General features: G+C 41.7%; 1 protein-coding gene, 1 long non-coding RNA gene and 1 pseudogene across 2 annotated transcripts; 1 reads left to right on the top strand and 2 right to left on the bottom strand.

Moving 5' to 3' along the window:
- The first annotated feature begins 3,276 nt into the window (after positions 1–3,276).
- Positions 3,277–4,224, top strand: LOC110289607 (taste receptor type 2 member 134). Its single transcript, XM_021155891.1, has one exon. The coding sequence runs from the start codon at positions 3,310–3,312 to the stop codon at positions 4,222–4,224; it is 915 nt and encodes a 304-aa protein (XP_021011550.1). The 5' UTR covers positions 3,277–3,309.
- Positions 4,225–7,390: 3,166 nt separating this feature from the next.
- Positions 7,391–8,983, bottom strand: LOC110289606 (peptidyl-prolyl cis-trans isomerase D-like; annotated as a pseudogene).
- An 11,715-nt stretch (positions 8,984–20,698) lies between these two features.
- LOC147005923 (uncharacterized) lies at positions 20,699–69,573 on the bottom strand. The gene is made up of 4 exons (XR_015045326.1): positions 69,426–69,573; positions 47,368–47,464; positions 46,539–46,637; positions 20,699–20,785 (listed from the first exon to the last, which is right to left on the bottom strand). It is a non-coding gene; the product is annotated as an uncharacterized LOC147005923 (long non-coding RNA).
- Positions 69,574–72,089: the final 2,516 nt, after the last annotated feature.

The raw sequence follows: 72,089 nt of genomic DNA, 5'->3' as shown, positions 1-72,089 counted from the left end.
TAATTATTTGTAAAGTATCTACTCATACAGGGAAACAGAGACACTGAGGCACTGAAAGCATGCCTGACCAGGACTCAGCGATACAGAAAAAAAATCTCCTCAGCCCAATCTCTTCTTGGCTCATAGACAACCTATTCCTATAATGGACTTTCATGTTTGGCTTTACATTGGTTGTTTGTCTTAAAGACTAAAGTCTAGTTATGCATGTTCGTGTGTATGTGCAGTTTAGTTGATAGTGCTAAAATGTTTTAAAATACAGCTGTACTGATTTCCTTTGCCACTGCCAACAGGATGAATCTGTTCAGTACTACATACTTTCACACACACACAAACACAAACACAGAGAGAGAGAGAAAGAGAAAGAGAGTTAATTTTGCTATTCTGTGGTTGTGACATGATGTCCACTGTAGTAATAATTCCCTCATGTTGTGTCATCAATAATATTAGTATATATTTAATATGCTTTTGAATTTTCCACTTTCCTTCCTGGATATATTTATCATGCATGATTTTGCCTGTTTTTAATCCAGACTCTCTGTTCTATTCTCAGGAGTGTTCTGCACAAATCTCCCTGTATTCTTACCTGCCAGCTCTGTGTGCTTTGTCTACTGCATGTCTTATGCTTTGTGTGTCATAACATCTTTGGGCAAACTATTCTGGTAACACACTTATTTCCTTTATGGTTAATACTTTCTTTTAAATTTTTCACTGAGTCTTGAGAAATATTTTCATATTTTGAAACTGTAAATACATGCCCCATCTTGCTCTTCAGAAGACTCTGTGCCTTTCATCTACAAATATAATATTATAATCGACTTTGGAGAATAAAGTCTATTAGGTCCTAATATAGATGCTAAAAGTACTAATACATTGTGATAAAAGTGCCATTTCTTCCCCATGGCTTTCAGCACTATTTTCCTTAAGTTTAAAGTCCATGCACCTTGGGATTTGCTTTTGATCCAGTTAACCTACTTGATTGTTCTCTTTGGGATGCTTCAAGACCATCATAGTCTGTTCATAGCTTTGCAGATTGATCATTGGTAAAATTCACTTCACATTAATTGAAATGTTTTAGCTGCAAAACACATGAAACTCAAGAAGAATGAAGACCAAAGTGTGGACACTTTGCCCCTTCTTAGAATTGGGAACAAAATACCCATGGAAGGAGTTACAGAGACAAAGTTTGGAGCTGAGACAAAAGGATGGACCATCTACAGACTGCCATATCCAGGGATCCATCCCATAATCAGCCTCCAAACACTGACACCATTGCATACACTAGCAAGATTTTGCTGATAGGACCCTGATATAGCTGTCTCTAGTGAGACTACGCCGGGGCCTAGCAAACACATAAGTGGATGCTCACAGTCAGCTATTGGATGGATCACAGGGCCCCCAATGGAGGAGCTAGAGAAAATACCCAAGGAGCTAAAGGGATCTGCAACCCTATAGGTGGAACAAAATTATGAACTAACCAGTACCCCGGAGCTCTTGACTCTAGCTGCATATGTATCAAAAGATGGCCTAGTCAGCCATCACTGGAAAGAGAGGCCCATTGGACTTGCAAACTTTATATGCCCCAGTTCAGTGGAAAGTCAGGGCCAAAAAGGGGGAGTGGGTAGGTAGGGGAGTCGGCGGGGAGGGTATGGGGGACTTTTGGGATAGCATTGGAAATGTAAATGAGGAAAATACCTAATAAAAAAAAAGAAATGTTTTAGCTGGCTTAGCCACTATGACCCCAAAAGGAAACTCAATTCTCAATAGGAGAACTAAGCATGTGACAAGTGTGACCATCCTAGTGATGCCAGACAATTCTCAGACACTCTGAGTGTTTACTCACAGGGAGCATCACAAAGTTGGAAGAAAATGAGGAAGATGGATCTACAGTCTTTGCCAACTGTTCATGTTCACCCGGATCACTTGTGCCTACCTTAGTATAGGGACTTGCATACAAAAGAAATAATTAAGAATTGTGGGATTTTCAACATATATGGGAGTAAAATATGTCAGTCCACAAAAATTAGAAAAGGAAAATTTTTATGTTTCCTATACCGTATGTTAACACAGAGCCATTTGAAGTGTGTCTGCAGTAAGGTAAAGCTCAGAGTGGCCACTGAAAGGAAATGAAAGTGCATTTAGTTATGCAATAGTGAGAATTAGATGTCAATCAACACATCATGGAAATGCCTCACCCGGCCCATAATGGCTACGAGGAGAAAACAAACAACTATAAAAAGCTAGACTGGATATCTGAATATAGGATACAAGGAGACCTAGTACACTGTTGGGGAATTGCAAATTAGTCTAATTACTATGAACATCAGTCCAGTAGCATCTGTAAAAACAAAACATAGGACTAACACAGTATCAACCTATTCCACTCTTAGATTATAATCAAGAAAGATGATGCCAACATAGGTAACAGATCCTTTCATATTCATTTACATATGATTTACAATAGCTGAACTTCAGAATCTGCCTCAATGTTCATCTGTAGATAGACAGATACAGAAAACAATATAGACATATAAAGAGATGACAGAGTAGGGAGATTGATAAGTAGGTAGAGAGAGAGAGAGAGAGAGAGAGAGAGAGAGAGAGAGAGAGAGAGAGATTTAAAGACACCACACACACACACACACACACACACACTGGACTATAATAGCAAAATAAAGTGCTGTTATTTGTGTAAAAAATAGGATAAATTATAGGTCTTATAACGTAATCAAGATACAGAAAGCCAAAAGTAACATGTTATCTCTCAACCATTTAAGCTAAAATAAAGGCAGACTACGTTGGAACTGGTTGATGGGTTACAAGAGAAGAGTAAGGTAACCTAGAGTTAGCCTAGAAGGGCTGATGTGGTCAAAGCATCATATATGCATACAGGGAAATGTTACGGCAAAACCCATTTAATATGCATAATAAATATACCCTGTTCGTTACTATGCTAAAAATGGGAAAGGTAGCAATGTACAGGGTATCAGTGTATTGGCTCTCCCTTGGGTCCTGTTCACATTTCCCTGCACCTCACTCTGATGAAGAGCAGGCAAATGTAGCGTCTGCAAGGAGACACACCAGTGTCACTGAACTGAGAATGATTTCCATGCCGGAGGGGACAGCAGATATCCCCATCCCTGGTATCCATGAGCCTCACTGGTGCCTGGGCTTTTGCATGTATCCAGGAAGAGGATTCGGCAAGGTAATTGGCTAAATAAATATGCTGTGCGCTCTCTTTCTCTCTGTGGATGCGTCCCAGGACTTAGGGATAGGAGTCGAGTCAGTCTAAAAATATTCTCCCCAAAGAAGATGCCTTTTTCACGTACACTCATCTTCATCATCATCTTTTGTATGCAGTCTCTAGCTGCTTTACTGCAAAATGGCTTTATGGTCACTGTGCTGAGCAGGGAATGGGTACGAAGCCAGGGACTCCCTGCAGGTGACATGATTATGGCTTGCCTAGCTGCCTCCAGGTTCTGTCTGCATGGAATAGCCTTCCTAAACAATTTCCTGGCCTCTGCTATGCTTTGGACCATAAAGAATTATTTTTCTATCCTCTGGGACTTCATCAACACTGTCAATTTCTGGTTTACCGCCTGGCTATCTATCTTCTACTGTGTGAAGATCTCTTCGTTTTCCCACCCCATCTTCTTCTGGATAAAATGGAGAATTTCTCGGTCAGTGCCCAGGTTACTGCTTGGATCCCTGATCATTGGTGGACTGTCAGCCATCTCCTCAGCCACTGGAAACATAATTGCCCTTCAGATGGCGGCCTGTGAAAACTACACAGTTTCTTATAAAACGATGGCATTCTATGTGTATTATTTTCGCTGTCATGCGATGCTGATGTGGGTCATTCCATTCTTCCTTTTTCTGCTGTCCATCATCTTGCTCATGTTCTCACTGTATCGGCATCTGGAACAGATGAGGTACCACAGACCCAGGTCTCATGACTACAGCACCCATGCTCACACTATGGCTCTGAAGTCCCTTACCTTCTTCCTCATCTTCTATACATCGTATGCCCTGCTCATTACGGCATCTGTTGCACACGTTGTAAATGTCCACAGTTCCTGGCACTGGGCCTGGGAAGTGATAACCTACATGGGCATCTCACTACATTCCACCATTCTGATACTAAGCAACACCAAGATGAGAAAGGCCCTCAAGATAAAGTTCCTAGACCTTTGTATTGCCAGATCATATGACAATGGCCGTGGTTAAAGCATGGCTCTACTCTCAAGGTATCAGTATCAACAGCCTGTTCTCTAATGAATAGTGCCTCCCATGGGAGGAACCCATAAGGTTTGATGGCTCTCTCTCTCTGCTTGGTCTTCTCACTCATCCCATGCCTTACTGTTTAATTTTCCACACTTCAGCTTCTCCCTTTCTTGATCCGTCTGATACTGTTACTTCTCTGGTCTGGGTCCCAAGTCATATTGGCCTCACCTGAACGGTTGTATTTCCTCTCTCAAAGAGATGCTCATAGTCTTTAAATAATATTCTCCACGCATTCAAAGCATTGGCTTGTCTTTCCTTATGAATACCTAGAGCCACTGTCAGCTGACTCTCTGAGCAATCTGAAGTTTGGTTTTAGTGGAATAGATTCCCCAACACTGCCCTTCTCGGATACACCAGCCAAGCTCCTCACTCCAGCTGTGGTCTCAGTTCAGTCTCTCTATGGTACAGATTCTGGCTATTGTCTGTAAGTCCTTCCCTTCCATCCCATGTGCTTTTGACACCAAATAATAGGCACTTTCCAGATTCCCCCCCCCCATGTCTTCCTACTTTGTTTTCTCTGTCAGTCTTGGCCATTCTCCTGTTGTAGAGCATTGCTTAAGAAGAATTCCACCATGGAGTCTTATCAGTTTCATCTCACACAAAGCTGAAGACATGTGTGAATTTTGTTCTGTTTCAGGTCCTAACGACGACTTTTCGTGCTTGTTTGAAATAAAAGGAGTTGTATGTTATGGAAATGTTAAGTTTGGTCCAATAGAAAGCAGATGAAAACAAAGGATATCTTCAATGAAATTTCATTTTAATTAGCCTGTACTTCTTGTTTGTCTACCTGAAAGAAACACTTAGAATGCTGCTGCCTAGGCTTATGCTTCTCCAAATGGAACATGTGTACGATGGTCCCCTGGAAGTAGGAAAAAATTTGGGAACTTCCATTCTTATATATCTTTATCTTATCCTGTAAATTCCTAGTTTTCTGTGTATTCGGTTTATGTATTAAAATGAGATGTGTGTATAATTAATAATAAAGATGAATATGATAATGCCCTGGATATCCAAGCTGCTATACAAGAAGGAACAGTATTGGAGTTTTCATGTTCTCATTAAACTATTTATCAAAACAGGGAACACTACGAAAGAAAGTGTGTTTTCTTTTATAATGATGTAGGAATCAATTTGTCAAAGGATGGGAATAATAGAAACACACACACACACAAACACAAACACACACACACACATAGAGTTACAGTTAGCCCTTGACACTCTTTCCTGAAGAACTGCTTTTATAAGTAGACAACGAATCAGTAATGACACAGAGAGGTTGAATAATTCTGTCAGCCAACCTAACTTAACTCCTTCCTATGAATAGTTTCCCCAACACCAGAATGCACCCACTAGTTAATGTATACACGGAAGACTTATGAAAATGGATCATCTTCTGGCTTCAAAATAAGCCTCAATACGCTTAAAAGAGTGTGTTTTCTGGTCATAACAGCATGAAAGTAGGAATCCATAACAGAAAAATGTCTAGAAAATCGTCAGAGGCTTAGAATTTAAATCACAGGTGTATGAATAACCCTCTGATCAGAGGAGTCAAAATGGAGTTTAGAAAGTGTAAGCTGAATGCTAAGGAAAAGGACACATTTTCAAATCTGTGAGATGCTACTAATGTAGCGATGATATGGGAATTAACAGTGCTAAGTGTGTATGCTCAAAGAAATGACTTAAATCAGGTACCACCTCAGGAAAGTAGAAAGAGGGGAGCAAGAAGAAGGCAAAAAAATCAGAAGAAATGCGATTAACAAAAGCTAGAGCGAAACCAGTGAAGCAGAAGGCTGAAAAGCAGAGCACAAGTGACCCAAAGTCTGGTTCTTTGAACTCAGATCAATTATTCTTTAGATGCGTTGATGGGGGGGGGGGGGGACAAACCGCCAACTACAAGGACCGGAGGAGTATATCACTCTGTCTCTGGTCTGTGAACTAGGAGCAGGGGAATGTTTGAACAACTTCATGCAAATGAGTTGACAACTTGGAGAAACACATGGAAGGTAGTACTTTCAAGTTTCCTGAAGGGTGGCTTCTGGAGACTGTAGCCCTCCATTCTAATCAGGACCCAGGGGTGCATGGAGCCCTTACAGGACTGTGGTCTTGCGGTGACCCCAGGACTCAGTTAGCGTCTCTTCTATGCTAAGTCTCGTGTCCCCTGTGTCTCATTATTTAATAATTTTGTTGAGTTTGGTTTTGTTTTCCTTAATCTTCTGTCTTAATACAACCCGTCCCTCCACCTCCAAGTCTTGGTGGCATATGCCTCTTCCACCGAGCCATCTCACGCACTCACACATACTCTTTTAAAACTGTGTATAAGAGTAATTTTCTGAGAAATTATGCATCGGAATGTGTTTTATTTTTCTTTCAAACTTGATTTATAACTTTCCTGAGTAATTCAGTTGGAGTTTTTATTATCTGCTTCCAACCCACCGACAACACACAGAGGGAATTATAAATAACCTGTCTCTGGTTGACTATACATTATCATTCTTACAAGTGTTTTTGATATATCTCCCTAAAGACATTATGGATTCATCATGTCTATCCATATACTTTCATTTTTGTGGGAATTATAAAAGAAGGATAAATAAAGAGGAAATGAAAATATAATCAGCAACCTTTAATTATCACTCAATATATCCTGTTTCTGTCACTATTCCATATTCTGGCAAATAGTTGTGACCCATTTTGGTAAACAGTCAGTTAAATTTGCAATAGCAAATATACCACAAAAATTCCTATGAATATGAAAATTGTTATGTCTTTAATTCTTTTAGGTACTTTAATGTAAGAGGTTAAGAAAAAGCAGGAAAGCCAGGCAGTGGTCATGCACAACTTTAGTGCCAGCACCCAGGAGGCAAAGGCAAGTGAATCTCTGTGAGTTCAAGGCCAGACTGTCTGCAGAGTGAATTCCAGGACAGCCAGAGCTACACAGAGAAACCCTGTGTTTACCAAAAAAAAAAAAAAAAAAAAGTAAGTGCTTTGACTATAGTTTTAAAATTGATACAATTCTTTGTCTTTTTTTTTCCACTGTACTTTTTAACTCTTTATTAAGAAGGAACCATGTCAGCACTGCTATGTAAACAATGAGAAAGATCAAGGGGAACACAACAGGGAGCGTAGACAGTAATATACCCTGTCCTTTATATAATCAATGTATACCAGTTAAAGAGAGTTTAATCATTATTAAGCAAACATTTTTGCATACACGGCCTTCTCTTTATCTTTCTGTGCCTTTATCATTTGTTTGACTTTAAGCAATTCTGCCTGGATAGCTTTATCTCCTGTGCCTATCTCCTGTGCCTTCTTAAGATCAGCCAATGCTTGATGTCTTAGTCAGGGTTTCTATTCCTGCACAAACATCATGACCAAGAAGCAAGTTGGGGAGGAAAGGGTTTATTCGGCTTACACTTCCATACTGCTGTTCATCACCAAGGAAGTCAGGACTGGAACTCAAGCAGGTCAGAAAGCAGGAGCCGATGCAGAGGCCATGGAGGGATGTTCTTTACTGGCTTGCCTCCTCTGGCTTGCTCAGCCTACTCTCTTATAGAACCCAAGACTACCAGCCCAGGGATGATCTCACCCACAAGGGGCCTTTCCCCCTTGATCACTAATTGAGAAAATGCCTTACAGTTGGATCTCATGGAGGCATTTCCTCAACTGAAGCTCCTTTCTCTGTGATAACTCCAGCTGTGTCAAGTTGACACAAAAATAGCCAATACACTTGATCATATTCTTTCAATCCTTGCCATCCTTGCGCTTTTCGGTACAGTGCTTTAGTATTTGAAGGATCCATTTCAAGAGCCTCTAAGCAACTGTCAATTGCCCCCTGCCAATTTGACATCTTCAGCTTACAAGCACCAATATTCAGCACACAACTTAAGGCTATAGGTTGCAGTCTGGATCTATCTGCTTTCTCAATAACAGCCTTTGAACTATCCACATACCTTAAAACCTTCGCATATTTTTTAATAGCCATCTCCCAGTTCTGAGACTTGAAAAAAGTATTTCCAATGTTTTTTAAGTCTTCAGATATTAATAAAATTTTATCTACATCTTTTAAATCTGTATCTGCATCCTCGGGGAAGTCTGGATGACTGTCACCAGAGCCATCTTTGGGGAATATTCCCCAGTCATCCCCTTCTTTCAATTCTCCACATCCTGCAATAACACAGAGTTTGGCAGGTTTTTCACCATTCACTTCTACATTTTCAAGCATCCTTGCCACACCTAGTCCTTTTATGACTTGACCAAATACCACATGTTTCCCATCCAAATGAGGAGTTGGAACTGTTGTGATAAAGAACTGAGAATCATTCGTACTGGGGCCTGCATTTGCCATGCTCAGCAAAAACCCTCCCGATCATGCTTATAATGAAATTTTCATCTTCAAATTTTCACCATAAATACTTTCGCCACCTGTCCCATTCTGATTTGAGAAGTCTCCACCCTGAATCATAAATTTCTTAATAATTCGGTGGAAAGGGCATCCTTTAAAATGGGGAGGCTTCCTGGTCGTGGACCCAGTTCCTTTTTCTCCTGTACACAATGCACGAAAATTTTCTGCAGTTTTGGGAACAATATCTGCAAACAATTCTAAAACAATTCGTCCAACTCTCTCCCCGCCGATGTCCACGTCAAAGAAGACTCGCGGGTTCTTGGAGTTGGAGGGCTTGGCTGCCAGGGATGCATGGGACATCTTCACTGCAGGTGCTGGGAAGCGGGACACGGGCACCTCGTGCGCGAGACCGGAGCAAAGTCTACTGCCCCTCTACGTTATCCAATTCTTTGTCTTTATGAAGGTTATCAGAAATGTCATTTCATACCAGAACAGACCACAAATTGAGGAAACAGCACAACACATACATCACTGTTCAGATTGTGGCTGTAGTGGATTAAACTGTTGTTCTAATCTTCCCGGTGGCAGCAGCAATGTGAGTTCTTTGTTTCCCACCCCAATGCTCTGGATTCTCGAATGAAACACACACACACACACACACACACACACTGTGTTACATTTAATATGCCTTAATTGGCTCAATGGTTGGACCACTACCAAACTTCCAAATTGCTAACACCTCCCCTCTGATCCTCCTGAATTATTACTTACTAAAATCTATATTCCATCTTTGCTACCCTGGTCCCAATGCGGGGAGGAGGTGAGCTATAGGGCTGCCCTTCCCTGGCTCTTACATAATTGTATGCTTTCTCTTCTGCAGCCTCAAGGCTGATCCTTCTGCTTCTTGGCATGGCAGTGCTAAACCTTCTTCTTCTCTTGGTTCCCTTGCACAGGAAATCTAATGTCCCACCTCTGTCTCTCTGCCCAGCCATTGGCCTACAGCAACTATATTTACCAATTATAACCAACTAGAGGCAGGGACCCACAGCATCTTATGTGTGGGATTCCCACATAATTTTTTAAGAACACAATTAACATAATACAAGCAATAAACCAAATCCACAGCAGAGACTTATCTCAGTTTGTGAAAGTTTAATCTCCATCAAAACTGTTTTAGAATACCAATATACACAGTACTAACTTAACCTGCTGTTGAGAACTCACAAGGTGTACACTGCTAGGTATGATATAAAATATTATTTCAATTAATAGGTAATATACAGCATTGGCCATTTGCACCAAATCACTGCCAGTGATCATAAAAGTAGGGCAAAGAAAGAAGGTTTTTTTGTTATATAGTTTTTATAGCAGTGGACATACATTATGATTTACACTGAAAGAAGACAAAAGTTTAAAATTGGCAAGAAATTTTAAAAAGTCCTTCCCAAAAATTATCAGAAACTGTGTAATGCAGGCTGAGATATTTTCTATTCTATCATATTCTATCACCTGGAATTATTATATTTTTTAATAATCCTCATGTCCGATAATGGTTAAGTTTCTCAGCGGTACAGTTGGCAGATCATTTGTATGTGTCTGTTATAGGGACTGGAAAAAGAAACAAGATAAATTTCCTTTCAGTGAGTTCTGCTAAGGAGCCAATAGAGTTGCAGACTTCCACATCGACATTCAGGAGTAAATAAAATGTATTCCAGCTCTGTTACTGGAAGATGCTCTCTGCTTTTCCAGCCTGTAAACTCACCACCTTTTCCTCTTTACAATCTTCTATGACCTGAGGAAACAGGTGCCTTGTAGTTAGGATGTGTTGACCTTATCTATGCTCAGTTCCATCTCTCCCTGCCATAGATGGACTCTTAATTCAGATTTGGCCCTTGGAGAGCCAATCACCATGGTTACTACTGCAGACATGCACATAGCCTTTATAGGGTCAATTAGTACTTTCCCCAGGGATGTTCCACCAGAACTGACTTTTTCACCCCGGGGTACCAAGCTATTGAGTTACCTATCTGCCTGCCATTTTCACAAGAAGTAGGACAAACGAGTCCTGAAGTCCTTTCTGCTCTCCCGAATGATGAGCTTGCTGACAGTAATGGAGATGGGGACAGCAAAGGTGGTGACTAGCACTGAGCCAGGACCTGTGATCCATTTAAGGCCACAACAACTTTATGAGTTCAGTGTGATTTTATGAGGTTTACAGAACAGGAAATGGAAGTGTTGAATACTTCAGTAATTCTCCTAATGTTACAGATTCTACAGGGCAGACTAGGGTTACAATTCAAGAAGTGTTATCCTAGAGTTCTGCGTTACACCATATGTATTGGCTAGACTTGTCATTTTTCTGAAACGCAATTTCCTTTTAATCAAATTGGTTTGACTGGGACTCCGGTTGGCTTGTATTCTTAAGGTTGGACTACTGAAATCTCAATAATAAAACATTTTGTTATCAAGCAAATCTCAGGTGACACTTTGAAACTTCTCAACCCAGTTGTTACTTAAACACCAAATCTCCTTCCCGTCAAGCTGTCCTGTCCTCTGCACAGCTGCCACGCTTCATGCGGGTACTCCAGCTTTCAAGCCGAAGTCTTAAGGATAATCATGTTTGTTAATTTAGATTTTTGAGTCCATCATTTTATAGTATCCTATTTATAGAATACGTAAAAATTCTTTGGGTCATAATACATAGTACATAAGAATTAAGGTTTGCATTCGAGCAAAAAATTTTGAAAAGCATGTTTTAGATGTCTAGATTACTTACTAGTGAACTGAGCAAGAGGTGTTCCACAAAGGCAGCCTTGGAAAAGCTACTCAGTTTCTTTTCTTCAAATATATAGCATAAGAATGCTGGGACCCTTAGTACAGTCCTTCATGGTACAGTGACCCCCCACCATAAAATTATTTTTGTTTCACTTCATCACTGTAATTTTGCTAGTGTTATGAATAATAATGTTAATATCTGTGTTTTTCCATGGTCTTAGGTGACCCCTGTGAAAGGGTCATTTTATCTCTCACAAAAGGGTAGAATAGTGTAGGAAGAAGAACATTAGACTGAGGATGGATGGGGATGAAAGAGAAGGGGAAAGCAGGCAGGATCAGATTGAGTCTACTTAATACGTGCTCCGACTACATGGGCATTTTCAGGGCTCAGTGAGTATCTGGCTAGTTTATGATCAACAGGATGCCAGTTAGTTACTTGAAGGGGGGGGGGGCTTTCAGTTGAGAAAATTCCTCCTTAAGATGTCCTGTGGGCGATCCTGTGGTGCATTTTCTCGATTGGTGTTTGATGTGGGTTGTCTCAAGCCAGTGTGGCAGTGTTACATGAAGGCCAGTGGTCTTGGGTGTTATAAGAAAGCAGGACAAGACACCCATGAGAGCTAATCCAGTAAGCAGCACTATTTCAATGCCTCTGTCTCAGTTCCTGCTTCCTCCTGCCTTGGCTTCCCCCAGGGGACCATGACCAGGATAAATAAGTCTTTTCTCTTCAAGCTGCTTTTGGTGATAGTGTTTTATCATAAAAATAGAAAAGCTAAATAAGACAGTGAGGCTAGGTCTGTGAATGGCACATCCGCATGCCATCTAGAGAAAAAGCAGGACAAACAGAGGGGAGGGGAGGGGAGGGGAGGGGAGGGGAGGGGAGGGGAGGGGAGGGGAGGGGAGGGGAGGGGAGGGGAGGGGAGGGGAGGGAGGGAGGGGAGGGGAGGGGAGGGGAGGGGAGGGGAGGGGAGGGGAGGGGAGGGGAGGGAGGGGAGGGGAGGGAGAGGAGAGGAGAGGAGAGGAGAGGAGAGGAGAGGAGAGGAGAGGAGAGGAGAGGAGAGGAGAGGAGAGGAGAGGAGAGGAGAGGAGAGGAGAGGACAAGAAAGGAAAGGAAAGGAAAAAGGAAAGGAAAGGAAAGGAAAGGAAAGGAAAGGAAAGGAAAGGAAAGGAAAGGAAAGGAAAGGAAAGGAAAGGAAAGGAAAGGAAAGGAAAGGAAAGGAAAGGAAAGGAAAGGAAAGGAAAGGAAAGGGAAAATGACTGAAAATAATCACAATGTAATTTTCACTTATCCAATTATCTAAAATGAGTGACACACAATTACCCACACACACAAAGATAGACAGACAGAGAGACAGGGAGACAGAGACATGGAGAGAGAAAGAGATAGAGACAGAGATACAGATACAGATATACACAAAGAAAACACCAAACTCAACCAAACTTCCTTTAATACCCTATAGCCAAAATAAGGCATGTGGGTCCTTGCAGGCCATAACGACTTCCATACACAAGTAGAGCCCACTCTGCTCTGCCTCAGCCCATCCAGAACTGCTGCAAACTGATAGAGATGCAAACTAATAGCTAATCTTGTGTTATGTTTACAGTCACCATCTGTGGAACAAGTCAAAGATAATTCACTTTTTTAACTGCAAGCAAAATAAGTAGCTTATCATTTGAAATTGAAAGGCTATCATCAAGATGAAAACTGGGATCACAGCCTGTTTCCCAAGTAATAACTATATTCTTCCCACATATCTGGTCTGACTACTTCTGTACCATAAATGTATCGTCTCACAACGTGTAATAAATGTAGCAGGTATAGTCAGTATCACAACCAACCATGAGCACTTAGAACTTGGAGATAAATTTTCATTCAAAATTGTCTAAGAAACTAATGTCTGGAAATGTTTTGATTTTATGATGGAAGATGAAAAAAATCACATATTTGGTGAATTTTGGTGTTCACATGTGAAGTAGTACCTGCATAACTGACAGTCTCGCATATATAAATTCAACCAATGCCAGAAAGGAAATACTCAGAAAAATGTATACAAAATCTTACAAATATCTCTTCTGTCCTTATTCTTTAAACAACAACATGTAACAGCTATCAATGTGTAATTAGCACTATATTAGGTATTTTAAGTAACTAGAGATGATTTGATAAGCATGACCACATGAGAGGAGATGATGCAAATATGGCATCATCTCATGCAAGGGATCTTAACAACCATGGGATGAAATGGGTGGGAACACTGGAGCCAGTATCTCATGAATGCAGAGGGATAGCGACATACATGCAGTGGAGATAAATCCTACAGCTCAGCAAGTTTTTATCAAAAACCCTACATGACCAACCGCTAGACAAATATAAAGATCATTGCCTACACCCTAGAGGACTCCTTCTGTCCCCTCTCTATCATCCTCAACCGTTAGTCTCCCAAGGGTATATAATCAATATTCCCATGGCCACACACTAGTAGTTGGTCTTTATATAAGTAGGGCCATACATTATCCTGTATTCTTATATGTCTGGCTTTTTCATTTACATTTTTTTAGATTTATTCATCATTTTTTAAAAATCCTATGTGTGTGAATGTTCTGCCTACATATATGTATATGTGCCACATGCATGCTTTGTGCCCTGGAACTGGAATTACAGGTGTTGTGAGCATCTAGTGGGTAATGGGAACCAAGCCTGGGTTCTTTGAAAGAGTATCAAGGGCTCTTAATTGCTGAGCCATCTCTTCATCCCTGGCTTTTACATTTTTATTTATTCTTTCATAATTACACACACCTCCCCCCCCACACACACATTTCAATCAAATATCCTGATTATCCTGTCTCAGCAATTCTCCAGTGAACCTTTTCTTCCCCACCAGTCGTCCTCCTATTTTTTTGTCTTCTGGAGAAGGAAGTGCATTTAACTAGTGTTACTCACATAAGCATGAGGGTGTTATTCACTTAAACATAGGCAACTTACCCACAGCAAAAACGCAATGTACTCCATTGGAGACAGCATCAGACCCCTCCGCCCCCCCCCCCCCCCGTAGACCTCTAAACCAGACAGGACCAAGACTTGAGACCTGAGGCTTCACTTCTTTGTCATGCCACATCTGGGAATGTGCAGCACTTTTGTAGGGGTCAGGAGCTTTTACCTCAGACCAGGAATGGATGAAAGCCTTTGTCTTGCCCTCCTGAGTCTTGTAATTGTAGACTCATTATCATAGTCAGTTGGCACTGCTTCCACACAGGAGATTTTTTCTCGTGATATTTATGGGACTACCCACTAGAGCATATATCTTCTCAGACTAGAATTCTCAAATTTGCTCAGTTGACAATAAAACATGAGGTGCCCTTTGACACAGTTAGTTTGCTTATTTGTTGTTCTGTTCAAACAGCTATCATTTCCTCCTCTCAGGAGGAAAACTACATATTGTCCCATAAATCAGAAATACGTATCTATGCCCTGACCAAAACCAGGGCACATACCTATGATTGGTGCATTACCTGTAACATCAGCAATCATAATGCTTTGTGAACTGTTTATAGCATAAATTTCTTCCACATGAGACCCAATCTACGTCCTGTCAATGGTAACTACAGAGTATCAGAGTTTTGCAAAAATAAAGAGAACTCTGTACCATGTGGTCTCTGATTTTATTTTGGAAGCAGTAGTTTATTATGAATTTTAATGGGATAAATACCCAGCAACTAACATACAGTTCTACTATCATAAACCTAAGATCGATATAGAAACAGGTTGGCCTAACCTTTAATAATACTCTTCATTTTAATCAGTTTACTCAGAGCCTCTTAATTTGCTAAATCCTATAACCGAGAAGCCATTATTATGTTGATAATGACACTGAAAAGCTCAGGGGCAGTAACTTCCAAGTAGCCAAGGAGACATGAATAGGAGGGAAGAGGAAATTATTACTTAACAGGATACTTGGTCATTGGTGTTAGGCATCAGTCTGTAAGTCCATCTCTGCAGATCCTCTTTGCTCTCTGTGCTGTTGGACTCTATGGTATGGTGCGGGAAGCCAACTGTTACTGATCTGAGGCCTTTCAAGCTGATCACTTTAAACAGGTCATTTGTAGTTTTAGCCTTCTGAGGAAGGGATCTTGCCTTTGTCGGGGTTCAGGATGTGCGGGGCCATGGGTGTCGGGGAAAGAGGGAAGTGGGAGAGAACTGCCAGACTTCCAGTGCTCTGATTGGGCAGATGCGGGAGGACTGCACAGGCTTTCCACGTAGCCCCGGGTGGGTGTCTGGCTGTTAAGCCACTGACCCCACACGAGTGGTGGACAAGGGGCAGTCCCAGGTATCAGGTTCTCAGCCTTCAGCATCTCATGCTGGATAAGGCAGAGGAGCTGAGAACAGAATAGGGGCCCCAGGGTAGCACTCGCCCGGGGGATGAAGGGAGGAGAGGGAAGAGGGAGAGGGGGCGCTGTGTGATTCCCACATAGGCAAGAGTCCTTGGTCAGGTTTGTGGCCAGAGCACAGGATGGCATTCCGGCAGGAGGTTAGACACAGCTCATTAGGAGAAAGCCCATCCCATCATTCAAGCATGGCAGGCCTTGATGATCAGAGACAGTCTATGGTTTTAGAGCTTTATTGTAGAAAGGCAAGGAGAAAGGAGAGAAGGTAGAAAGAGAGAGGCTGGCCATGGTCATGTGGAGAGAGAGGGAAGGGAAAGAGAGGAGGGCTAGAAAGTAAGAAAAGTGAGGGCTAAAGAGAGTAAGGTGGGGCCAAGCAGCCCCTCTTATAGTGGGCTGAGCTATCTTGCTGTTGCCAGGTAACTCTGGGGAAGAGCATACCTGGTTATAGTCAGGTAACTGTGGGGATGGAGTATAGCCAGAATGCCAGAAGCTTGGGACATTGTCTGCATGACTGATAGTCACAGAATTATGGACAGGCACCTGATTTTGGGAATGTGGCTCGCCTTTCTGTCCCTTGTAGACTTCTCTATTGGGTTACCAGAGCAAGCCCCATTTAACCAAAATAGGCTGCCTATCACAGTCCCACAAGGATGCACTATTCTGAAATCTGACACCCTGAATTCAGGGCAATTGCAGAGATGATGACCTCATGGCTCCTTTACTTAATCATACATGGACACATTGTCCCTCTTCCTCACCATGGCATAGCTTTCTCTGCCTGCTCTGACTTCATTTATAAAGGTTCCCCACCCACATATGTTTGACTAAATAACTTTAGTTTGCTTTACTTGTCTTTTATTATGAATACTTGCGTCATTAGTCTGATAACAGATATTCCTTTTCTTTTCTACTTATCATCAGTGAGTAACAACAGGTAGAACCACCCTCATCTCCATCTCCTTACCAAAAATTTGACCAAAACATCCCCAAACCTTAGCCGATCACACTTCTGTTTTAGGACAAAGAACAGTTTCAGTCCTAAGACGCATGAATTATTAGACTTATGGTAAGGTAAGAAAGCTGTTACCTCATCTATCATGAGATTCCTATGTTGTATGAGGATCATGCCACAGCTAAGTTAGATCAATGTGTTCTTAAAAATCAAACCAGCAAACAAAAGACCCAAGGGACCTAGAGAGATGGCCCAGTGGTTAAGAACACATGTTGCTCTTGAAGGGTATTGATTGGAGTTCAGTCCCTAAAACCCACTTGGCAACCACCTGTAACTCCAGCTCTAAGGGATTTGATGCTTTCTCCTGGCCTTTGTAGATGTTAAACACATGTGTTGATGCACATAGATAGATAGATAGATAGATAGATAGATAGATAGATAGATAGATAATAAGTCTTGTGGGGGATGCACATAGATAGATAGATAGATAGATAGATAGATAGATAGATAGATAGATAGATAGATAGATAGATAAGTCTTGTGGGGGCTGGAGATGTCTTATCAGCTAAGATTGCTACTCTTGCAGAGGACATCTGTTTGATACCCAGTAGCCATATGGAAGCTGACTACATCTCTAACTCCAGTTCCAAAGGAGCCACTGCCCTTTCTGGCCTACGCAGGCACCAAGTACACACATAGTACACATACATACAAAACATGTACATGCAATATAAATAAATTAAAAAAAACAATTCCCAAGACACACATGGACTTCACACTGCATTTTTCATCCAAAAGTTTTGTGGAAATGATTCCAAAATAGTCTGTGAGTAATTCATAGAAAGATCATACATGTAAACTATATAAAAGCTGATTCACCAGGCAGGAAGTTTTCTCTGTAGTGCTCAAGAAAGCATCCTCTTTGTGTAGATATTCTTGAGGAATCTCACATTCAACTATTAGAGCCAGGATAAACCAAGCCTACCTTAATATTTGAGTGGTTAGCTTCTGGACCAATCCTCTCTGCTGCCAAAGAATATCTGGATTCTATCAACCTGTACCTTTAAGGGTAAGACTGTAGTAGGTCAACCGTGCTCCAAAGGATGGACCTACATATGAGTAACGAGCAGCACAAACTGGAATCAGTGGATTATTAAAATAATAATAATAATAATAGCACACACCATTGAGAGGGGTGACTCTAAACAAAGTTAGGTCAATAATAATGGTGATTATGATCAAAATACATTGTATAAATATATGAAATTCTCAAAAATATGATACTTTCAAATTTTATGCTGAGCTAGAAAGATGGGTCAGAGTGATTGCTGCTCCCAAAGAAGGCTGGAGCTCAAATCCCAGCACCCTCTTCTGGCCTCCACCTGCACCCATTGTACACACTCACACACACACACACACACACATACACACACACACACACAAGAGGGGGGGGCACACATACATAAATCTTATTTTTTTTTTAAGAAATGAAATGAAAAAGAACGATTCATTATATTCATGATTCTGCTGAGCTTAGCTTGACTAAATGAGAAGCCCTTGCTGTGGACTGAGCCACTACATTAGGCATCAACACACTTAAGCAAAATGGAGCCTATAGCGTGTCGATTCACCAGTGGATATCTAAGCTGTTCACTGTTTATGTGGATGATTTGATTTTCTGAGAGAGAGAGAGAGAGAGAGAGAGAGAGAGAGAGAGAGAGAGAGAGAGAGAGAGAGTCACAAAACAGATCAGGAGAGACAGAAAGAGAACGAGGGAGTGAGACAGGTTGGCAAATAATTCTGATTTATAGCAACTGTTCTAATGCAGCTGTGTCTATTTAAGCTGACCGATCAGGACGTGCCCACTGCTGTAATCCAGAGGAGGAAAATAACCAGAAGCACCCTGATCTCACCGCACTTGTGTTTATACTGTGCTGTTTGCTCACTCCTCCTCAGACTACTTAACAAAACCCGACCATACCTCCAAGGAAAGCCTTGTTTTGTAGGTTATGTGGTGCATGGATTACAAATAAAAGCCAATTTGATCTTCAAAACTTGTCTTGTTACATTTGACATTTTCCTTTTTCTTGTTCTTGTTTTGGTTTGAGACAGCTTTATAATATAGCCCTGGGTGACCTTGAACTCTCTATGTCCATGAGACTAACCTAGAACTCAGAGAACACCTGCTTCTACCTCCTGAGCTCTGGGTTAAAGGCAAAAGCCACCCTGCCCCCAGAACATAGCAGACACATCTAGAGACTGAAACTGATTAAAAGGAAAGGTGCGGGTGGACAGGAGAGAAGAAGATAAAATAGCATATCAACAAGGTATTAAAGTAAGAATCGGTGGCCATTGCTTGCAGTGACAGCAAAGACCTTTTGAGTTACAAACACAGACTCTCCACACGCAAATGCTAGCAAACCCAGGTAACCACTTGCTCTAGCCTGTGGCTTTCTTGCTCCAGCTGTTTCACAGAGCCATCTCCCTGGAGGGGACTACCATTCCAGGTAGTGTTTGTTAACTATGAAAGAAAGGGAATTACTTAAGGAAATGATGAAAGAAAACCTCAGAAAACCCCAAAATATTAATATTCCAGATTAAAGCATTTTACTTTCTTGCTCTTGTAAGGGAGGTTTTTGGCTGGGTCTCCATAAGGGGCACTCAGTTATTGTAAGCCACTCTAGAGTTCACTGCTAATGATACATAGGGCATGCGGGGTTTCCCAGTCTAGGGTCTTTCCACCTGTCAGTGAAGATGTCTAGGTTTCTGGTTTTGGTCTTCCCACAGACACCAGGAACCTGCTGCATTTCCAGCTGAAGTGTGCCAGAAGCATCAAAACCCAAGCAGAAATCTGTGGGGTGACAAGCCATTGTTTGGTTTCTACAAATAATAATAAGCTCACGGCTTCGCAGTGTTCGAGGTGAAACTACCAGCTGAAATCGGCATTTAATCAGCTTTTTTTTGGCTTTTCGTTTTGTTTTCTTGCTTTTGTTCCGTCGCGTTTTGTGTTTTTTGAATTTTGTTTTTGTTTGTTTGCTTGGATGAGGTTTACTATGTCACCTCTACTGGCGGAGTAATGTAGCCCAGGCTAGCTTTGAACCTGACACAGTCCCCTGCCTCACCCTCATGAGAGCTAGGAATATTAGCATGTACGACCCCACCCAGCTCATATTTTTAATATTTGGTTGTTTTAAGGGGGACGTGACACAGTGCCCCAAAGCATGTCACCTTAGCCTTGAGGAAAGAATACAAGCAAGGTCTTCACCTTTTTCCCTACTCTTCTCCCTGACTCGGACAACGAGCACAAGCTCCGACATCCGCAGAAGCAGGACATAAAACTTTCAGTTTAGAGGAGCCCACCACTAGAGGAGACAACTGGTCTTGCCTTAACAGCTTGGGAACATCAGGACCTTACTGTTCGGTTTTGTTTTCTTCAGTGTTGCGGCTGAAGTAGTATGTGTGGGCTCATCAAGTATTCCGTAGCAGAGCTCTCTACACAGTACAGTGCAGTCCTCACTCAGGTCCGTCTGCCTCTTACCATTGTGTCCTTCCAACATTCTCCAATCAGATTTTTCTGTAACTGCCCACACCATCAAACTTAATGAAAAGAAGGGGGAAAAAACAGTTTTACACACTCTGGACCATTTCTAAGGCACTTGGGTCCTAAGGAGCTCCTACTGTACAAATGTAGACTCTTTTATCTCCTTAATCTTTTTTGTTGTGGAGTTCCAGCCTTGGTCAGAGAAAAGGAAAAAATATTGCTTTCCCTCATATTTTTAATTCTTCTCTTTGAAAACATCCATAGTAAATTAGATCCTCAGATCAAATTAAGTTCTTTTCTTTTCTTTCTTTTCTCTTTCTTCTTTCTTTCTTTCTTTCTTTCTTTCTTTCTTTCTTTCTTTCTTTCTTTTTTTGTTTACTTTTTAAGTTCTAGAAGAAAGCCTGTTGAGACTTGTGTAGTGTTTTATGACATTGTTAGGATCGGTTCCACCGCTGTAGGTTGTTTGTTGTCCAGTGCCCCATGAGGAAGGATCTCCAGGCATAGTGTTCATGATCTAGTGAGTAAACACAGTATGTTTAGATGAATAAATAGATACCATTTATAAAATTGAACAAGAGTCATTCGTTCTTTTCATCTTTTATTAGTCTCATGGTTCCAGAATAACACTTTAAGACAAATATGCAAATACACTGTGTATTAGCCAGGCTGGACTCACTTAAAAGCCCCAAATATTGAGCCAATAAGGAGATTTGGGCTTTAAGTTCTCTGAGTTCCTGATTTATACAGAATGTGGAAAAGGCTACAGTCCTCAGATGTTGAAAGAGAATGGATGATGAGAGATGTTTATCCTCATGGCCAAAAGAAGTGCTACGCTACATTTACAAGAATAGAGCTTAGCCTATTTTGCTTTGGGTGACAGCTTTGAAAGTGACTGCCAAGTCGGTGACCAGCAACATTAACTTCTGACAATTCATCATCTCCTGTGACTTTGAGGGCAGACTCTTGCATTCTATGAATCCTTTGAGGCAAACAGTGACCTGCCATAGCTTTCCTTTATTTTGAAAGAAGCTAACAAACCTCAGAAGACACAGCTCTCAACTCAGTCTGGCAGCAAGCGAGGCTGACGGAAGGGTCCAGAGCTAAGATCAACAACTAGCCACAGAGGTATTCAAAGGCTGGAAAGGCTGGGTCGAAATGTATCTGGGTTTTGGGTTCATGAGAATAAAAGCAAATATTCATGGGGTAATTTGTTTACAAAGGGAAATCCAAGGCTGAGATATTTTCATTCCAGGCCATGGTCAGTGTTTTAGGCTTATGGCCAGGCAGCATATACCATGCCAGCACATAGCATGGCAAAGCAAATCCGTTCATGTCGAGGAACAGAAAAGGAAAGGAGAGGACTAGCCTACAAACCTCCCTTAAAGCTCTACCACCTCTCAAGGACCAAGCCTTTGACACATGGGCTTTGGCAGGGGACCAACTTCAGTTGATAACAATGTTAATCATTCAAGTTACTGGATCAAATCTAAGAAATGCAAATGTCAATGAATTTCTGTGTGTGCAACATGTAGCTTAGAAGTTGGAGGGTGTTGTTGTTGTTGTTGTTGTTGTTTGGGGGGGTTGTTGTTTTGTTTTGGGGTTTTCTTTTTGTTTTGGGGGGGTCTTTTTTTTCAAGACAGGGTTTCTCTGTGTAGCCCTGGCTGTCCTGGAACTCACTCTGTAGACCAGGCTGGCCTTGAACTCAGAAATCTGCCTGCCTCTGCCTCCCAAGCACTGGGATTAAAGGCATACGCCACCACTGCCTGGCTTTTTTCTTTTTTTATTAGATATTTTCTTTATTTACATTTCAAAGGCTATCCTGAAAGTTCCCTATACCCTCCCCCCACCCTGCTCCCCTACCCACCCACTCCCACTTCTTGACCCTGGTGTTCCCCTGTACTGGGGCATATAAACTTTGCAAGACCAAGGGGCCTCTCTTCCCAATGATGACCAACTAGGCCATCTTCTGCTACATATGCAGCTAGAGACATGAGCTCCGGGGGTACTGGTTAGTTCATATTGTTGTTCCACCTATAGGGTTGCAGACCCCTTCAGCTCTTTGGGTACTTTCTCTAGCTTCTCCATTGGGGGCTCTGTGTTCCATCCTATAGATGACTGTGAGCATCCAAGAAGTTGGAGTTTTATTAGCCAGGTTCAGTCCCAGAACCTGGTCAGGTAACTTGAAAGCAATTATAAAGCTCTGCTGAGTTTTAGTCTTCTCTTCAGTGAAATGAGAAAACAACAACAACACAAATGCATCAAAATACTTTGGAGTTTTGTCTCAGACAGGGTTTCTATTCCTGCACAAAATGTCATGATCAAGAAGCAAGTTGGGGAGAAAAGGATTTATTTAACTTACACTTCCACATTGCTGTTTATCATCAAAGGAAGTTAAAACAGGAACTCAAGCAGGTCAGAAGCAGGAGCTGATGCAAAGGCCATGGAGGGATGTTACTTAGTGGCTTGCTTCCCCTGACTTGCTCAGCTTGCTTTCTTATAGGGCCCAGGACTACCAGCCCAGGGGTGACATGTCCCACAATGGTCCCTCCCACCCTTGATCTCTAGATGAGAAAATGCCTTACAGCTGGATCTCATGCAGGTATATCATCAAGGGAGGCTTCTTTCTCTATGATAACTCCAGCTTGTGTCAAGTTGACACACAAAACCAGCCAGTACAAGTTTCAAAGAAGTGTATGCAAGAAGTCCCTAATAAGTATAAGAAAATGGTTACATAACTGTTTATTACTTTAGAAATCACTATGTTTAATATAGTAATTCATGTTATTTACATGGATAACTTCTGCAAACAAAATATGCTCATAACCAAAGCTAATGTGATTATTCTTATCACTTCCACTTTAACAAGCATTATTGAATCTGAAACACCTGGATATTTTCTTTGTATTCTACTGTGACCTTACAGCATCTGGGTTGGAACCAGATGCCTAAGGCTGAGAAACACAAGGCTTCTGTTACTAATAGAGACAGCTGGGACGGGAGAACAGAAACCTCCAGAAAGCCTGTTCCCCAAGGCGCAATCATTGCCCCATTCCCTCACCGCTTACCACATGCACAACATCTTCCCATCTCCAAAGGCTGGGGTAGGCCTCAGCTCTTGCAGTTTACTATGATAAATGCTCCAAACCCCAGAGTGCCAGGAAACTTTGAAAAGCAAAGGAATTTGCTTTTCAAACACCAAACCCCTACCTCCAGAAGAAATGCTTACATCAGAGCCCAGAGATGAAGAATTCTATGTTACACTTGCAGCCCTTAACCTATTGCAAACTCCATTCTCCAGCTCATTAAAAAAAAAAAAAATAGCTACAGGCGAAACCAGTTGGAAAGCGCCTCTGAAGAGCTAAATAGGATTTGACAAAGGTTCACTCTCCCCTGCCAAGCTGGGTTGGGTGGAACTGCTTTTCCATGTAAAACCAGCAATGGTCTTGAAGGAATTATGTGTATTTTAATAAAATTATTCTACAGGGAAACATAGCTCAGATTCCTTGATGCATTTCTATATCTACTGTCAAAATGAGCTCCACCTGGCGGAACATGCCGAAACAGCCAAGGGACAATAGTTTTCTCCAGTGAAGTCTCTCTTTCCTTCCACCAAAAGGGAGATGTGGTAGTCCTTGAATATTAAGCCTGCCAAGTACTACATGTTTCCCTTGTAATGTAGCAAGTTATTTTCCACCCCAGGAAGCTAAGGCTCAAAGCATCTAAAATACTTGCCTAAGTTCACAGTGCTGATAAATATGAGGTAAGCTCATCTGAACACGGCTGCAAGCTCCTTTAATACTCTCACTTCCTCTCTCACGTTGGGATCCCATCTGGCTTATCCTGTGTAGGCTGCCACAGTCTCTGTCAGTTCATATGTGCATCAGTCCTGTTATGTCTGGAAGCTTAGCGACAACTTTTGTTAACTGCATATCCTTATTATAAAATGGACTCCGTAGAAACCACACAGGGTACATCTTCATCATCTCTATGTCCTCACAGCTTGTAACAATTCCTGCCATCTCGAGAAGTTCAACAACACTTCCGACTGAATGATTTCATTGCAAATGTGCAGGTGCTATATTTTCGAAGTTAGTCTCTTCCAAGCCGCTGTGTTAAAGGCTTGGTCCTCTGGGTGATGTCATTGGGAGGTGATGGTGTGATTTGTGGGAAGTTCAAAGGCCAGTCCTTCCTTTTTGTGATCCTGGCTATGAACTGAATAGTTTTTGCATGGCCATATGCTGCTGCCATTGACATATCCTGCCCCACCCCAAGCTCAAAGTAGCATGGCCATTGGCCATGGACTGGACAGAAACTGAGAAAGTGGATAGGAGACCTTTGCTCCTTCACACTAATCGTGTTAGGTATTGTGACAAACATACTCAGGGTGATAAGTTATTAGGAGGGCAAACTGACTCACACTGTCCTTCTGAAGTGAAGGATGAAAATAATTTAATGTCTTATGGGTTTTTTTTTCATTGTGACATAATGAAATTTCTCCTTTGTTTTGAAGGTACCTGTAAAAATTTCATGAAATTTATGGAGCATTATTGTTCCCTATGACTTTGACAAGAGCCAAATCTGTGCTGCTGAATCATAAAGAATTATTTTCCTCATGGGGTATATTATCAGTTTCTCATGAAGAACCTGTTTCCAGAATTCCTTCAGTTATGGTAACAATAGAAGTGCTAGGATGATGTGTACTGATTTAGAACTTAACATAGGGTTTCACACACAGAGATCCACTGTTTGGGTTTAATAAAATGATGTCTACCTGGATCATGAGTTCAAATCCACAAAAGAACCATTACCAATTTGTTCCCTGGACATAAGAGTGACTTTGAACCTCCGCCAGCACCTTCTTTTCAGGTTCCTCTCGAATGACACTTCAGTAAGTTCCTTCACTAATTCCAGGCCATTATCTCTTTTTCTCTCTTTCCTCTTCCTTTCCTCCTTCCTTTCCTCCTTCCTTCCTTCCTTCCTTCCTTCCTTCCTTCCTACCTTCCCTTCTTTCTTTCCTAGAAACCAACATATACAACTGCAGAAGTAGGAGGAAAAAAAATCACTCGAAGCAAGCTAGGTCCTATGCAAACACAGATGTTAAGTCACCTCACTATAAAATCTACCAGTTACACATTCATCAGCAATGAATTTAGCCCGTGTTTCATAATGAGTTGACTTAATATGTTTGTTAATCGGGGATATAAGTGATAGAATAAACAAATAATGCATAAGCTGATAAATATTCAGTTGACTTACATAAAATTAAACATTAAGAAAAATCATAGCCATAAGTTCTCGTTGGACTGAATCTTCTCTGGCAATACATTAGCCAGAAATTTAGCTCAATGAATAATAGCCTTTATCATTATTTTATACTCGAGTACACACTTAGCATACATTTCCCACCCAGGCTGTCTTAGTAACTTGTTATTTTTTGTAAGAACAAGGACACATTGCATAAAAGAAGAACGTAGATTTCCTGACGATGAAGAAACCCGAGCTGCCCACTTTCAGTGTAAACTGGACTGCTGTCTAGTCCCCCGAAAAATTGCTCCACACTAGGACAATGTGACATTTAAAAAAACATGAGTCTGAGTTGGGCCTAGATAGATGGTTCCATGGTTACAAATATGAACTGCTCCTGCAGAGGACCTAAGGTGGCTACAGTCACCTAGAACTCCAGCTCTAGGGAGAATCCAACCTCATCGCCCATGCCCAGACACCTTCACACACACACACACACACACACACACACACACACACACACACACACATTAAACAATAAATGTAAATATTTAAAATGACTCTGGATCACACTAGTTTGCTAAAACAAATACCTAATGTTCACTTAAATGTAGTTTGTTTTTCTTACTTAAAACTCTGGAGAGTAAGCTTTTTAACTAATAAATTTAAAACAAGAAGATTCATTCCTTCTGAAAATGCTAAACTGCCATGTTAGAGCTGAGGGAGCACTGAGCAAGCCCACGAGTCACAGTTGCACACTCTGCTTGTTTTGTTGATACAGTAAAGTCTCAGTTAATACTTCAGCACAGATGCAGAGAGAGGTGGGCTTTACTCAGAGGAGCCACGAAAGGCTGGAGGTGGTTGGACCTGCTTATACTCTCAACCCTCAGGAGGTAGGGCAGGAGGGCCACAAATTTTCAGCCAACCTGGCAACGTGCTGTTGTCATACCTGGGGCAGGGAGAGATAAGAAATAAAGGACGCCTAGAGGAAGGAAGGGAGGAAAGCCAAGGCAACCTCTCCAAATTACTTCTAGTAAGTCAGGTAGGTTTTGTGGGGTTTTGTTTTGTTTTGTTTTTGTTTGAGGGGTTGTTTGTTTTGTTTTGTTTTGGGCTTTTTTTTTTTGGTCAATATTTTAAAAGACAAATGTGTTGGTCTTTTCTTCTTCACTCCCCCTGCCCCTACTGCCCACCAAAGTCCTACACAGTCAGTTCGAAGCAACCAGGGTCAAGCATAAAGCTGTATTCATCTGGTTTGTTCATCTGGTTCTCTCTCATTCCCCTTCTATGTGTTGGGATTTTCCTGTAAACTCCCCCATGGCCTCCAACTGTCTGTCACCCCCATGTCTCCACCCGCATTAAAACCTGCCTTCAGAAGCCTGATGTCCACATCAGATATCTGGATGAGGAGTCAGGTTCTACTTAAAGAGAACTTGAAAGATCATTTCTTTCTTTCTTTTCTTTTCTTTTTTTTAATGAAGTAATAAATGGAGGAGATCCAAAGGTAGATTTGATTTGTAGTAATTTCTGTTTGAGTTTTGTCTTCTCGAGGAAAGATAAGGCCATAGAAAAGAGCAAAGGCCAAGCAGCTCCTTAGACTCAAGTCTGAGCCTCTCTAAGGCTTCATATCTTCTTGAAAGGAGGCAATAACATGCCCACACAAAGACGGTGTTAATATTAATGAGTGCTTTGTAAGAAGAACAAAAGCACAACCTGTGTGTATGAGATGTGACACATAAGCCCTATTATCTGAACAGTCTCTGTTTGTGCAATGCAGGAAGCCTGATCACTCGTTAAGTGTGAAGTGGATACTGTAAAGTAATAAGCTGAATTATGTTGAGGGATTAAAGTTGCTGCCATGGGGAACAGGGAAGGGAAATGAAGAAAAACAAGTCACAAGTGACATGCCATCAGATAGCAGAAGGTTTGGGCAGGCTGGAACATATGTCACAGTGGGATTCTGATGCCTTGGGGTGGGGTCAGAGCAGACTGGGCTGACCCTGTCCAAGAGCCATTGAAGAGGGATTCTTGCCAAGGACTGACTGCGCAGGGTTAGCACTACACGGGGCTACAGAGAGGCTAATGCTGGAGTCTGGACTCTGTCAAAACCCCACTAACCATCCATCAAAGATGCTTCTGTCTTTGGGATCCTAGAACATTGACAGGGTGTCTGCTTCTCAACAGGAAACAGAACCTGCCTTGGTTATGACTGTGTGAGATTTATTTCTCAGCTCTGGGGAGCCTGCCTAAACTTTCCCTTCCCCTTTCTGTTTTAGGAAAAACACAAAGGTTGTGATAGAGCATGTAGACCAAGGTCATGGGTGGCAGCTTATCTGATCACCTGTTGGTCCTTGTCACCTCTTTTGCTGTATCATCACGTGTGGCTGGACTCAGCTTTTGTTTCTTATAGTGTCAATTTCTCTCTTTTCAATTACTCATCTGATCTGGCATGTTGTTCCCTTTCTCTATTAGAGAACGTATTACTTAGCACTGGAATAGATAATTTGTTCTCTGGCTCTTTGAATGAAGCATCTGCCAAGCCTGGAGCACAGCCTTTAGCAGCTTGGTCCTAGTTAGATACCGTTTACCCAACAAGAGCAAGCTTGTTGCCTCTATCCACACCAGTAAGTTGCTTTCCAGCCACAGTTCTCTGTTGGACTCAAAAATAAGGAATTTTCAATTTGTCTGTATTTTTTATTAAAGACAGGTGGTGATACTCCATCCTGATCTCTTCCCATGTGAGCAGAACCCAAAACCCTAGATGCCTCACATTTTTAAAGACTGTATTTTTGAATAATGTCACAAGTTGTCCAAGCTATCAGAAATGCTAGAGGTCTTGAGGGTTTACAGGCAAGAGGCTCTGCTGCATGTTAGCACAGAAGAGGCATGTTTTAGCTAGTCCTATGAGAGAAGAGGTTTCTATGATGTCAGGAACACAATTGTTCAAGGGAGTCAGGGACTGGAGTGTAAAAGTGCATGATGAGCATAAAAATGGAGCCAGAGAAGCTGGAGCATCAACAGAGAGGCTGGGATGTTCAGTGATGGGACAGAGAAAGAGGAGAAGCCAAATATGGGTCACAGAGTGGGAAAAATGAAAGGGGTGTACATGTAGAGGTTCAGCAGAGCCAAAGAGGTTGACACTAAAGCAGGGGAGTATCAGAGGAGCTACTGCATGAGCTGAGGGAAGGAGAGAGCCAACGTCCCCATCACCAGATAGCAGTTCTAGAGAGGAACAGTCATACTTCATGAAGGAGAGCATGACTGTAAAGTAGGTGTGGTCAACTGGGGTGGCAGGTTCATTAAGATGATGCTGACCCTGGATTAAGACAGTTAACACTTCCCCTAAAGTTGTCTTTAGATTTCAGAGAAGAGACCAGGTTGCCATGAATAAAGAGACCAGAAGCCACGGAGGTGACCAGAATTGAAACAAGTCAAAATGAGCGGGGAAAGTGAGCTGCAAAGAGATGCTGATGTAGCACTGTGGCACATCAGTGGGATCCAGGCTACAGACGCGTCCCACTACCAATATGTGCAGGAAGGGTAAATGCAATTCCTCAAGCTTCCAACCTCATCTTCTCAGAACAAGAGTTGTTCGTTCTCCTGGGCATAGACCCATGTCGCCAACTTATCCCATCCATGTACTGCCCACCATAGGCTGTCCCTCACAGATGGAGGTCAATATGGATTTGATTCTATGATCATTATCTCTCTGTCCTCTACTTTGCTGAGTTTTTTATCTCTTTTCCTTGCCTTAGCATATATTCTGTCTTCTGGACGAATCACCTCCTAAAACCTGGCCCAAACGAGAAGCATCCTTTGAAGTCCGCTCTTGTCCTATTGTCCTGGTAAGACTTGGGTTCTTACGTGCATTGAGATCTTTTCTACTTTCATGGTGAGCCCAGTTGGCTTACTTTGGGAGAGCAAATCCACATAAGCCACTGTCCGAGTTAACCTTCCAGCTGTCTGCAGGAAAATGTGGGTGGTGTGCAGCCCTTGAAGCTCTGAAACTTTGCTGTCCTTCAGGATTTAAAGAAGTGCCTTAGTCTCAAGTCAGAATTACCCAGAGAATTCAGTGTTTCTCAAAGATAGTTTTCATAGCTATGGTCATCAAATGTGTGACCAGAAAAGCTCCTCTCGTTTTAAGGTAATTATTTTTCAACGAGGTTGGATTGGCCATTGGATATGCATGGCTCTGAAGACAAAGGCAATGTGGATAGAGAATATTCATGTACAATGGAAAGATGCCATGCTCACTCAGTAAAGGAACAAAAACCACTAGATACAATTATCATCCCTGTCAGTTTAGGCTTTCATGGATGTACATCTGAGCACTGAGACAGAAAGGTCACATCTTTCTTACTCCTTTCTGGAATAACATCAGCGTAAACACGGATTCAAAGAGTTCACTCCCTAGCTTCATAACTGACTTGCCTTGGAACAGCACACAGATGCTGAGATTCAGGGTGATGGATGATCTACAGTTTTGCTATTGAGGAAATTCTCCTTTCTATTGGCATATCTCAGGACCAGAATGCCTTTCACAGCTCAACTCAGCTACAATATTTTTCTGGCATCAAATTAGTCTCACAGGGTCATAGTGTTTTGTGACAAGGATTACACAAGCCTGTACACTCTGAGTGCACATAAACACAGAGGGATAAGAGACCCGTTGTTCTCACAAACAGCAAGAGGACTAAGCATCCACTACCTTTGCAGTGATTCACCGAGTAGCTCATGGCAAACACACTGGAGTCAAGTTGCTCGTACTTTTTCTTTAAAGGAAAGAAAAATCTCTTGACACAGTTGTGTGCCAGTTTCCTCCTTAAAAAACTGAGGGAAAATTATGTCTGCAAGCTTACTTATATTTATGGGAACCAGAATGCTTAACTTTTAAAAATACCTCTAGGAAAAAAATTACAAGATGCGTTCTTCTATAAGTTGTGAACCTATAAATATCAACCTGTGTGGTATATAATATAAATTGACCCTAAAATGTTATGGGTGCAGTATTTAAAAGAATTTTGTCACAAACATAAACAACTTTTGAGTTTGGGTATTGTCTCTGACTATTGACACCCAAGCACTCCAGTTTGCCCTGTGTTGTGAACAGCAGAGCTAAATCCACATTTTAAAACACTTGCGTTGATGTTTGTGAATTTTTGCTGACTCCTTGTCAACTCTTCCCAACGCAATTGACAGTCACAGCTGGGAGTTGAAGGGCTGACTCTCAGATCCTCTTATCACCGCTGTCATGTATAGTATTAGTCCTACTTTGTCTTTGAATTTTCTGTACCAGGTATTCCTTCAGCCATTTGCTTGATATGTGTGAAGATTTATTTTAGTAACTATGTAGGTTAAAAATAAAATAAAAACATAAATAAAAGGATTAGAAAATCCACTCAAAGTGACAGAACTATTCCACATGGAGCATACTGAGAGTGCTCTGTTGTATGGAAACACTGGTGTGAACCCCCTATGCTGAGCTGAGGGTGCTCTACTGCATGGAAAGACTGGTGTGAACCCCCTATGATGAGCTGAGAGTGCTCTATCACATGGGAACACTGGTGTGAACCCCTATGATGCTCCTAGAGTGCTCTATTGCATGGAAACACTTGTGTGAACTTCCTATATTTGATGGAATTCTTCCCATTCCTCTATGATACCTTCTATAAAAGCTACAAACCCGGGACAACAAAATGGTTCAGTCAGTAAAGTATTTGCCATACAAGCTTGAAGGCCTAAGTTCAGATCCCCAGCATCAACGTTACGTTTTATATAAATAAAATTAGAAACAGATGTGCCAGTTTGCCCTGACAATCCCAGCACTGGAGAGGCAGAAGCAGGAGGATCTTTTCAGCTGGCAGACCATCAAGTCTAATTTAATCCACATTCAAAGAGCTAGCCTTTCTCAAAAAAGAAAAGCAGTCAACAATTGGAGAAGAAGACATTCAACATTGGCCTCTGGCATGTGTGCACATGTGCACGCGCACGCACACACACATCCATCACACATAACAATCACACATGTAGTGGGTGAGAATCATTGTTTAAAGATAATCTAGTACAGAGCAACAAAAGAACAGAGTGGATAAATTTGTGTTTATCTTTGTTGAAGAAGGACTTTGATGAAATTAACAAGTTTTTCACATTGAAGAAATGGTTCATCACCAGAGGGAAAACACAGCTCATGGAAAGAGACAAAATATTTGCAAACCATACAGTGATGAAGAGTCAATATCCAGAATATGAAAACCAACCCAACTTGAAAATAAGCAAAGGGTTTTGTAGACATCTCTCCACAGAAGATGAATGAGTGAGCAATAAATACAGAATGCTCAACATTGCAAATGACCAGGAAGTGAAAATCAAAACAGTGGTATGCTATTTCACCTCTATTAGGCTGGTTATCTGAAAAAATAAATAGAGACAGAAAGTAAGTTCCGGTAGATATATAGAGAAATTGGAGTACTCACACATTAGTGATGGCCACCGGAAATAGTATGGTCATGGTAGGGTCAGTATAATGGCTTTTAAAAGAAATAATCATATCATTGATCCAGCAAATTCAATTCTACATATTGATCCAAAGTAATAAAGCAGAGATCCAAACAGATACTTCAATACCAGTGTCCATAATAGAATTGTTTACTATAGACAAAACATAGAAGCAGCTCAAAGGTCCACCAACAGCTAAGTGGATAAACAAATGTGATTTGTACTTGTAACAGAATATTCTCCTACTCTAGGATGAAAATTCAATTCTGATACACCATGTACCATGGATAAACCCTGATAACATTATGCTAAGTGAAATAAACCAGGCATAAAAGAATGAATACTGCATGTTTTCCTAAAAATAAGACAAATTCAGGCAGATAGAAAGCTGTATAGACACCACCTTGACTCGGCAAATGGAGAAAGAGGACTACAGAACTTCTCTTTAAAGTGATGCAAAGCTCTGTAAAAGGCAAGCTCATTTGGGTTGGCCTCATTATGAATACACATGATGCCAATGCATTATCTTCAGAGTGGTTAGAACCAAAGCATTAGTAACATTTTATTTTCAAGATTAATGAAGTCAAAACTTAGTATGCTATTGTTTTTTCTGTATCCTTAGAGGTCTTTCTGGATGCCCCTCAGGGTCCTTTAAAGTGGAAAGACATTGGACTATACTGGTCCCAATCAAACTGTACCATCAAATCAAAGGTGATTTGAAGGTGAGACCATTCTTCATTAAACAATATATAGATGACATATGAATTCATTCATACCTTAAAGGGTGTCATGTCAATGAAGGGGGATGTGGGGCTAAAATCTAAGGTACTTTGCTCTCTGACCCATGTACCTGAAGAAAGGCAGTGTCCTCGGGGATGGGGGTGGGAAGAATGCAAGTTTTTGATTATTTTGTTATCTGTCCAAATTGCCATATGTACAACAACCAATAATTTTTGTTAATATTTCAGAAGTTAAAAATCTCAAGGCTGGCACCAACAAAAGCTATTTGTTGTTGATACACTATCTTGGTGTCAACACACACACACACACTGATTTGTGTGTGTGTGTGTGTGTGTGTGTGTGTGTGTGTGTGAAAACAGAGAATTGTTGAACAGGACAAGAGAACCTTAAACCTCCAAGACCCCAGCAACAAGCTTATCATCTGTTATTTAATAAAAGAGCATGGGTCATAAAGATACTTTGGGCCAAGCCAATGAGAGAAGCAAAGGCACAGGAGGGGTTTTCAAGGACACACAAGGAACAAATGGGAAAGTCACCTGTAAGATCTGAAGCTCTGCTAGCCAAAGCTGATCTCTTTGAAAAGCTTTGAAGTGAACTCTTTAATTGGATTGGCTCGTTTATGGCAACTAGAACCAAGCTCAGTTCTCCCAGCAGTGCCACCACTGGCTGCGCTGCAGATGTGTTCATTCTGCATGCTCTCAAGAAACCATGCAGGCTGCAGTGACGATCTTGCTGGGTTGTCTTTTCCTAGGACTTCCAGGCACATTTGTGTCCTAGGGACGTCCTGGTTATTCCAGGTTTCTCACTCACCATTTCTTTAAAACGTATAAAGCAATGGAACAGCTGCATCCCTGCTGTCTATAGGAAAAAATATTAGTCTGTGAGTCTCAATATTTAAATTTGTGTTAAGGTCATCATACCCTTTAAGGTCAAATTCCTTTGAGCTTTTCTCTCACATAGGGATAATTCTTTATTTCTGGTATTAACAAGGGGTCATATCACAGGCAAGAATAATTTTGAACACAGATTTTTAGGCCACAGAATGATCATTTAGCACCAGTATTAGATTCCTTTTTGATTTGGGCCCTTAGGCAGACGGTTTATAAAAGGACTCCAAAAGCACTTGGCCTTTGTATGAATGAGAGAGTAAGCACCAGAGAGTTTCTGACTGTAATGAAATCAGAAGGGTCAGCAACCCCTGGCTGTAGACATTAATTAATGGGCAGCCTGACCATCAGGAGAGCACGGTGTGCTTGGAGGATACACGCTGTTGGGAAGCAGCTGCTTCTGCAGCCTCTGGGCTGAGGACAGAGAGAAGGAGCAGTGAAGGAGGGGAGGGGAGGGGAGGGGAGGGGAGGGGAGGGGAGGGGAGGGGAGGGGAGGGGAGGGGAGGGGAGGGGAGGGGAGGGGAGGGGAGGGGAGGGGAGGGGAGGGGAGGGGAAGGAGAAGAGAAATAAGCCTCTTGCACCAAGACAGTTTGTCCACGCCTTTGACCCCACAGTGTGTTAGTTCATTGCCTTTCTTTGTTCTTTATATATTTGCATCTACATGTGGAAAAACATGGCTTTCTTATCTTTGAAGTAAAATTTGTTCTCTCCCTCCTCAGTACCTGCCCCATGCCTTCACTGGACATCACTTGTCTCAAAGCAGAAGAGAGTTTAGCACAACACGTGATCCAATTTCATGTTCTCTAAAATTACTTCTGTGAAATATCCACCTTCTTGCCACAGCTTGATTTACCACATTGCCAGGAAATAACAAATGCAATTACATTGGAATCAACATAATAGGAGCCCAGATTGCCTTAACATTCCTTTTGCTTTGGAAGGAACTTAATATGAATGAGAACCAGCTGTCTGTCTGTCATCGTGAGCATTTGGTCAGCTTGCATAACCGATGACAGATAGGGCTCTTTTGGAAAATACTTTAAAGTCACATAATTGCAATGGCTATTCTTTTCTTGACGTCTTTAATATCTATAATGGGTCAGACAAAGCAGATTTATCTTACCTGAAGCCAGGAGAGAATTCTGGGCTGTCCAAGCCATTATCTCCCCAGACTAGTTTTCGCTGCCCTAATGTTTTGGATTTTCTTAATAAAAGGGATTGTAAATGATTGTTCAAAGGAGACAGCAAATGAAAGAGAAGCCTTAAGTACTAGTTGTTGACAATTTCAGGAAAGTAAATTTTTTGAAGGGAACTAGAATCTGGTAGTGGTGATGGGAGGTGTGGTTCTACCTCCCATGATAGGGTGATGGGGGCTGTGTTCCTTCACTATTTGAGCATCACAATCCACTTTTGAGTTGTATATATTGGGTTGTCGCGGACACTTGGTGACATAACTTTCTCAGGATCACAAAAGGCTCAGTGACGTGTGGGTCTGACACAAGTCAATAATAAAGTTGCTAAGGAGAGAGTTTGGCAAGATTTATAGGATCATCATAGTAAAACTGGGAGAAGTCCATACTATTTCAGTAACGGCTACTTAGTGTACTAGAGGAATAAAGCCCTAACATTAGCCACAGTGAGGAGACAATGATGTGACTTGGGTAGCCAAATGCTCGGAAGAGGCTTATGATTCTCACATGACCAGGTCATGGTTTATTAATGGAGAGAGGAGAATGAAAATGAGATTACCATATAGATATAGTTGGTTCCATGTTTGCTACTGTTTTAAAGGTTGTGAGATTAATCTAATGTAGAAAACAAAAATACATACTTCAGAGGAAAGTAGGCTACCTGTGGAGATAGAGAAAGAATGGTTTTGTTTAATTAGTCATTGTATTTGATGACATTTCAAATGTTGCCCCCCTTCCTGGTGTCCCCTCTACAAACCCTCTGCCCCATCCTCCTCCCCTTTGCCTCTATGAAGGTGCTTCCTCACCCTTCACGCACTCCCACCTCACCCCTCTAGCATCCTCCTTCTCTGGGGCATCAAGCCTCCACCAGACCAAGCACCTCCCCTGCCACGATGTCAGATAAGGCAGTCCTCTACTTCATATGTAGTGGGAGCCATGGACTGGCTCATGATTGATGGTTTAGTCCCTGGGAGCTCTGGGGGGGTCTGGTTGGTTGATATTGTTGTTCTTCCTATGGGGTTGCCATCTCCTGCAGCTCCTCAGTCCTTCCCCTCACTCTCAGTACCCAGGCTCAGCCTAATGGTTGGCTGTGAGGATCTGCATCTGTCTTGGGTGCTGACAGAGCCTCTCTAAGGACAGCCATCTTTTAAATAAATCCCTGCCAAGTGCAAATGACACCTGAAATGCTGGTAACATAGATTCAGTATGTTAAAATGAAGACTCCTAATAACAGGATGCAACACACAGCTAAAAGACTAAGTAATAATCAGGATCAACGTATTTATAATACACATAATTTAAAAATAACATCCAAAATATATAAAGAATGCATAATGTTGTTAATAAATGATGATAAAGTAATTGAGATAATAGGAAATCATATTTAAATGAGAAGGAACATTAATTTAGTTAGTAGGAATAGACATACAACCAGACACTGGTAGTATCTCCCTCATCAAAATAAAGGACTTGAAGAGTCTGGACAAACCCAGTATTGTCCCGGCCTGCAGCAAGAGGAACTGTTTGTTGCTCTCAGAATAGGAGCATTTCAGACCAGAACACATCACTGGGCTTGTTTTGTTTTGTTTAAAAAAAAAAAAAAAAAAGGTCTGTGCCTCCTGTGGTGGTATATTATGTCTGCATGCTGTATAGAGGTGGAAGCTGCCCACCTTGACACTCCAGGCCCGCCCACCCCTGCGGTTGGTTGCCCTTCACGTACCTCCTTAAGCTGTCTTCAATGGTCCCTGAAGCTACTCTCAAATTTGTCGTCATACTCAAGCACACTGCTTTCTGGGGGTTTTGTTTTGCTTTCTATTTTCTTTTTTCCACCAGTTATTGGTCCAGCATGCACATATGCACATTTACATTTTCTTAGTCACTTTAGGCTATATATATATATATATATATATATATATATATATATATACACACAAACCACAGCCTAAATGACAAAAAGTCACATTGTAGGACACTCTCGGGGACATTCTCCCAATCAAAGTGAACATAGTTTCAATGCTATCTCAGCACCCGAGGCTTTGTAGGCTACACAAGCTTCTTTGTGCCCAAGAAATGGCACACAAGAGGGCTCTTGCTTTTATGAACACCCCCTGCTTTCTATATCCATGCTGTGCTAACTGTTCATAGTCAGTAGTACTCAGATTATGTAGTTCAGCTCGGAAGGAGGGAAGAGGGAGGGAGGGAGGGAGGGAGGGAGGGAGGGAGGGAGGGAGGGAGGAAGGGAGGGAAAATGTTAAAAACCATTATTAAACATTCTTCAACTGCTTGTCCAAAAGGCAGTTCTCTCAATGCCTCTTTAAGAGAAGCCATAGTAATTTCCCATTCCTATGCTTGTGAAATGTGAGGAGTGCCGGGTGATGGTCTCATGCATCCACAGTGGCTCTTCTCTCTGAGGGAGTCTCTGACAGAGGACATTCAATTCAGAACAGAGTGGCACCAATGGCTTTATTTCTCTGGGGCTGTTTAAATAAGTTCCTGCAAACTTGTTGGCTTGCAACAACTGAGACTTTGTTTCTCTGAGTTCTGGAGGCCAGAAGCCTAGAAGCAAGATGTTCTTCTAAAGTAGAGGTTCTTAGCCCATGGGTTGTGGTCTGTCCTAGCTTCTTCTAGATGGACCATACCTCTGACCCAGCTTTTGGTGACTATCAGCAATCCTGGGGATTCCCTGACTAATATCATCTTGTTTGCTGTCTCTTTCTCCCCATGGGCTTTACCTCTATGCCTCTCATATCTCTTTTTTTTTTTATATTTTTATTACATATTTTCCTCAATTACATTTCCAATACTATCCCAAAAGTCCCCCATAGCGCCCCCCACTTCCCTACCCACCCATTCCCATTCTTTTGGCCCTGGCATTCCCCTATATTGGGGCATATAAAGTTTGCAAGTCCAATGGGCCTCTCTTTCCATTGATGGCCGACTAGGCCATCTTTCGATACATATGCAGCTAGAGACAAGAGCTCCAGGGTTCTGGTTAGTACATCATGTTGTTCCAACAATAGGGTTGCAGATCCCTTTAGCTCCTTGGGTACTTTCTCTAGCTTCTCCATTGGGAGCCCTGTGATACATCCAATAGCTGACTGTGAACATCCACTCCTGTGTTTGCTAGGCCCCGGCATCGTCTCACAAGAGACAGCTATATTTGGGTCCTTTCAGCAAAATCTTGCTAGTGTATGCAATGGTGTCAGCGTTTAGAAGCTGATTATGGGACGGATCCCTGGATACAGCAGTCTCTAAATGGTCCATCCTTTCATCACAGCTACGAACTTTAACCGTGGCTCACAACCTTCCTAATGCTGCAACCCTTTAATACAGTTCCTTACGTTGCCGTGACCTCCAACCATAAAGTTAATTTTATGGCTACTTTATAACTGTAATTTTGCTATTGTTATGAATCAGAATGTAAATACTTGTTATATAGGATATTTAATACGTGACTACCCCCAAAGCGGTCACAACCCGTGGGCTGAGGACCTCTGCTTTAGAACATTAGTCAATGGATTAGAGCCAACCTTAAAATTAGGATGATCTCAACTTAAATATCTTGACTGAATCACATCTGAATAGATACTTTTTCCAAATAAGGTCAGTTTCTTGGCATAAGCAACACCTAACCTCATCAGAAACATTAACTAAACCATGAATGTGCAAGGAAGCACATTAGCTACAGTTGACACCAAAAGAATTGTTACAGGTCTCATTGTCTCCAAAGATGAGAGGAAGTCAATATACCAGCTCACCAGAATGCCTACACCTGCAATAGCACTTGTGAGTGCATGCACACATACAACACATACAACATGTACATATACAACAAACACACATACAGTACACACACACAAACACAACACATACACAGTATACACACACAACATATACACACACAACACACACAGTTCACACAAACACACACACACACCACACACACAAAATAAGCACGCATGCACAGTACACACATACAGACACAACACACACACAGCACATACATATACAACACACACAGTATACATATACATACACACACCACACACATACACCACACACACACAACACACGTACAATACACACACAATACACACACAACATCACATGCACACCACACATATAATATGCACACACAATATATACACACAACACATACACACACAGCACACACAGACAATAAGCACACATGCACAGTACACGCATACAGACACAACACGCACAACACATACATACACAAAAGACCCAGTACACACACACATACACACAACACACACATACACACAACACACACATACACACAACACACACAACACATACACTACACACAATACAGACACACAACAACACATGCACACCACATACACCACACACACAATATACACATACAGTATACACACAATATATATACATACAACACATACACACACAGTACACACACACATGTAGTGGATTTTGGAAACTCAGTGTCAACCAACTAATGCTGTAAGATACTTCCTAAGACAGAAAAGAAGAGAAGGCAGATACAGTCTCTATCTTAAGAAGAGAGCAACTGTTTGGCTGCATCATTAGCAGTGCAACTTAACGTGGTGAGTTCCTTCAAAGAAATCCGCTCTTTTAAAAGATTGGCCTAATCCTCTATCCATGTTCAAACGATTATTTAATAAACCAGCTCTTAGCCTGGCCTGAGGCTAATTCCTATGAAATCTTAATGAATTAAGTATGAGCTGATAAAACATTCTGATCCTGAGTTTAGTCATCAACAAATATCCAAACAATAATATCACTTTTCCAGCCTAGAAATAACATGCTTAATAATGGGTCAATTCAATCTTGAAATGAAACACAGATCAACATCATTGGCTAATTTTTTAAAATATGTAATATTGAGATGCCTACCACATTTTTAATAAAATTTAGAGGGAAGGAAAACATCTAAGAGGGAAGATTATATCCAGGAATTCCCTTTTGTTGATATCTCAGTCTCAATGAATTTCATATTTTTGACTCCGGCTTTGTTTTGTTTTAAAAAATAGATTAGGTAAATGATATATAAAGCTAGAGATAAAATGGAAGGTCCTATGGAAAGTTGTAATTCTCAGCAAATGTGGCAAACCAATATAGATGCATAGACTCAAGTTACCCAGCTCTGCAAAGCACATAGTCAAAAATTAATCCACCCTGCTTGAACATATGTCAGAAGCCATAATATTTTATTTTACTACAATAAAGACTATACCAAAAATCCACATAACCTGGAACAGGGGACATGAGAATTAAATCATTTTTCACAAATACAACCCAGATAGTTCCATTCATTTCTGTAATATTTTTGGAGCAGTCAATTTGGTGTGATGTAGAATGCCTTCAATCACCTCAGCTCTGCCACATACTGGCAAATCACATAACTTTAAAAAAATATTCTCCTACACAACGTGACCTGGACTTTCCTTAGGGAAAGACTGAAGTGTAGACTCTACCATGCGGGGTTATTGGGAAGGGCATTAATACTCAGGAAAGTATCTGCTATTCCCAGATTGTAAACACTCAATAGGTGAATCTGCAAACTCACATATGTATTTGACTGGACTGTATCAAAAAACAAACAAACAAACAAAAAACAAAAATCAGAACAAAAAAGCTAACAATGTATAGCTTAAGTTTGCACGTGAAAGACACCCACTTTACAATTACTTAATTATAATTAGAAACAAATGTGTTCAAGTTTATGCCATTGCTCTTGGTTGTCTGCTATGACTAAATGGTTAAGACTCAATTGCAGAAGACAGAACACCCATCACCTGTAAGAGAGAAACTGGAACCTACTTGGAAACTCCTCCCTGCCCTCTAGCTTTGATGGTAGCTGAAGAAGAGTCATTAATGGCACTATTCAACTCTGTGCCCAGAATGCTATAACGTGGATCTATCAGGCAAGATGCGGCTACTGGCAAAATAATGGAATGAATGTTATAGGACTAACCAACTACTTCTCATGAAACTCGAGGCCTTCTTCTCCAGATATACCTGGTACTATAAACATGTGCGAAGGCCTGTAAGTCAAGAGGTCATAGATCCTAAAGGGGAACCTACCATTGCTGATTTGCTAAACAGACATATTGGGAAGCCATCTTCTAAATATTTGTATTTGTACCCACTGATTAGTGCTGTTCCTAACCTTGGCCAGGGAAGTTTCTTTATGCAGTATAAGTTAATGTGGAGACTCATAACTGGTGAAAGTGCTGAGAATAAGTCACTATTGGGTGTTGATCCCTAAATGGGACATCTATATGAATACCCTCAGGTCACAAGGACCATCACAAAAGAGGGTAAAGAACAAATGTCAGAAGCAGAGGGCAGCAGTGAGGGCTATGAAATATTGTTTCCTGGATGGGATGTGAACTCACTGAAACTACAGTTATCTGTGTAAAATGAAGCCTCACCAGGTGGTATTGCACATCTTTAATCTCAGCACTGAGGAGGCAGAGGCAGGTGCATCTCTGAATTTGAGGTTAGCCTGGTCTATAGAGTGAATTTCAGACTACAAGGAGAAGTAATGTCAAGAAGGAGAAGAAGAAAAAGGAGGAGGAGAGGAGGAGGAGGAGGAGGAGGAGGAGGAGGAGGAGGAAGAAGAAGAAGAAGAAGAAGAAGAAGAAGAAGAAGAAGAAGAAGAAGAAGAAGAAGAAGAAGAAGAAGTTGTTGTTGTTGTTAGGATCAGTTAATATTTAGAAGGCAGTATTAAGTGACTCTCAAAGAGAGAGAGAGAGTTGGAAACATGAAACTGAAAGTGTGAGGGAAGCATCCTGGGAGTGTCTGGTCGGGGTGTGTATTCAGGGTGCATGTGATCAAAACCACTGTATACATCTTGAAATTATCAAATAATAGATAAACAAAAGACATTATTGATACAGAAGACTGTTATTCATGAGGGTAGGCACTGTGGTGTCATACACATATCCTTTCTCCGAAAAGGCTTCAGCATGCAGCTATAAAGGAGTACAGCTCAGGGCTTCAGAATCTTCCACAGCATCCTCTCTAAGTGCACAGTCGCACAATACTCTTGTGGTGGGCCCTGTCAAGAAGAGTTGGTGCAGAGGTCTGCTAGGCTCACAGTAGTCTCCAGCCATTGACTAACCAATGGGTAACACAAGGCCCAACCATTTCCTCCCATGCCAGGGCCCCAACCTGGGCAAGCTATACTCCTGAGTTCGAAGCCCTGTTGGGCTGAAGAGAGTTGCCATGTGGTGGGGGAAGCACCCTACCTAGTCTCACTACCTACTCTTTTTTTTTTCCCCACAGCTTGACATCCCAACAAGCATTCTACATTTCTAGTGTCTTGACACATTGCATACCTTTATGAGATGTTTGTTACTGACAACATTGACAAAAAAAAATAAAATAATATTCTGGCAAAAGAATAAATGGAAACATACAAGCTTTTCATTGCTTTCCCTGAAACATCCCGTCCACACTGCTCTAAGTGAACAGTCCATGGCTTTGGCTATACCTGTTACAGTTAATCCAAGGTTTATATTCGTGAGTATTTACCCTGTTTGCTCTGACAGGGATTTGCTTTGTTTGAGTGAAGTCCAGTTCTTTCCCTTGTACTCACTGTCACAATGAAGAAAGAAATGTCACCTGTGATTCACTACAACAAAGCGTTTTTATATCAATTAAGATTCGCAATGCCCTTAAATGTTCCTCAGAGGCCTGGTTTTCCAAACTATCTGTCATGTTTATTGCTTTTCTCTGGCTAGTATCCAGTCTCTCCACCCTGCATCTGTCCTCAAACTCAGGCTTTCAAATTCATTGCAAGTATTCTCCAGCAAGCAGCCAACCTCGGGAGCTGGGTAGGGAAAGCAGGGCCCGGACCACTAAGGAGAATAACTATCAAAGCTAGCCACATGAACTTTCTACCAATGTTCATCTTTGCTGCTGAGTGATTGCAGAACCTTTAGTGCTTACATCCCCCCTCCCCCACTCCAGAGAAGATTTGGGAAATTATCACCTAAAACACAAAGTATTAAAGCACAGCTCCAGGAGAAACAACTCCTGTGTCTTCCATCATTACACCAACAAACAAACTATAGCCTTTCTATTAAAATAACAAAGTTGGTGCTTACACTTACACAGGTCCCTAGAGCACCTAACAGTTATGATTTGGGGGTTTGCAGAATGAGGAAGAACAATGTCTTCATTTTACATTCCTCAATGAACACTTACTTTATCCTTATTATCTATGTGTACGTATATGAACGTGTGTATGTATTTTGAGACAAGGTCTGCATGTAGCTCAGGCTGGCCTCCAATTTGCTTACTCTCCTGTCTTAATTCCCCAAGCCTTTGAGTTGCAGGAAGGCGCCGCCATACCTGGCAACACTGAATCTTTTAGGAGAAACACACACAGTCAGCAGCTCTTCCCTCAGTCCTGTTTCCTGTAAGCTCACATGCTGGCCCTACGTTCTAGCCATCATCCCAGCCCACTCTCTGAGAAGCTCTTCACCAGCCCCCACTCCCGCTCACCTTGAACCACCATCAATTTCTCAGCAAATGCTGCTGCTTTCCCTGCATTCTGCCTTCACTGGAGTTTCAGTGTCTCCAAGGACCTTCCCTCCTGATTCAAAAGATGTGTGACATCCACAATCCAGCTCGAAACTTCGTTTGCCCCCACACCCCATCCAGACCTGGTCTCTTGCTTCTCCTCTAACCATGAAAGCACACTGATACGGTGTCCCATTCTACACTCTGACATACACACGTCTTCTTTCAGTCCCTGGGAGATGTAATAATGTCTTGTTTTCCTGTATATTTCCTGCAAAATATCCATGCATTAAGTCGCAGCTGGTCACTAATCAAGGGCTAGGCACTAACAAGGGTATTAATTAGTGCGTGAAGTGGACTCAGAACCTATCATTAGGAAACAACCTGAATGGAAAGAATGGATTAAAAAGGCAAAGGCTATGATCCCACAGAAGACAGAGAGCCCATGGGCTGGAAGGGGTCCATAATCCAGGCCTCAGATAAATTTTAACAAAGACTATAGAGGAGAATGGGTGGTCGCAAATGCCCATTGATGGTGAAAGTCATGAGAAAGCTGAGGTGAGACAGAAAATTAATTTTAAAGTATCCTGGGTGGCAGGGGGGAACTTGAGAGAGTAGTGTAATACCAAAATCTTCCGGGTCAGGCTAAGATAGAAACAAAATCCAGGGTAGGGCAAGGAGTCTGAGGAAAGTGAAAGGGTTCAGATATTAGCTTGAGCCAGCAGCCAGTCCCTGGCAGTTAGCCAGAGTTTCATTTGCAACTGGCTTTGCTACAGAGATGAGTCTGCAAGAGAAGAGGACCCATATTAGGAATCAAAACAGTCTGTTACGGCAATGCAGGTAAGCCTTAAGGGGTGGCTCTTGGGTATCATAAGGCATGCAGCCACCTCCTTCAAAGCCAGATGCAGACCCAGGAGCCTCCACTCTCCTGAAGAACACCATTTTAATCTAATTGGCACAAAGTCTGTAACTGCACCATAGGACTGAGGGGCCTCTGAGTGTCCTGAGCCAGGATGCCTCGTCCAACGTCTGGATTTTTAGCACACCTGGATTCACTTTAGGATTCCAGGCACAAGCATGGTAGGGAGAGTCAATGACTTTCCAAATGTCACTGCAGCTCCCAAGTCATGGATAACCAGACAGCACAATCACTGCAGAAGCATTTTAACATTTGCAACAGGCATAATTGTTGTCTTAGTCCATGAGCATGGAGTGCAAACACAGAGCATCTTCTCTGCCTCAAGTTCCTCCAGTTGTTGCCCTCCTTAAAACTAGTGGGTAAATGAAAAGTAGTTTAGAGGCTAGATCCTTGGGAGTTTGCCTCTTCGGTTAAGAAAGAGTGAAAGTCTCCCTGTGTAATACTAAACTATGTGCCACTGCAGAAGAAGACAGCTGGGAAATCCGTAATAATGACAACACTTCCTTAATGATGACGGCATCGCCCAACCCTGTCCCATGGCATGGCCAGTTCTGCCCCAGTACTGCTAATTCAGAGAGATGAGCACTGTCTTCCCAAGTCATATGCATGTCATAATTCTGATTAAAATAATCAAAAACCATAGGCTGGAGGCTTAGAAACAGCAATTATTCTCTTACAGAATCTTTCAGAGGGTGGAAGTCTGAGAGGAGAGTGCCAGAATGATTTCCGGGTGGCCCTCTTCCTGTTTAATAGCTTTACCCTTGCATATCCTCACATGGTAGAGGGAGGAGGAGGAGCTGCAATCCTTAACCTACAGGTGCTAATCCAGGGCTTCTTAACCTGTGCTCAAAACCCTTTGGAGGAAGGAGTGTCCCATGACCCTTTCACGGAGATTGCATAGCATATATTTACATTATGATTCATAGCAGTAGCAAAATTACAGTTATGAAGTAACAACAAAATGATTTTATAGTTGAGGGTTACCACAACATGAGGAGCTGTATTAAAGGGCAAAACAAACCTAGGAATGGCAAAAAAACTATTACTCTAATTCCATTCATGAGGAACCTCACTCAGAAACTCAAAGGCCTCCCAAAGTCTCTGCCCCCTAATACAAATCACCATGCAGATTTGAGAAGGAGTGGGACCCAGTTTTCCCACTGCAGAGGTCTGTGGTAACAAACTGGGAGTCTGAGTAGTTGTCATAGCAACAATCCATTTAATACAGGGAGGAAGGGCCATAAGTGGGCCATTTTGAAACAGGTTGTCCTTTTTGATACATGTCCTCTATTACCTAATAATGATCCAAATTATCTAATTTGGGTCATTCAGTTATCTCAACACAGATGTCTTTGAAACCAGATGTACACAATGTCCTGAAGTATACAACAAGAAATTATACTGGCCACGTCCATGTCACCTGGGCCTTAATGAAGCTCTTACCTGGTATCTTTATTAGTCCCAATAGATGAGGCTCTTAATTATACTTGCTTTAAAGGAGAGATGGGGAGGGAGAGAGGGAGAGGATACACACACACACACACATACACACACACAGGGCAGGGGTGGGGAGAGAGAGAGAGAGAGAGAGAGAGAGAGAGAGAGAGAGAGAGAGAGAGAGAGAGAGAGGCTGTGTATCAGAGAAAAAATATTTGGACTGACTTTTTAAAATGTATCTATTAATAAAAATGGTTCGGAAATTAGATCCTGTAGTTTCCCTTGTTCGGGCTTTGCCCAGAATCTTCAGCTAAGCAGGTCTCCTCATTAGACTCCTAACATCTACAGCAGTACTGTTTCTATGCTCATCACAGGCTTTGCTCAATGCATGAAGCATAAAACAACCACAGCAGCAGAAAGGACTTGAGTGGGGAGCCCTGATGGTTGTCAGGGTAAGTGACCTCAGTGAAAGTTTGAAGATTGCAAACCAACTTTATCCTTAGCTATTCAGAGCCTTCGCTGGATTAAGACTGATGAACTAATTAGGCCGTGGGTGGCTTTAGTTTGACTTCCAATTTAAATTGCTTTTAAGTTTCTCATCAGCATAGTTCGAAGGACAATATAAAAAAGAATCCATAAATTCAGAATTACTCTCACTCTAAGAATGTAATCAAATAAGCCGTTTCTTGTGTTACCCAGTGACCTCTCTAAGAGGGCCCTTAGGATGAATTTATCACAGGTTGTAGTGGCAGAAAAAGCTGAATGTCCCCCCAGGCAGCCGGACTCCATTTTGCTTTATGGGGACATTCTATCAGAGACCTTGGGATGTTCCTGCCTCTGTGTCAACTGCTGGGAAGTACACAGTCAAGAGAGGCCGCTCACGGCTTTCACGTTTGTTCAGGCATTTTTCTTTTCATGCTGTGAAAGAAAAAATATTATTAAAGTAGAATTGCAAATTCGGATAAGAAAAAGAACACAAAAAAATACATTAATTCTCACTACTTCAAGATAGTTGATGGGACTTGTTGTATTTCTTAGTTTTGTTCTTATGCCCATGTCTCTTTATTCTTGAAAGAAAAAAAATCCGAAACATATAACACTATGTAACTAGCTTTTTCTACTCACCATAGGAGCATGTTTACATGTCACTGAATGTCCTCAGCAAAGTCTCTGATGACTGTTGACAATGATCACTCTGTACGTGTGATGCTATATTCAACGACCTTTATCGTTGACTAATATTTTTCTTTTTGAGTTTCTGCTATAAATATGTCCTGGTGAACAACCTCCTTACAATCTTTATAGTAGCATTTTCTAATACTTTGTTTGATATTTTCTTAACAGTACATTTCTAAGCCAAAACTAATTTGGTCAAATTATGTGTAAAATTTAAAGGTTCTTGCTAGGAATTAGGAAATTACTCTTCAAACAGCTGCACACACGTTGAGGGTGGTAAGCAGCTTCAGACGTGGTGCTCATGTAGGTTGCAGATGCTTGAGTGTATTATTAGACATCTCACACATACATGCATGGCCATCTATTATGTGTGGCGTAAATATGTATTCGCATGCACATGTTCATGGAAACAGATCACTAGAGATGCTGCTGGGTGTCTTTTAGCAGGTACAGATGTGGCAGCCACACTTACCAGGGCTTTGTGTCCAAGTCTGGCCTGCCTGGTTTGACTCCACGAGGATGTGCTTATCTGCATCTCCTCTCTGCCAATCCATCCAGAGATCCTGCAACTAAAGAGAGATGTTTGATACAATTGAGGCCATTTTACCCTTTCTCCTAGAAACTTCATAAAGAGATACAGGCTCTGGAAAGGATTAGACTTGACTTATTAACTGAGACATCTCTGCTGACTCTCATGAACAGGCTCAAACAGTCCTACTACCCAGAACCTAAGACAACCCGTCCCCTCCCTGGGACCTAGTGTCCATAAACACCAGCCCAAGTTGACCTAGTCTATGGATAATGACTTAAATAAAACTCACCTTGACTGGATGTATTTGCAGTGAAATGGACACCATTCTAAAATCTTGGCCTCTGTTATTTCCCTGCCTTTATAAAATCCTTGTACTGTGGATAATTTAAGCATCTTGGTTTTAAGAGGCGAGCAGCTCAAGTTCAGAGCAATTAAGTGATTTCTCATCTCATGCCCAAGGTCATGAATCCCTTATGCAGCAGAGCTGGGATTTGAGCCAGAGTAATTTTCCTGTAAACTTCATGTTCTTTTTGGAAATTTTATTAATTTAGAGAAATACATACATACATTGTGTTTTTATCATATCCACCCCATCCCCTCCTTTTCCTCCCATTTCATTCCCTGTTTTAGTTTTTTAACACTCTGAGTCTACTTAGCACTGTCCATGTACTCATGGGTGTGGATCTTCCCATTAGAGCATGATTAACCTACCACGGCCCACATTTCTGAAGAAACCAGATTCTCTCTTTGTGAAGCCTTCAGAAAGAGTTAATGAAGATGAGTGATGTCATAGGCACACTAAGCTATGCCCACAGCCACAATTTAGGCCAATAGCCACCAACTTCCAGGAGCCCCTCAGCAAGGGGTGAATGTCTGTGTTCTTAATTGCTATGTTGGAGTGGCCACTATCCTTCAGAAATTCATAGAAACTTCATCTCAATAACAATCCAAGCAAGGCACAATGTAGCCATCCTCAACTGGACAAGGGCAGTGCAGATCCAATTGGCTAAGCCAAGGCTCACTGTGACACCCCCCACCGCAACCCCCACCCCCAACCCCACCCAAACCCCACCAACAATATGGGAGTAAGATAAGCTGCTTACAAGCTTCAGCAATAGTCACAAGAGACCATCCAACTGGGACCGGGGTGGGGGACCCTGTTCATTAACCATCACTGTAGTTGTGCTGAAACCTATTGGATGTAACTGCGTTTACTTGACATTGCACAGTGTCCTTAGCCTCGCTCATCCAGAAAAGGGAGCCACATAGACCCCACAGCTGGATCTCCATTGCTTTTAACCAGAGCAAGAAATCCACTCAGGCCTCACTTAGAGAGCAAGCACTGGCAAGAGAGCCAGAGAGCATGCCAAACAACAAGGAATTCATTCTCTTCCCCGGTAACAAGCGCTGGTTTGACCAGACTCAGAGCACGCACTGGGCTGTCAGGAAGTGAGATCAGACTGTTGTTAGGACTTGCACAAACAGTTCTGTAATTATTTTAATCTGTGGGGACTTCTGAGGCGCTTGCCTTTTTAGGAGCCAACTTCACATTCCTGAAGGGAAACTGGGCAAAGTGTGTGGAGAGGATGGCGCCGATAACCTCCCTACCAAAGGCTTCAAGTCCTGAGGTCCATCAGTTTCTCTGACGTTACCAGCACTTGCCTAGGCCAATGTCTCTACTCCCACTCAGACTCCGCCAGCCCTGGATGGTGATCTTACTTCTCTGTAACATCAGTTGTGTGCCCTACTTATTTTTGGCTCAATGAAGCTCTTCCTTCAGGATCCAGCTAATGTCCAATGAAACCGTAACTGGCTGCAGGCATAGCTCAGGGCGCCTATGCCACCGCTCTTCTCCTCTTTGCAAAGGCTTCAGTGCTGTCCGCGCAGCACTAAGGTCTAAGGACAGTGCCATACGTTCTTCCTGAGGGAGCTGCAGCATAGAAGCACCTGGTCCTAATGGGTCTCCCAGCCAGCAAATGCTTGCACGTGGAATTGGTACACTCCACACTTAAGCTACCTCAACTTTAGGGTAAGGTATTAGGTGGTATCCAAAGTCCTTTTCCCTCCTCACCTACCATCTTTAAAGCAATTTTGCCCCCCCCCACTTGTCTAGCACCCTTTAGATCTGTCCCTGAGGGCTCCACGGTCACTTGAGGAGGGAACCCAGCAGTCGCCTTCCAGACATTCCACCCATGTCTGAATACATGTACAAACACCGACAAGGTTTAGGCTCCAACTGAAATTCCTCCCATCACATCTATTATCATTATGGCTATTATCCCATCACCATCCTCATCACCATAATGATGATGAGGATAACAGCCATGATGAACCAGAGTTTATGAAGAATGCTTGCTCTATATCACACCGCAACTGGAGAAAATTAGGTGCATTCTCCTCTTCTGTCTCATTTTCCCAACACAAAAACATTTCTAAAAGATGTCTAACATTTAATATGCCTAGCACAACATTTTTCTCCTCTAAGACAAATATAATCAGCATTAAGTACTAGAGGGAAGAAAAAAACCATATAATGACTTTTCCCTCAAAATGGTTCTATTTGTCTAAGCATACAGTTAAGCTTGTACGTTAAAGATATAAGGAGGAAAAAAACATGTCCAAATAGCTTATTCATAAGACATTTAGCTTAGGGGCTAAAAGACCTAGGTTCTTCAGACTTCAACTCACTGTGTGACCTTAGGAAAGTTTCAGAACCACTCCAGATGTGAGGGAGGCCCTGTCAATACAAGATGTTAATGCTGTTTGTAGAAACATTTCGCTGGCATTCAACCCTCAAAACAAAGCAAGTGCTTCACAAATAACAATTATTTTCCTTCCTATTCTTTCATTACTTGCCAGGAATTGTACAAATACAGTGTTAAATGTCAGGGGGAGGGGGGAGCCGCTGCCAGAGACGAGTGTGTGACTGGGAGATGAATGCGTAGGCTGAGTGACGGATCGATGGTAATAATTGTTAAAGGGAAAGCTCAAAGCATCCTGCCACTGTGTGCTCCTGATAAAGACAGCTAGCTATATGCCATGGCAGCAACCAAGGTGATTTTACTCAATACCTGGATATCTATCTATTTCTATCTTTATTTTGTCTGTCCTATGATTATCGTGGTCCTGAGAAGACAGCTCTAACCGCCAGATACAACAGAAAGAATAGAGACACATGTGAAGGTGAGACCCACGCTTTGTTTAGCTTGTTAATGCTGGCTTGGCCCACTGCATCTCTCCAGTACTCTCTCATGGGTACCTTTGTGTCAACGACAAGATTCGTCTGATAACAATGGCAGCAGTGATTGAACGTTTTAGACATTATTCAGAAGAGACTTGGAAATTTAAGTTTACACAAAACTTTTTAATTAAAAATAATCTAAAGGTTAAAGGCTTGTTAGCGGGAATGAAAAAAAATTAATAAGATGCAGGGTCAATCCTAACCAAATTCACAGTTCGAAATAGATTGGAATTCCAGCCATCATATGCCCTATAAGCAGGTGAGAATTTGCTACTATATAGCAAATAGCCTAAAACTTAGTAGTCTAAAACAACAGACATTTGTTATTTTGAATATGTCCCTGTGTAGTTGTAGCCCAGTCTCTCACACAGGGAACTGAGCAGGGAAGCGCTGTCTGCTTCTGTGCTGGCTGGCTCCGGTGGCTGAGGAAAAGGGGCCTCTGTTCCTTACATGGACATCAGTGTACAGCCACCAGAGCATCCTCACAGTGTGGCATCTGCTGTCTCCATAGCAAGGAGAAAAGATGAAAGCCGTGATGCCCTATGGCCTGTCTTCAGAAGTAATACAACATCATTTTAGACAACCCTCTCTTGGTTTCATCAGTCTGCTTTAAGTTGAAAGAATGTTACACTGGGCGGGAGAAGCAGCACACAGGTCATAGGAGTCATAGTGGGAATTTGGTGTCACCGTGGTTAATAGTCTCCTCTGGTCTCACTCACCTGTAGGTCAAAGTCACACTGATATTTCAAATTTCACCAGCTCTTTCTCTGCCCACTGACTAAGCATTCCAAGTTCCTAAGTTTTCCTTCCTCCCTAGGGACTTGGGACATTCACAGACAGGCTGATTCGGAGACGTGTGGTGGCATTCTGTCCAAAGTGCATCAGGCATTGTCGCTGAAGAAATGGATTCCTCGGTGCCATACCAAACAACGTTTATTTCAAAGTCAGAAGGTTTCCACGCCCCCTGCTCAGTAAGGTCAAAGCCACCTCTCTGTGTCTTTCCTCTCTTGCTTTAAATCTCTATGGAAAGACTCCCAAACTTTTGTATGTATGGGCCTGTCTCACCAGTTCACTGGACAGAGTCAAGTATGTCTGATTACTCTTCTATTCTTTAACTAGTCCCCCCCACACACACCTGTGCAAGCACACACTGGCACACACACATACACACCTGATTATAAGAATAAAATAAAATATTTGAAATAGCGTTTGCTGAGTCTCAGAGGTCATTTGGCAATAGCTAACCATCCACCGTTGCTGTTCTTGCAATGAGGGCAAACAGGATCCAAAGACCAGACTCCAGCTCATCAGTCACCAGGGCACTAACCTACAGTGATAAGCCCTGCGGCAACACATGGGTGGATGCACAGACAGGTCAGCAGCCACTTCGGTTTAATGACAGCAGAAATGCTGCGTGATGCTGACACAGAAGCCTCCCTGGAACAGTCAACTCTAAAGGAGCAGAACAAAAGCTTGGGTTACTAAAGGAAAGGTCTATCTTTATTCTCTCCCCGTTATGTTTTTTAAGCTACTTCTTGTCAGCTATTTAGATATTCCTCAGTGAGTCCTGAGTTTGAGCAGGAGGCTTCGGTGTGTGCTGTAAGAGCCTGCACAGTCGCGCAGGCAATGAACAGAAAGCTTCCTCCATCCTCCTAGTCCTGACGGAAAGCTCTCTCACTGTAAATCAAAGTTTCTGTCACCTTGGAAGCCAAAGAAGAGCCAGAATAGTAGTTAAGTGGCTCACGACATTCATTTACAAAAGGCCTAAGCACTGTGGTAGACACCCTAAGAGGACAAGGCTAGTTCTAGCTGATTTTCAAGTTTGACCTAGACGCACTATGGTAGTCTCACTGATGGACTAGTTAAGGGTACAGAGGTGAAATTTCTCAAGATTCCATGTCATCACCACCCAGCTTCAGCTTTGCTTAGCAAGGCTCTGCTCATAGCAAAAGTTAACTATATGCCAGGGCCTAAAGCGTGATGGGTTTGTGAAATTACAGGCATGGAAGTGTGTCCATTTAGTCACTCCTCAGTGTACACACATTTCAAAAGAACATAGGCATATTAAAGATAAATGCTTATTTGTTAAATAATATACCTTTGAAAATGATGGGGCTTATCTGAAGTATTAAGACTCTTGGTCAGAACGTTCCCAGCACACTGAAAACCTGAAGGGTATATTAATTTCCCACTACCATGGTATAAAATTACTATATGTTCCACTGTTTGAACAAAATCTATTTGTTATCTCATAGCTCTGAGGATCAGAAATGCAGTTACCACGTGGCTTGTCTGGTTCCCCTGCTTGGGCCATGACCAGGAGAGAGATGAGACAGTGACAGTTCTTTGCTTCTTTCTGGAGACCTGGTCATGAGTCTGCTCCCACGCTCCTATGAGACAGACCTGAACTCAGTCTCTTGCTGCTGGAGAACAATGGTGCCCTTTTCCCTCCTGGTTAATCTACATGGCTGGTTTTAGCTCCTTGAGATCTCTCTCTGGTCCTCTTTGTATAGTATCTTCTCACCCACTAACCAGAAACAGTTCATCCAGTCTTATTTATGTTCTCTTTCTCTCTCCCCCTCTCCATCCTCCCCCTTCTCCTTCCCCTCTCTCCCTCTCTCCCTTTCCCTCTCCCTCTCCCTTCCTCCGAGTGTGTGTGTGTTTGTGTGTGTGTGTGTGTGATTGAATTTCTATCTCTTTGTCTCCAAAACAACTCTCCCCAACTTTCACTACACCTATGAAATCTCTTCCCTGTAAGGACAGACCACATTCACCTGCCACAACAAACAAAGAGCCAAAGTTCCACTCATTACATTGGGAAAGACCGTGAATCTCCTCCCTTTGTAATAGTTGCTTCTTACTACCTGGATTCCACTTAATGTAAACAAATAATGGTTTTGTGTTTTTTAAAGTTTCTCTAACATCCTAAAAATATTAAATCATTTATTTTCAAATATGTATATTAATTGCAAAATCCTTTACTCATAAATGATATAAATTGGACTCTTAACTGTTAGTTTTAACAAATGAGATGCTGTTATCATTCATTACATGCTCTGTTTGAGTTTAGGGGTTTTGTTTGTTTGTTTTTTGAAACATGTATTTTCATATAGCCCTGCTTGTGTGACTTTAAGCATCTAGTCCTTCTGCCTATACCTCCAAAGTGCTAAACTTATAGGTTACCACCACATCCAGCAACCATCACTGTTCTGCCTACTTTAAGATCGCCACTAACCCATCCTATGGGTGAGAACCAGTCCCCTACACTACTAATGGTACTCTGTTGTGCTTACAGACAAGAACCTAGCAAAACTGTCTTCTGAGAGGCTCCACCCAACAGCCAATAGAAAGAGATTCAGAGAGTCACAACCAAAGTGATGGAGCTCAGGGAGTCTTGCGGAAGAATTGGGAGAAAGATTGAGAGAACTGAAGAGAAAAGGGTCTCCACAGGAAGACCAACAGAGTCGACTAACCTGGACCCTTGGGGGGCTCCCAGAGACTGAATCACCAACCAAAGAGTAGGCATGGGCTAGAATTAGACCCCTTGTACATATGTAGTAGATGAACGTCTTGGTCTTCATGCAGATTCCCCATACGACTGGAGTAGGAACTGTCCCTGAGCCTGTTGCCTATATGCCTACGTGTGGATTCTGCAGCCCTAAATGGGCAGCTTTGTCTAGCTTCAGTGGGAAATGATGTGCCTAGTCCCACACCAACTTGATATGCAGGTGTGGGTTGGGGGTAGGGGTAGGAATTGGGAAGATGGGGGCTGGTAGGAGAGTAATGACACCCAGAGGAAGGCTTCCCCTTCTAAGGAGAATTGGGTAAAGACTTATGTGAGGGAGTCCTGGGAGGAGAGGAAGGGCTGATATTGGGTTGCAAAGTGAATAAACAAATAAATTTAATTCAAAAAAGATATCACTGACATTTTACAAATAATATACAAAAATTTTTACTTTAAAATTTCTTTTCCCAAAGATGTATGTTTCTAGTGTTGCTTACAGAATCAAAGATATATTTCCAAATTTGATCATATATGATTTATGACAAAATATGAAGGAGTTAAATAACAAAACAACAGATGTAAAAGCATGAATCACAGATGGCTATCACTGGACATTATAAGTAACACAGAGGGAAATGTCTCCCGTGTTGCTTAGAATCTCACTGAGAAGGCCAAGACAGGAAACTCAGTAACAACAGGTTGTGTAGTATACAATCATACTTTGGAGTTCACAAAAGGGATTGCCACGTCCAAAAGAATGGGGGAGTACTTCCCCCAGGAGAGGGAATTTGAACTTGGTGAAGATGTTCTACCTTTTGAATGTTGCCTGTCGCCTTCTTTCCAAGCAGAAAGTCTGGCTAGAACCTGGCATCTGAAACTCTAAGAGACAAAGTAGTTGCTGTGTCACTATAATCTGAACTTTGCACATAAATACAAATTCTGCAGCTCTCTGGCATGGCTCGCTGCAGAGGCAATCCATTACAGTGGGCTTGGCTGTCTCAAATCAAAACATCAGAAGTTACTACAAGAAACCTGATTCCTCCTCTAGGTGCTATTTAGAACTCAGAGTTAAAATGTCAAATATGCAGGGTTTGGAAGAGTTGAAATTGTCAACATCCCAGTATTCAAATTTGATCCTACTTTTGTATAACTCTTTAAATATCATTTTCACCTCTGCTCCTCTAACGTGACCACCTAGGAACTTGGGGCCATGCTCTTTCTTTTTCTTTTCACATCATAACTAGTGCTCCCCAGCTTCCTGGAAATACTCATCGAGCTGTTTTAAATAATTCCTTCAGAGCACAGAAAGGCTGCCTTGGTCAATGTCCATCTTTCTTCGCCACTTACCAGAAACTCTAGCTTGGAACAAGAGACACCGTTTATCATGATCCATCCTAGGAGAGGTTATCAGGCAAAGCTAAAAAAAAAAAAAAAACAAACAAAAAAAAAAAAAAAACAGGGGCCTGCTATTATCCATCCTATTATATTTGCCAAAATTGTATTTTTAGTGACATTGTGTAGACTACTTCTCAGCCACCAGGTCACCAATTACTCTTTTGTATTCAGTTGCTGCAGTAAAACATTCAGACCAGAGTCACATCAGGAAATGGCCTTATTTCATCTTCTAGGTTATATATAGTCCATAATCCAGGAAAGTCAGGGCAGGAACTCAAGTAGGAGCTTAACAAAAAGCATGGAGGAACTCTGCCTTCTGGCCTACTCAGTGCATGTTCATGTAGATTCCGTATCTACCTGAATTGGAGGATGGGGCTGCCTGGAGTGGGCTGAGCCTTTCTCCATTAACCAACACTCAGGGCAATTCCCCACAGACATGCTCACAGACCAGTCTTATCTGGGCTACCATTCTATTGAGACTGCATTCTCAAATGACTCTAGGCTGCACCAAGCTGAGAGTTCAAGCTAACTAAAAAGCCAGTCAACACGCTAGAAACAGGTGCAAAGATGTATTAGACAGAGTGTTATCACCAATAACAAAATTATAGATGGTTAAGTAATTAAGTATTAGCCGGGCGTGGTGGAACACGCCTTTAATCCCAGCACTCGGGAGGCAGAGGCAGGCGGATTTCTGAGTTCGAGGCCAGCCTGGTCTACAAAGTGAGTTCCAGGATAGCCAGGGCTAAACAGAGAGACTCTGTCTCGAAAAACCAAAAAAAAAAAAAAAAAAAAGTAATTAAGTATTAAAATGTTTTAACGTTATTGTGTTCTACCCCAACAGTGCTTCCATATAACATGAGGCATGGAAGTCACTTTTTAAACTACTATGTAAAAAAGCATTGGTTGAAGTCAACTACTAACCGCACACAAATAAACTGAGACCTCCACTAGCTATAACCCATTATAGCTTATAGCTATAGCTATAAGCCTGGGCCATTCAACTAAGTTCATAGGCCTTAGTGTCTTACCACCAATGTAGCAGTAACATTCATTTCTTAGATAAATATATTACTAAGCTCAAGAACTAAAGAGAAAAAATTATATATATATATATATATACACACATATATATATATACATACATATATATATATATATATATATATATATATATATACACACAAATGTATTAAAGTACTATGATTGCTTCCTCATAGGAAACTTGTAACTCGGGTGTTGGATTATCTATCCCAAAGCCTAAAGTAAATCATTGTAAAATTACAAATACAATTTAAACTGGTTTTCTATGCCCTTGTACTGTGAGTTATGTGAGGTACGATCCTGTCTTTGCGTCCTTTTGCATACAAGGGAATTGAACTCTGGTATTACTGTCTGTTTACTTACTACCAGCATTAGGAATGGTGAGAATTATCTGCACATAGAATTTTTACAAGGAACAATGGAGCAGAATGCACTCGGGGACTGACTAATCCTGTGTGTCATTCTGTGGCTGGACAGAACACTCTCAGTACAGGACACTTTGTGTAACTGATCTTATCCAAGGCAAAGAAGCATGTGGCTCCTTCCCATGTGGCAAAATTATCTCTCCTGCACAAATGGGTCCCTTTGGGGACTTGACGTGAGCGAGAGAGACAGCAAGGAGCTACAGGGAAAACGGCCACTTTGAGCCCTAATGCAAGTTCTTTCTCAGAATCTGTAAAGCAGGCGATGCCATCACAATGCAAAATGCATTAAACTGTCAAAGTGAAAATCCTGTCTTCAATCATGTAAGGTCCCTCAAGAGTTCAACGTTAAATTTTGCATTAGGAAACCTCCTGACCCTCTCCCTTCTCAAATAAAAAGTTGCCTTTAAAAATGAGAACAAGTTGAAGCATTTTCAAAAAGATCATATGCCTCCTGAATATAGACCAGGGAAGTTGCAAAATCATTTCTTAAGTTAAATTGATGTAAACTCTAAATCTAAGCCCGTAAGTGTTTCCATGAGTAATTTTACAAGTACTGACATTGGTGGTGCTAAGGGTTGACTCCAAAAGTAGTAAGATTAATAAGATAACATTTTTTATCAACACTTTATCAACATCTCATCAGTCTAGTGCCTACGTTTTGTCAGTTGTCAAGACTTCCCCTCTCCAGCTCCAGTGCTGGCACTTAGAGAAAATGCATTTGTTAGTAGGCTATGCAAATGTCCTTAGGAATGAATGCATGTCTTGATTAAACATTGGGAAATTAGATAAATGCATTTTCTGTTTCCTCTTGAAGCTAAAAACACAATAACCCTTCACTAAAAGCTAATAATTTCTGATCTCATGGCATTTAGAAGCATATAGGCTTGTCTTTCATGGATAAAAGATTCGCTAATAAAGAATAAACAATGCTTATGTTCTGTCTTCATATACACAGGGCAAAGAGCACTTGGGTGAGCTTGCCTCTCCTACTTTCTTGTACCTTCTTCCAGAAGTATCACCATGAGAGCCCGAGTTCAAAGAAATATACTAAACAGCTTTGCTGAAAAGGAACTCTCACACATTCTCTATGCTATTTTCTATCAACTCTGCTTTGCAGTCCACTTAAAGGGCTCTATCTTCTGTAGATGATGACAGAAAAACCACTTGTCATGTCTGAACCACAGCAAGATGGCTATGAAATTAACACCGTGTTCACATCCACAGAGGCATGTTATTGCCTAGGGGATGCTGACAAACATGCATGGAGCTCTGCATTCTCCTGAAAGCACATGGATGCCAGAGGTGGCTATCTGGTGTCTTCCTCTGTCACTCTGTCTTATTTCCTTGAAACAGGAAGATAGGCAACTATCAAATATTAGAGATCCTCCTGTCTCTGCCTGTGCCCCACAGTTGCTGAAGTTACAAGCTCAAGCAACTACATTTGTTGTTTTGTTTTGTTTTGTTTTGTTTTGTTTTGTTTTGTCTTACACTCTTTCTGGGGACTTGAATTCAAGTCCTCACGCTTGGGCAGCAAATATTCTAACCCACTGAGCCATCTTCCCAGCCCCCACTTAGACTTTTTAGCAACATCTTATAAGACCTTAGGGACTTCTGGCAATGAACCAAATGTATTTTGTTTTATGAGATGGCCATGAGCCTTTGGGGGTCAGGGACAAAATGTTAATAGATTCAATATGAAATGTCCTCCAGAGGTTCATGTGTTGAAGGCTTAGTCAGCAGTCGATGCCATTATTTTGAGCGATCTTGAGAACGCTACAATTTGGGCCTGGCTTGAGGACATGCCTGTGAGGGCATCTTGGTCTTGGCCTTTTCTTATCTTTTTGCTCTGCTTCCTAGAAAAATAAAAATAAAAACAAAGAAGAAAAACAACTACAATGAGCACCAGCTGCATTGTTGGAAGTTTTAATTCTTTGGTTTTGAGGCTATGAGCCTTTTGAACTGTCTACCAGTTTCCTTGACTCTCTAGCCTGCAGACTTCATGCTGTTATCCTATAAACCAATCTAAATCATCCCAACTTGTAGATGGGTATATACATACACACGTCATGCTGTTATCCTATAAACCAATCTAAATCATCCCAACTTGTAGATGGGATGATACACACGCCTGCACACATACATATTCTGCTGGTTTTATTCCTCTGGAAAATCTTGCCTATAGATACTAGTGTCAAGAAGTGTCCAATTGTTTTTCCAAATACAGTAAGAGCTTATTTGTTTAAGGAAAATCTTAGAATATCAATAATTAAAGCACACAGCTATGTAAGTTAATGAAACTAACTCCATAAATGTCTAGATATCAGTGATTTGAAGAACACTGTGTGAAGATTCTGAAACCTGGAATTCCTGTCTGACATCAGCCAAAAGGAAACAGCTTGACACTAGACAGGTCAAACAGCTGCCCTGAGACTATGGTGTACAGACAGGAGCCAGGTGACACAGCTAACTCACCCAGCTCCAACAGTCTGTGACCTTGTGGTCCTGGCATATCACCAGTGTTCACTCTCATTCACATTTGTGTACAGCCTAGTCAGGGCACATTTCCTGTGGTATCAACTCCACCTCCATCTCTCCTCAACCAATTACTTCAGACTGGGCAAGGCACAAAGCTGTTCTTGTTATGCACTAAGCATTTTGAATGACGTGTAGCAAAGCCATTTAATTAAGGTTTTCTTGCCATACTCTGATTGCCATTTTGAGATAATTTCAAAATGGATATCTAAACCTCAGAATTTTTAAGAGTATGTACAATATATTAATTTTGATTTATTTCATTTCCCTCCCACCACTACTCCTCCAGAGTGTCTTCACCTCCCTGCCTACTCAATTTTATGCTTTCTCTGTCTCTCAAAAACAGAAAAAGGAAAGCAAGAAATAAATGTCAAAACAAGGGGAAAACAGTGATATCAAAAAAAAAAACCATAAAAGGAAACCTAGAGTCATTTTGTGTTGAAAAATTACTCCTGAGTGTGGTGCCTGCCCTGAAGTATGATTAATACCTAGGTGGAAACTCCAGTGAAGAAAACTGATTTTCCATTTGCCAGCAAGTATCAGTTACAAATAGTTTCTTGGTTAAGGGTGGGATTTGTACCTGTTTCCCTCCTTTTGTGCTAAGATTTTGTCTGGCTTGGACTTATAAAAGCCTTGCGAGTGCCCTCCCAGTCTCTAAGTTTATATGTTCATCCTACGGTGCCCGAATGATGCTATTCCTTTGGAGTCATCTGTCTCCTCTGGCTCTTCTAACCTTTCTGCCTTCTCTTCTGCATAGGTCCCTGAGACTTGAGGGGAGGGATTTTATAAAAGCATTCCACTTAGGAGTGAGTTCTCCAAAGTCTCTCACCTTTTGCACATTGTCCAGTTGTGGGTCTGTGCTAATTCCCATCTATTAAGAGAAGCTTCTCTAATAAATATTGAGTGAGACTGACTTATTGGTACAGCAATGTCAGTAAGAATCATTTTACCGCTGTGTTTACTTTATTTCTATCTTTACATGTTCCATTACATAGTCGCACAAATTTTTTTTTTAAGATTTATTTCTTTGTTTTATGAAGTACACTGTTTCTGTCTTCAGACACACCAGAAGAGAGCATCAGATTCCATTGCAGATGGTTGTGAGACACCATGTGGTTGTTAGAAATTGAACTCAGGACTTATGGAAGAGCAATCTGTGCTCTTAATCACTGAGCCATCTCTCCAGCCCCTATCGCTATGTTTCCTTAGCAGAATAGTAAGTAGCAGGAGGTTTTCTCCTAGGGCCAATGGCCTATTTAGTTTTAGGTTCTTAGCCACTTAGCAGTGTCAGGTATGGGTTCCATCTCATAGGACAGGCCTTATATACAGGGTTTTTTAAGTGACTGGCTATTCCTATAACATTTATGCGTCTATTATACAAATATATATTGATAGCAAGTCACAGTTGTAGTTCAAAAGATTTGCAGATGGGTGATATTGATGGTTCCTTATATCCCTCTGGGAGCATGCAAAGCACCTCCCATCATCATGAATATTGACCAGTAGAGGTAACACTTCTAGTTGGCTACAAACTAAATTTCCTCATAATGAATAACAAAAATAAGTGCTGTCTTCAACAATGGAGCCTTACCATCAAGTAGTAGAGAGTAACCAATAGCCTCGGCAATGTACTGTTATAATTGTAGGGTCCATGGGACCCATCTTGGCCAATGACACAACAAGATAAAGCTGATTCCTGACACTGGAAGTTTTCTCTTGGTGTCATTATATATCTATTTGAAGACAGTGCCTCCCCCATTATATAATGGTTCTATATAAATTCCTTTTAAGTATGTATAGCCTTTACAGAGAATCTACAGTCTGTTTCCATCTCGCTTTTCAGCAGATCCTTAGTATTAGTTTTCTCCTCTGCCATTTAATCCTTCTGTATGGACCCCGCTTTTACCTCTATAACACTGTGTTCTACTTCTCCTTCTTTGGATGGTTGTCACCTCCCTGCTCCTCGTCCCTTACTAGCTACCTCAACATTGTGGTTATTCACATTAAAACACACATATCAAAGATCTAAAAACTATCTAACTGCATATAAGAGAAATTATGCCATATATGTCTTTGGAGATCTGGGTTACTCAGAATCTTTATTGGCATATTCTTGAACCTCAAGTTTCTCTTCTCATTTCTAACATCAAAAAATATAATGTTAAAATAATAACAAAATTGATTTGGGGTTCAAAAACTGAAAGCTCTTCTAATTTGTTGCTGTTAAGCAAGTTGAACACCCTCACCATAGTTATATTTGTGTATATATATATATATACATAACATATGTCATATTAGGCACTCCCATGGTACTAATGCATTCTAGCCATAAGTGAAAAGTCCAGACATAAGAAGCATATTAATTTTAAGTTGTCTGCCCTGAGGGAATGAGGAGGACAATAATTACATAAGCAAACAATGTTTCCCTAAATAGAGTATAATAAAAACAGCAATTGGAAGAGGGCATCCTGCCCTTTAATTCCTCAACCTGAAGACACTCCCCTTTAAGAGGGGGGACTTAAGTTGTCCCAATTAGAAATGTGATCTTTCCTAACATTGAAAAGTAAGGAGTTTCCAACCATTTCCTAGGTACTTGTACAGTCTTCAGTGAAATAGACTCAACTTCTCTGAGCTTTCTTCAGCAGGGTATTAAATTGACCTAGAAAATGAAAGGCTAAACAGAGAGAAACCAGGCACCTGTCGACCACGTATAATCTACAGAACTGTGCAGCTTGGTTTCATTTAATGAAAAATATTACTGGTTATTATGGATCTAGAAACTGTCTCCCAGAGGTAATATTTGCTTTGGAAATGGGTGAATTTTATGGCATCGTGCTGTATTCTATCCAATAGTCACCAACTAGATGACCAAACAGAATTCTTAATTTCCTTTTTCTGAGTGGCAATGACACACCAAGCAAAATACACTAACGGTTTCTACACCCACTCTGGATTCTTCCAGAATACTGACTTTGTCAAGGATCACAAACCTACACTGTCACTGTCACTGTCACTGCCACTGGAATAACACCCAATTTGAAGATTTGAAGTAGCAAACACAAAAAATATATTACTGGAAACTGCCAACTCCTATTTACCAGGCGAAGAAAAGAAAATGACCTTCGGGCAACAAGGAGCCTGACTAGAAGTGAAGCCAATCTGTAGAATTTAGGTAAGGAGGTGATTGTCTTTACAGTGACAGTTACAAACCCAAGAATCAAGACAATGAACTGAGGCTTTTGATTGAGACCTTATTCTCAAAGTGATTTCTACTGAATGATAGAAACTGGCACAGGAAATAGAGATATACTTGGTAGGGTAAAAAAATGTAAGAAGAAAATAATAATGAACGGGTTTCCTGGGTCAGTCACCTTTCTGCTGGTGGAGATGGGGGAGGAGATCCTTTGATTGACCAAAGCAGGAACTAGAGGCAATGTAAGCAGAGTTATACAGAACTCTGGCTAGCTAGATGGGACTAGCCTTCAGGAAGAGATGGCTGTGTATTTGCTGGACCTTTAGGTCTCATTGGGCAGAATTAGACTAGAGAGGTTGAGGGAGAAAGTCTTGCATCTGAGCTATCAAATGAAACTCCTATGCCAGCTTTGTGGTACACACCCTAAGACTGTATTTGTATGGAAGTGTCAAAAATTGAGGAAGTCTTTGGGGACCAAGGAGAAGGAGTTTCCCATCTTCTAATGAAACATTAAACTATCTTTATTGTGGATTTCCTGGGGGCTCACTAAATGATTTCATGCAGGTGTATAAGTGGAAAAACATGAAAAAAAAAACTTCACACACACACACACAACAACACACACAACAGGCTTTGTAAACGAAACACATGTATTAGGGTTAAAAACTTGCCAGAGGCTATAACCTCACTGAGGCAGCAAACCACATCTAACTTACAAAGATGTGATTGCAAAAACCTATAAAAGCGCAATCAAACCTTTAGGGCTTTCCTCTGCTGCAGTCTAGCATAAAATCGTATAGCTAATATAACTCCATATTCCCCATCTACAGATTTACGCATCATAAGGTAATTATGAGTATCACTGTGATGACCACAGGCTACATGCAGTCAAACAAATATCTCACAACTGACCCCAAACTTGCTGTCAAAAGGCCAACTCTAAAAGCATTTGTGTTCCAACAAGTGAAACTGTCTTCACAGCTCATGCCCAGCCACCTTTTCACGAAGCTGTTCTAAGTGATTTGTGGCTGATGGGGATCCCGGGCTCTCTGAGAATGAGTGCACCATGTGAATATCAGCGTCATAAAGAGCTGTGAGAAAACTGGCCCACTACAGGACAAAGTGAATCCCATAAGCGGTGGGGTAAAGAAGAGTCAGGCATGATGGCTTTCATACATACACACACACACGCACACACACACACACACACACACACACACACACTCAAGAAGTTGAAGCAGAAGGCTTGCTATGAGTTCAAAGCAGGCCTGGGCTACACAATGAGTTCCACACTAACTTGGGCTACAGAGTGAGACCCTAGAGGGAAAAAAACCAGAAGGATGAAAGGAAGAGAAAAACAAATAACAAAGAGACGTGTTGGTCTGACATTAGAAGGTTGGAGTCGAGACTCCAGGAGGTAAGTGGTGTCAGCATGGCACTGTGTCAGGATCTGTGTGACAGCCAGAGCTCTTCATATCTAAGTGTTCTAAAGACTTGTAAATGATGACCGATCCTGATTTTTTAATCCACAGGATTAGTGAAACCATGCTAAGCAGCTTTAGACATCCCAATAGAAGAATTATAGTTGCTAGGAGTGCCCATTTCCAGAGAAGATAGTGAAATGCCTATGTTCAAAACCATTTAGAACACTCAGGGCTGAAGAGCAGATGTACCTCTGGGTGTCATATAGATTGCTGTGGTGACAGTGCTAACCTCATGGAGTAGAATCCTGAGTCCATCCATCTGATCTCAGCTCTACAGATCTCTTTGGTGTGTGTGTGTGTGTGTGTGTGTGTGTGTGTGGTTTTTCTCTTTGTTCTTTCCTCCTTGTGTGTGTGTGTGTGTGTGTGTATGTGTGGTTTTTCTCTTTGTTCTTTCCTCCTTGTGTGTGTGTGTGTGTGTGTGTGTGTGTGTGTGTGTGTGTGTGTTTAAGCATTGAAAACAGAGGAGGAATGCTTACAACAGTATCTGGACACCCTAGCAATGATAGTGTGCTTAGCACCAAGGTCTTGTAATGAAGCAATGGTCTTAGCAGTTTTCTAACATATATTCCCCCATCTTCACGAATGTACTTCTGGCCCCCATTTCCTCTCCCCCACTGTACTGGCTGTCAACTTGACACAGCTGGAGTTATCACAGAGAAAGGACCTTCAGTTGAGGAAATGCCTCCATGAGATCCAACTGTAAGGCATTTTCTCAATTAGTGATCAAGGGGGAAATGCCCCTTGTGGGTGGGACCATCTCTGGGCTGGTAGTCTTGGTTCTATAAGAGAGCAGGCTGAGCAAGCCAGTAAAGAACATCCCTCCATGGCCTCTGCATCAGCTCCTGCTTTCTGACCTGCTTGAGTTCCAGTCCTGACTTCCTTGGTGATGAGCAGCAGTATGGAAGTGTAAGCTGAATAAACCCTTTCCTCCCCAACTTGCTTCTTGGTCATGATGTTTGTGCAGGAATAGAAACCCTGACTAAGACACCCACCCCCAGAAATTGAGCACAGTATCTTCTGAACTCTTGTAATTAAAATGTGGGTATATGCGCTATCACTTCAAAGTCTACCCAACAGGAACCCCCAGCTGTTTTAATCCTTTTGCCTCTTCCACCTGTACTGCCTGGATGATATTGAAGCCACTGTAGACAGCAGCATCTTAAACCAACAGTACAGACATCACCTGGAGCTCATTAATAGTGCATGGCTGAGGTTCTGTTTAGACTGCTGGAAACATAATATGCATTTTAGTAAGCTCACTCACTGATTCAGATGCGCAGTAAAATGCAAAAGGCTCTGGTCTACACTGGTACTACTACACTCAAACTGGTAGATGAAAAGAGCATGAATCCCTGAATTCTCAGATGTATGAGGGCCAGCTGCTGATCAGAAACACCTGCCTTCGATCCATGAAACACTTGGAAATAAACTTAACCTAAGATATACTTTCTGTTCCTATTTGTTAACACAGTGAATATACCCAGAAATGCCACTCAAACACTTATTCCTGACCAATCAAAACTGAGCCCTCTCCTGCTAGAATCTGGACGATTTAGAATATATTTAGTAGAAAGCTCAAGAGCCTATTTTATCACGTGACAGATTTCTGCATGGCCTCACACTGAGGGTGCATTTTGAGCTTTTTAGCAGATAAGCTGTATGATATAAAGATGGGGTTTTCCACCCGCCATCCATTTCCAGATGCTGCCATTTTTCCATAGCATTTTCAAGTTCTTTTGCAGAAGCCCAACGTCAACTTCAGCATCCCTGCCGGCTTTGAGCATCTATCACTTTAAGAGTCAGATCATTCTTCCCGGCATATTATGAGCCTTTTTTGTCAGGTAGTTAACTAAACTGGCACCAGTTAACTGTGATCTAAACTTTATATTGACAGATCTGGCAACAGACTGACATTCCTTGCACTAATTTTGGCTGCCCGATCTGAAAAAAAAAATGTTTGAAATAAGACTTATCTTAAGCTGACAGCAGCATCCATTGGGGTGCCAGCCACTGACAAAGTGAAGGAGAAGGCCCAGCATAAAATCCAGTGAATACTCTTTCAAGACAGGAAGAGAGAATTGAAAACCCCTGCTCCTCAAAGCCATAATTTAATTTAACAACCAAAGCTGGAAGGAAAACAAATGTTTCTTACTAAACCTCACCATCAACAATCTATTTTCCTCCAAATACCACATTTGTCTTACCTTGTAAAGCCCAGAATTGCCATCCGCAAGGCTTACAGTCACTCCTGACACAAACCAACTAGCCGGGCAACTCAGTGGTGCCCCTGAAATGCAGTTATAGGAAAAGATCTAATAAGCCAGAGATTAGCTGCAGAAATGTGAGCACCGCTAACTGGTTTTCCTTCGGGGGCTAATGTGAAAACTAGAAACTAACCAGCTAAAGGAAGAACAATGCAATCTGGGAAGGCCAAGAAGGGGACAACCCATCAGCATAATCAGGAAGCAGAAATGACAGTGGCAGACGAATCATCTGACCATTAGACCCGACATCTCTCTTTTTGTTTCCAGAGACAATGGGATACAGAAATACATTCAAACATTAACAAGAAGATGTCTGGCATGCTATTAATATTTCTTACGCCAGCCATGCTTCATTAACAACCCAGCCTGTGTGTTTTTAGATTATGACAACATTATGTACAAATACTTGAATATGCAGCTGTGCAATGTCATCTTTTTCTTTTAGTACAATTTGACAGGAAGGGTATTCCTGTGTGTAAATAGTAATCGTGAATGAGATAAAATTGCCTTGGATTCTGGGCTTGAACCACTGTACTGGTATTTATGGTAGCGAGGGGAAGAAAGATACATACTGTCTACAAGCTAAAACTATTGCTTGGTTTCCAGAACCTTGAAGCCAGAATAAGCCAAACTCTCCTGGGAAGTAAACTGGACACTATAGTGCTGTTGAGGGCACATTAAGTGACCATTTACCAGCAGGTCATTATTGAGGGAGATAAGGGATTGTTTTGTTTTTGACAAGACTCTTCACTCTCGTTATATTTTTGTAAGCCGGGATATAAATCTAGAAATAAAAATATGTAAAACTACACATGAAATCATTACACATGTTAAACCCATGTCAGAACCTCTCGGGTTCTCTCTCTGCCTGCCTCATCTTGCTCATTTGCTCATTCCACCTGGCCTGGTACCCAACCCCTGATGCCCATGACACTTGACAGAGGTTTTGCCCAGGCAGCCTAGGCTGCTGCTACTGTGCTCACCTCCTTTCTCCATTAAAACGGTCTTTCCTGTAGCCCCATACTTCTCTCTCCTTCAGAGTGATCTGAACACTTTAAGCTGCTAAAGGCCCCCCTAGGGGCCGATACAAACAACTTGAGCATCTAGTCAGCTTCGTTTCATATAGCTTCATGAAGGTTTTTGCTTTGCTTTGTTTTGTTTTCCTAAGACAAGAAGATACCCTTCATAACTTAGGAAGACAAAAGAAAGGAAAGAAGAAGCCAGGGCTGCAAGGGAGAGAAGATAAACAAAATTACATGAAGTCAGTATGTGGACTGACTTCTGCCAGGCCAGGCAAATCAAAATGGGAGTCACTCATGCAAAAGTCCACTTCATTGAGCTGAAACTAAACTGCTTAACCTGAGAAACTGGGACTAGGGAGATAAGACACGCCAGATTCAGGAACACAATGATGAAGTTCCTCAGCCTTGGTCCTCAAAGAAAAAAAAAGACAGCCTGGTGATGCTCCTTTTCCTTTTTCTATTGTTTCATCCCTGGTCCTCATCCGGTGTGGAAAGGACCAACATCCTCTGTGTCCTTTGTCTCTACACTCTTTAGCCTTTCTCTGTAGACCACCAATCTCTTCTGTGTGTCTTGCCACAACTCTTTTTATATTTTATGGCATAAAATGTTACTCAATCCTAGAACCGAAAATAAACCAATTAAGATCTTTAAATGTAAGTTTAATTTTATCCTTTAAAACAGAAGAGACATATTGGTCACAGAAGTGTTTTATGTGTGAGTATAGACAGAAACTATATGTTGTGGCAGGCATCTTCTGCCCCATCATTCTGTAAGATAAATGGAAGGGTTCATTTCTTGATTTTGTCATAAGGCAAAACTTCCCGAGGCCTCACTCTTAGACACAAAACCTTCCCAGGTATTATCATTCCTAATGTATCTAAACCATATAATTGCTTTGTTCCCCCCACCTGCCTGCTGCAGTGTGCCTACATACTAAGTGAGTCTGACCCTGTCATCTGCTGTCTTCTTATGGCAATGGGTCTAACTGCCCATGTAGGAAAACACAGATTCTCTGTCAAAATAAGTACAGCCCTGAAGGTATAAAGGTGGAATTCCCCTTCCAGAGGAGCAAGGGAAACCCTGCTGGGAGCCATGTGGGTAAAGAGGAAAGCCATTAGCAGCATGGCATGCAAGAATTCACATCAATCCTCGCTTGTCTGACATTGTTGCAAACAGCCCAGGCTCTGGAGGCTAACGATTGAGAAGAGCAACCCAGTATTTACAGTGAAGTCTGGAAAAAGAGAGGAAGACGGTGCATGAACGCTGTAGAACCTCTCATTCTCCCACTCTTAAGACTCAAGACAGGAAAGAAAACCAGGCCAGAAAATATGGAGGCAGTGGGCGTTAGATGAGTGCCTATATGTGAGACAAGGAAGAGGAGAGATTGATTCCGGTCAGCCATACACAACCCTCACCCCCTTTTTCTCACCTCCATGGACAGGATAATGCTTAGACAGTAGGACAGCAGATGCTGATTTCAGGTTAAGAAACACTTGCCCACACCTGAAATATCTGCCTGTGCTCCTTGTTGGTCTCTGTACTTTACAATCTGAGACAAGACCAGGGAGGGCTTAGTTCACAGAGGATTGCCACAAGTGCCTCAAGAGAAGCATCAAGGTACTCAGCAGCTCAACGTGCTCCACCTGTGTGATCCATCCCATGCAGCAACTGCATAATTACAACTGTGCACATTTTACAGACAGAAAAAATCGAGGCTCAGGTATATTCAGAAAGAAGCCTAAGGGCACACAAGTCTGGAGTGAGGTACTCCATGTAGCTGCTCTAACTCCAAGGCAAGTTAGCTTGGGAACCTCCAGCTCTGCTTCTATAAATACTCACTTCCTGAGGTAGAAGAAACATATTAAAGAAACATACAGAAGGCCTGTTCCACATACCTGTTGAAGAGAGGAAGTTTGCAGGACCAGGGATTTTGCTGAGGAAAGAAATGGACTTCACCATAGGGTGTAATGTAGCGGCCACTGGCAACTTCACATGATGAAGATTCTACTGAAACTGGGGCTCAGACCAAGTGAGAGGACAGCAAGTTGGATACTGTATTTGTGCTCTTTATGAGTAGCCTGAGCTGGCCCAGAAGATGAGCATCTGGTGGAAAGAACAGAAGGATTGATTGCATCTCTACTTGAGAGTTTGTCAAGAATCTAGAAAAGAAGATTCTAATATCAAGTTAATGCCGCTAAATCGCAAGAGTTGAAATTACTCCAGCTCTAGGAGTCTCTGGAAAGAAATCCGCCTTTGTGTTCTTACGGATCTTTGCCCGTGGTTGGAGCAGACAGCAGAGATAGTGACAACTACTTACAGCTCTCATTAAGTGTCAGTGGGTTTTAGGTGTGTGACTCAGCACCATGTGGGCAAAGGCAGTGGCAGGAGGTAAGACAGGGACAGACACTGTCATCAACCAACAAGAACTGAATTTGAGTGGTCCAAAGAAAATGGAAGAGTAGGTTTTGCAACTTCTTCTTCAAAGAGACAAAACATTAGAGACAAATCAGTGCCCACAGCCATGGGATTCCAAGAGAGCACAGCCACACTAAACTCTGGAAGCCTTTTCTGACAATCGCCAAAAGCACCAGCACATGACCATTCTCACCTCACTTTTACGTTGCTTAGGTGCTGCAACCTCAGTCCTTGACCATTGTCAGACCCCTTGCAATGCAGCTGCTGGACTACACCACAGGGCCCTGAAAGGCAAAGACCAGCATCTTCCTGTGCAGTTCTGCACTGTTGACTCACTGATTCATGCAAGGTGTTGTTACGTTAAGTATCTGCAAGATGGAGGCAAGAACCAAAGCGAAATCAGCAGCCACTGAGACATAGTACACCCACCCAGACTGTCCCTCCTTGGGATGGCAGCTGTGACCCATAGTGCAAATGGAAAGCCTCCCAAATTGCAGCCTTCTTGAAAACAAATAGCTTGTCTTCCTCGTCGTTGTGACGTGGTAGCTATCATGGTCTCTTATCCATGATACGCCATTAATGAATGTCTGCAAAGTGGATAAGCATTAATGAAATCGCAGTTTAGTTGTGATTATACACAAATGGTGTGCAATTACAGTCCTTGATTATATTGAGTATACCCTAGATTTTACACCAATATATGGCTTTTAAAGTCTTTAATACATTAGGCAGCAGCCATCACGTGTGTACTAACTCAAGTGTTGAATTCTTTGAGCAGCTGTCTCTGTATTATCTGTGTTGGTTTCAGACCTCATGCCAAATGCATTGAATCCAAATCTCTCAAAGTTATACTGACTATCTGTGTTTTCCAAATCAGCCTAGAAATTCTTGTGAACCAAGAGAATAAATACAAAATAAAACAAAACAAGCTGTGGATCCATGTATTTTGAGATTATTTGCTCTGAGACTTTAGGTAGAACAAGAGCTGAGAATACAGATAGGACTCGTGTTGGGGAATTAAAGGAATGTTCTAGCTGATAGGCTCCCTCACCCACAACTTCACAGAAACCTTGAAAAATTTGGGGTGAGTGAGTGTGTGTGTATGTGTGTTTGTGTGTGTGTGAGAGAGAGAGAGAGAGAGAGTGTATGTGTGTGAAAGAGAGTGTGTATTTGTGTGTGTGTGAGAGAGAGAGAGTGTGTGTTTGTGTGTGTGTGTGAGAGAGAGAGAGAGTGTGTGTGTTTGTGTGTGTGTCTGTGTGTGTGAGAGAGAGAGCGTGTATGTGTGTCTGTGTGTGTGTGTGTGAGAGAGAGAGAGAGAGAGAGTATGTTTTGAAATGGAGTTATATCATTTGGGAATGATAATGTTCCTCCTAAGAGAGCCATGACTATCTAATAAAATTCCCAATACCAGTCATGGGAAACTTCCCTATGAGTTGTTGATCAGAGGAGTACAAGAGACCCTCAAAATAATATAAGCTATTGCCGTTGTCCTTGGTTACCTCCCAGAACTTGAAGGTGAGATCCTATTGCTGACACCACACATGTCAGATCTAGGTCTGGAGGAATTGCATTATTGTTGACCTGAAAGCCTCCTCTCTGAGAACTAACTCTTGTTGCGTCTGTAGTATCTGAAGATGCTAAGCAAGCTGCCAACGGAAAAAGAGAACCAACAGTGCTATCTAGCTGTGCAACCTATGAGTCACAACAATGAACAATTGAGCAAAATATCCTGTCATGCCATACTGATACATTCATCTTAGAGGTAACCAACAGATATCTAATTGGCTCAGTCAATAGGAAGGAATCATGCCTGGTATAGTAAAATTAACCAATGAACCATGGCTTATTAGATCATAGGCCCTGAGGGAGGCCTATTACTGTTACTTTCCTAAGCCTGTATTATTTCTAACTGAGTTCTATATAGTTATACTTATACCCACAGATAGATGCAGATCTCACCCCTCATGAAAGAAGTCTCATTTTTGCAGCAGATGGGAAACCATCACAGAAATCACAGCTGGTCAGAAAGTAGAGAACAACTAAGTATTGGGTGTTTGCCTCCAGTTGCTATATCTGCAACACAAGCACTGAACCTAAGGCTCAGGGAACATCTCAGAAGTGGAGTTGGAAACATCTGTTTGGGA

Source organism: Mus caroli, unplaced genomic scaffold, assembly GCF_978045245.1.
Source record: "Mus caroli unplaced genomic scaffold, Mus_caroli_1 scaffold_2, whole genome shotgun sequence".
Lineage (NCBI taxonomy): Eukaryota > Metazoa > Chordata > Mammalia > Rodentia > Muridae > Mus > Mus caroli.
Note: the sequence above shows the minus strand (reverse complement) of the source record. Positions and strands in the feature narration are given on the sequence as shown.

Bases quoted from the DNA above. Each gene is read 5' to 3' on its own strand.
- LOC110289607 (XM_021155891.1), top strand. From the start codon at position 3,310: ATGCCTTTTTCACGTACACTCATCTTCATCATCATCTTTTGTATGCAG.